The 72,089-nt window shown below is 38.2% G+C and overlaps 1 pseudogene; it reads right to left on the bottom strand.

Moving 5' to 3' along the window:
• Positions 1-29,677: 29,677 nt before the first annotated feature.
• Positions 29,678-32,014, bottom strand: LOC116896093 (annotated as a pseudogene).
• Positions 32,015-72,089: the final 40,075 nt, after the last annotated feature.

Raw genomic sequence — 72,089 nt, 5'->3', positions numbered from 1 at the left:
GTGCACAGTTCCACTACAGACATGAAAAAAGAGAAAGGTTGTGGACGCCCGAACCTCACTGATCCTGGCCCACAGCTCCCTGCTCTCAAACCCCGTGGGAGAGAGACCTCATGGTCCAGACATGTGGCACTCCTGAGACTGCAGGGTAGGAAAGACTGTCACTCCTGCCCACCTTTGCCCACATCCCTGGCCCAAGAGGAAACTGTACAGGGCTTCTGGGAACAGGAAGGTAGGGGCGCTCAAGCTGCAGGAGCCCTGTGGTCCAGAATGTGCCCAATTCTGAAGGGACCCATTCAAACCGCTCCCTGCATCTGAATCCCATGGGAGGGACAGCTAGAAGTACAGAGGGGCAGACATGCCTGGGAAACCAGAGGAGACTACTCTCTGCCCACATCTGACTCTAGAGGAAAATGCCTAGTGCCATCTGGGCCCCCTGTGACAGGGACTCTGGAGGAAGAGCAGGCCCTTCTGGTTGCTGCCTTCATGGAGAGCTCAAACAAAACCCAGAGGAGCAACTTCAGGTACGAGACCAGAGGTAAGACAAACTTTTCTGCTCTAAGGGACCTGCCTGGTGGACTTAGGACACACACTCACAGTAACAGCTGAAAACCAGTAGACAGGAACGAGTACACGCCTGAAAGCAGAACACTCTGTTCCCATATCTGGTTGAAAGAAAACAGGAAAACAGGTCTACAGCATTCCTGAAACACAGCAGATGGTCAAGCCACTCTAGAAATAGCTAAACAAGGTAACACCAGAGACAACCTGACGGCAAGAAGGAAGCTCAAGAACCCAAGCAACAGAAAGCAAGACTATGTCATATCATAGGAGTCCAATTCTCCCACCAAAGCAAAGACTGAGAATCAAACACACCAGAAAAGCAAGATATAGATTTAAAAATACATCTTATCATGATGATGGAGGACTTCAAGAAAGACATAAAGAACTCATTTAGAGAAATGCAGCAAAACACAAGTAAACAAGAAGAAGCACTTAGAGAGGAAAAACAAAAATCCCTGAAAGAATTACAAGAAAACACAATCAAACAGGTACAGGAATTGAAATAGAAATAGAAACAATAAAGAAAATAAAAATGGAAATAGAAACAATAAAGGAAACACAAGGGAGGACAACCATCTTCAAAGGAAGAGACAAGGAGCCATAGATACAAGCATCACCAACAGAATACAAGAGATAGAAGAGAGAATCTCAGCAGCAGATGATTCCATAGAAATCATCAAAAAAACTGTGAAAAATAATGGAAAATGGAAAAAGCTACTGGCCCAAAACATACAGGAAATCCAGGACACAATGAGAAGATCAAACCTAAGGATAATATGTATAGAAGAGAGTGAAGACTCCCAGCTCAAAGGACCAGTAAATATCTTCAACAAAACCATAGAAGAAAACTTCCCTGTCCTAAAGAAAGAGATGCCCATAAACACACAAGAAGACTACAGAACTCCAAATAGATTGAACCAGAAAGGAAACTCTTCCCATCACATAATAGTCAAAGAATCAAATGCACAAAACAAAGAAAGAATATTAAAGCAATAAGGGAAAAAGGTCAAGTAACATATAAAGGCAGATCTATCAGAATTACACCAGACTTCTCACCAGAGACTATGAAAGCCAGAAGATCCAGGACAGATGCAGACCCTAAGAGAACACAAATTCCAGTCCAGGTTATTGTATTCAGCAAAACTCTCAATTAACGTAGATGGAGAAACCAAGATAATCCATGACAAAACCAAATATACACAATATCTTTCTACAAATCCAGCCCTACAAAGGATAATAAATGGTAAAACCCAATACAAGAAGGCAAGCTACACCCTAGAAAAAGCAAGAAACTAATGGTTTTGTAACAAAACAAAGAGAAGACAAGCACACAAACATAATCTCACCTCCAAATACGAAGATAACAGGAAACAACAGTCACTATTCCTTAGTATCTCTCAACATCAATGGACTCAATTCCCCAAAAAAGAGACACAGACTGACAAACTGGATACACAATGAGGACCCAGCATTATGCTGCCTACAGGAAACACACCTCAGAGGCAAAGACGGATACTACCTCAGAGTAAAAGGCTGGAAAACAACTTTACAAGCAAATGGTCCAAAGAAGCAAGCTGGAATAGCCATTCTAATGTTGAATAAAATCAATTTTCAAATGAAAGTCATCAAAAAAGATAAGGAAGGACATTTCATATTCATCAAAGGAAAAATCCGCCAAGATGAACTCTGCATCCTAAATATCTATGCCCCAAATACAAGGGCACCTACATACATAAAAGAAACATTACTAAAGCTCAAAGCACACATTGTACCTCACACAATAATAGTAGGAGATTTCAACCCCCCACTCTCATCAATGGACTGATCATGGAATCAGAAATTAAACAGAGACGTAGACGGACTAAGAGAAGTCATGAACCAAATGGACTTATCAGGTATTTATAGAACATTCTATCCTAAAGCAAAAGGATATACATTCCTCTCACCACCTCATGGTACTTTCTCCAAAATTGACCATATAATTGGTCATAAAACAGGCCTCAACAGATACAGAAAAATTGAAATAATCCCATGCGTCCTATCAGACCACCATGGGCTAAAGCTGGTCTTCAATAACAGTAAGGGAAGAACGCCCACATATACATGGAAGTTGAGCAATGCTGTACTCAATGATAACCTGGTCAAGGAAGAAATAAAGAAAGAAATTAAAGACATCTTAGAATTTAATGAAAATGAATGTACAACATACCCAAACTTATGGAGCACAATGAAAGCTGTGCTAAGAGGAAAAGTCATAGCTCTGAGTGCCTGCAGAAAGAAACAGGAGAGAACATATATCAGCAACTTTACAGCACACCTATAAGCTCTAGAACAAAAAGAAGCAAATATACCCAGGAGAAGTAGACATCAAGAAATAATCAAACTCAGAGCTGAAATCAACCAAGTAGAAACAAAAAGGACTATACAACAGAACCAAAAGCTGGTTCTTTGAGAAAATCAAGAAGATAGATGGGGTTGGGGATTTAGCTCAGAGGGGTTGGGGATTTAGCTCAGAGGGGTTGGGGATTTAGCTCAGTGGTAGGGGCGCTTGCCCAGCAAGCACAAGGCCCCTGGGTTCCGTCCCCAGCCCAGAAAAAAAAAAAAGAAGATAGATAACCCTTAGCCAGATTAACCAGAGAACACAGAACACAGAGAGTGTGTCCAAATTAACAAAATCAGAAATGAAAAGGGAGACATAACTACAGAATCAGAGGAAATTCAAAAAATCATCAGATCCTACTACAAAAGCCTATATTCAACAAAACTTGAAAATCTGCAGGAAATGGACAATTTCCTAGACAGATACCAGGTGCTGAACTTAAATCAGGAAGAGGTAAAACATTTAAGCAACCCCATAAATCCTAAACAAATAGATGCCGTCATTAAAAGTCTCCCAACCAAAAAGAGCCCAGGTCCAGATGAGTTCAGTGCAGAATTCTATCAGACCTTCATAGAAGACCTCATACCAATACTATCCAAACTATTCCACAAAATTGAAACAGACGAAGAACTATGTAATTTCTTCTAGGAAGCCACAATTACTCTTGTATCAAAATCACACAAAGACCCAACAAAGATAGAGAACTTCAGACCAATTTCCTTTATGAATATCGACGCAAAAATACTCAATAAAATTCGTACAAACCAAACCTAAGAACATATCAAAACAATCATCCATCATGATCGAGTAGACTTCATCCCAGGTATGCAGGGATGGTTTAATATGTGGAAAGTCATCAACCTAAACCAGTACATAAAACTGAAAGATAAAAACCATATGATCATTTCATTAGAAGCTGAGAAAGCATTTGATAAAATTCAACACCCCTTCAAGATAAAAGTCCTGGAAAGAACAGGAATTCAAGACCCATACCTAAACATAATTAAAGCCATACACAGCAAACCAGTAGCTAACATTAAACTAAATGGGAAGAAACTTGAAGCAATCCCACTAAAATCAGGAACAAGCCAAGGCTGCCCTCTCTCTCCATACTTATTCAATACAGTTCTCGAAGTCCTAGCCAGAGCAATCAGACAACAAAAAGATCAAAGGGGTAGAGATTAGAAAGGAAGAAGTCAAAATATCACTATTTGCAGATGATATGATAGTATATTTAAGTGATCCAAAAAGTTCCACTAGAGAACTTCTAAACCTCATAAACACCTTGAGCAAAGTGACTGGGTATAAAATTAACTCAAATAAATCAGTAGCCTTCCTCTACACAAAAGAGAAACAAACTGAGAAAGAAATTAGGGAAACAACACCCTTCTTTATAGTCCCAGATAATATAAAATACCTCGGTGTGACTTTAACCAAGCAAGTGAAAAATCTGTATGATATGAACTGCAAGCCTCTGAAGAAAGAAATTGAAGAAGATCTCAGAAGATGGAAAGATCTCCCATGCTCAGGGATTTGCAGGATTAATATTGTAAAAATGGCCATTTTACCAAAAGGGACCTACAGATTCAATGCAATCCCCATTAAAATTCCAACCCAATTCTTCAGAGAGTTAGAACAATTTGCAAATTCATCTGGAATGACAAAAACTCAGGATAGCTACAACTATCCTCAACAATAAAAGGACTTCCGGGGGAATCACTATCCCTGAACTCAAGCAGTATTACAAAGCAATAGTGATAAAAAATTGTATGGTATTGGTACATAGACAGGCAAATACACCAGTGGAATAGAATTGAAAACCCAGAAATGAACCCACAAATCTATGGTCACTTGATTTTTAACAAAGGAGCCAAAACCATTCAATGGAAAAAAGATAGCATTTTCAGCAAATGGTGCTGGTTCAACTGGAGGTCAACATGTAGAAGAATGCAGATCGATCCATGCTTATCACCCTGTACAAAGCTTAAGTCCAAGTGGATCAAGGACTTCCACATCAAACTGTGTACCCTCAATCTAATAGAAGAAAAAGTGGGGAAAAATCTCGAACACATGGGCCCTGGAGAAAATTTCCAACAAAACACCAATGGCTTATGCTCTAAGATCAAGTATCTACAAATGGGATCTCATAAAACTACAAAGCTTCTGTAAGGCAAAGAACACGGTTGTTAGGACAAAACCGCAACCAACAAATTGGGAAGAGATCTTTACCAATTGTACAACTGATACAGGGCTTATATCCAAAATATAAAAAGAACTCACTAAGTTAGACTGTAGGGAGACAAAAAAACCTATTAAAAATGTGGTTCAGAGCTAAACAAAGAATTCACAGCTGAGGAATGCCGAATGGCTCAAAAACACTTAAAGAAATGTTCAACATCTTTAGTCATAAGGGCAATGCAAATCAAAACAACCCTGAGATTTCACCTCATACTAGTCAGAATGGCTAAGATCAAAAACTCCCAGTTACAGCAGATGCTGGTAAAGATGTGGAGAAAGAGGAACACTCCATTGTTGGTGGGATTGCAGGCTGGTACAATCATTCTGGAAATCAGTCTGGAGGTTCCTCAGAAAATTGGACATTGAACTACCTGAGAACCCAACTATACCTCTCTTGGCCATATACCCAAAAGATGCCCCAACCTATAACAAAGACACATGCTCCACTATGTTCATAGCAGCCTTATTTATAATAGCCAGAAGCTGGAAAGAACCCAGATGCCCTTCAACAGAGTAATGGATACAGAAAATGTGATACATCTACACAATGGAATACTACTCAGCTATCAAAACCAGTGACTTTATGCAATTCAAAGGCAAATGGATGGAACTGGAAAATATTATCCTGAGTGAGGTAACCCAATCCCAGAAAAACACACATGGTATGCACTCATTGATAAGTGGATATTAGCCCAAATGCTTGAATTACCCTAGATGCACAGAACACATGAATCTCAAGAAGGATGACCAAAATGTGAATGCTTCACTCCTTTTTTAAAAGGGGAACAAGAATACCCTTTGGAGTGGATAGGGAAGCAAAGTTTAGAACAGAGGCTGAAGGAACACCCATTCAGAGCCTGCCCCACATGTGGCCCATACATATACAGCCACCAAACTCGATAAGATGGATGAAGCAAAGAAGTGCAGGCTGACAGGAACTAGACGTAGATCTCTCCTGAGAAACACAGACAGAATATGGCAATTACATAGTCGAATGCCCACAGGAAACCACTGAACTGAGAACGGGACCCCTATTGAAGGAATCAGAGAAAGGACTGAAAGAGCTGAAGGGGTTTGAGACCCCATATGAACAACAATGCCAACCAACCAGAGCTTCCAGGGACTAAGCCACTACCCAAAGACTATACATGAACTGACCCTGGGCTCCAACCTCCTAGGTAGCAATGAATATCCTAGTAAGAACATCAGTGGAAGGGGAAGCCCTTGGTCCTGCCAAGGCTGGACCCCTAGTGAATGGGAGTCTTGTGGGGAGGGCCATAATGGGGGAAGGTTTGGGAGGAAAACACCCATATAGAATGGGAGGGGGAGGGGTTAGGGCGTATTGGCATGGAAATTGGGAAAGCAAATAACATTTGAAATGTAAATAAGAAATACCCAATTTAATAAAGATGGGAAAAAAAAGAAAACAAAGAAAAAAGAGAGAGAGAAAGGTTGCAAACATAAGGGGTCTTCCAGACTGCTGAAAACAAACTAGGGTGCATGGCCTTGCAGAGCATTGGTATTAACACAGTTATCAGCCAGGCTATGAACGGGGCTGTCTAGAGGGAGCAATATAAGAACTCTTGGCACTTGAACAGCCCATCTAGCCACTTCCAGCTGGAACAAAATAACAGATTCCAATGGTCATGATGACTATTTCTTCATTTCCTATAAAAACGTGTCAAATAATTATAATATAGCATTATTATTCTCTTGCTTTTCATTGCCAGTCAGCATAAGAAATAGCCAAATTAATAAATATTCTGCATCTTCTCTGAAGACCATTATTAAAGATACTTTATTATAGTAATCCACAGTTAGATTTTTGTTTGATTTTATTTCCGGGAACATTTTCTTCTTACCAATGGTCATACATTCTTTTATTAGGAAATGAATACTACATGACTCATAGAATTTCTTTTCTGGCCTTTGTGACCTGCACAGGAACTAAATTTAATGTTCAATTTTAGAAAATATCCTTGGTTTTGATTTCGCATCTAATGTTCTCTTCCTTGCATTTACACGGCTTGATATTTTAGCCTTATGCTAATGCCTTCATGCGTATGTGAAACTCATATGAATTCTTCCTAAATCAGGTAGCTTATTTAAAGTATCATATACATTTATGTACACAGTGAGTAGGGTTGTGAGCCTTTTGAAACATAGAACTTTCCTGAAGCATATCCGGAGATAGATATACTCTATCTCCCTCATGTGCGGTCTCATAGAAGCCTGACATTTCTCAATACTAACCACAGATCCCTCCATTTTCTGGACTAAATGTACAACAATCCTTGTTGAAAGTAAATTATCCATCACATATGATCAGGAAAATACTTTTCATTATTTGGAGATATCAGATAATTTTCTAAAGTAGGGATTTGAACTTGAGTGCAATGCAAAGAAAATTCTGTCTGCCAGTATAAAATACAAATTTGCGGCAGAGTTCCAAGTACATCTGCATTTCCAGGAGCTGTTCATTCTCAGGTTCTAGGATTGTGGTCCCCCTATGGAACTATAGCAAATTAAGAGGTGTGATTATTAGAGCTTTGTCCCTTTTACATTAATAAAAACTAATATTTTAACATGTTAGCACAGCACACCCAGGGACATTGAAAAGGATGCCAGCTCTAAAGTGAAATTAGCAGTGTAAATGAGGCTGTGTGAGAGATCATGAAGAGACATTGAAAAAGAGCATGAGGTATCTTTCTGGGAAGATGACCTGGGAGCCTGAAAGTGTGGAGTGAAAGGGGGAGCTTAAATATAATCAGAGTAAGCTGTCTTCTAAGAGATTAGAGTAACTCATTGACCACTCACTACAAAACACCTGCATTAAGAGAAAGAAAAATCATACCCACCATATTAATTTTGCACAGATGATTGTTGTCTTGGAGAAATCCCACACTGAGGGACCTCAGAGGTACAAGAAAACAAAAGGATAAAGTTTATATAAGTAAGCATGTTCTCTGAAACCAATAAACCTTCCAACTTCTCTCTCTGTCTCTGTCTCTGTCTCTGTCTCTGTCTCTGTCTCTGTCTCTGTCTCTCTCTCTCTCTCTCTCTTTCACACACACACACACACACACACACACACACACACACACACACACACACACCACACTCAGAGTTACTCCCCACTTTCTAAACTTGAATTCTTATATGTGTGTGTGTAAATCTCATCCTTTTTTAAAAAAGCTTCCCCTCGTGTTATAATTTATATATATTTCTTTCCACTAAGGCTTCTTTTGACCATTGTCCATGACGATATAACTACACACACATATATATCTCCCTTAAGAGAGAAGTGAAGGACCTCATTGAGGTGCCAGATAATCTGTAGTCACAGTGAGAACAGCAAATGCTCCTTGCTATACTGTGAGTGGAACTGACACATTTACCTTGAAGCTTCTTTCTGAGAAAGACAGAGAAGGACCTTCCTAAGATACATATAGAAAGTCAATCTGTAATGATCTGTACACCGTGTTTTATGTATAGCAACAAGTCTACAAGGTTCCCAGTAAACTCGTAGGGTATATCAATCTTCCAAGTCAACAGTTAGAAACTCTGAGGTCTATATTTGCCTTGCCATAATTTCATAATGTCAGGTAATATATCTTTACTTAATTACTTGTCTTCTCAAAATGCATTCTACTACAAATAAATACCTGGAGACATTTTGCACCAGTATACATTCCTGTCCTTTCACACATATTTCAGGTAGTAATTTAAATAAAATATAAGAATGAAGAGGAAGAGAATTAAGATTACAAACAACTGGGCACTCGTGGTAAATGAATCTTTCTGTGAGTTTTTTAGTGGGTACTTCATGCACTGTCATTAGGATCGTATTTGCCATAAACCTTGAATATGTGTTGCTACATGAACAACCAATGCAGGACTCTAGCTGATGTGGCTGTTCTTAGCAATACAAGTGCTAAGTTCCTTTCACATGGTTAACTCTGAAGCACTTTACTACAGATAATCAGTGGAGATATTCATTAGCACTTGCAAGGATGGAGCTAGATATGCAATGTATAAATGTATTGTGGAAACCTTATGCATCATGCTTAATAGCACCCTAATTCTGGAGGATAGTTTCACTCTGAAGGTCTATTTTGAAGTTATACATGGAGGGTTTACTCTCAGCATGCTCAGCAATGGATTGGTGACAGAGGGAAGTTCTGTACACAGAGAAAAGGGAGAAATCGTCTAATTCCTTTCTTCTCTTTTCCTACTCACAGAATAGTAGACAAGCTGAGTAGTTTGTGGCTGAGTTGACCATTAGGAGAGAGAGGAGGAGGCTGAGGCAGATAGTTCTCTCAAATTAGTCTTCTGCCAGTCATGGTTCACTGGTACTTTGACCCAGTGTTGGACTCAAGCTTGACTGCAGTGGCACTTTGGCAGGAGATCATCTCAGAGGATAGCAGGCCTGTTATTACCAGATCCTTTAAATTTGCAGGCCTTGAAAATGGAGAGCTGTGATTGTCAAGGAGTCCACATTTAAAGAAATACTGGATGTTGACTTTTTGTGTGGGTGAAACTCACTTAACCCTCTGAAACCTCCCATTTCAACTAAGAAAGGATGGTGGCTAGCTGGATTCAGAAGAGAAATGATTGGGATTATAAATTATCTTTGAAAATTCAAACTTACTGAAGAATGTATGTTGGTAATGAACATTTATAAATGCCAAGAATAAAGCATTTAGTGAGAAGGCAGATGTTAGACTACACCTATTTGTCATAGTAATTCACTATGAGTCTTTTAAGTAAATTCCTAAGTTCCAAAGTATGATTTGTAGGTTGACACAGGCTGTGATGTATTGCAGATGCTGCATGTCCTTTGATGCTGATGGTGAGCATGACCAGCACATCACCCCTCCCACAGCCAGACAATCATGTTCCATTCTATCTGAACTGTCTAGTAAGCAAAGACATATCGTTTGCTGATTCAGAGTCTTAGCTTTGGAAGTAAGGAAATGATGACGATGATGATAATGAAGAGTAGGAGGATGGTGACAATGACGATGATGGTGATGATGATGATGGTGGTAGTGGGGGTACCAATGATGATGAGAATATGCTTGATGTTGCTGGGTTGCTTTTTAAAAAATAATCTTACACATGTGCATAATGCATTCTGATTACATCCTTTCCATACTTTCTCATAAAAACTTTCCTTTCTCCCAGTTCATCCCTTTCCAGGATTCATGACTTTAGGTTCACTTTTGTGACCAATAATTATAACTTCGCCAAAGCCATCTGTGTGACCACTGGTTCAGAATTACCCATTGGATCCTAATGTGGTCACCAGTAGGAAAACAACTGAAGGCACCGATTCCAACTCTACCTGAACTAGTCAGTAGCAACTAATTCAATAGTAAGCTGCAAGGTCCTCCTCCATCAGTGCCTCATGATTGACTTGTTCATTTTTGTGCGAGTGCAGGCATCTGCCATTTCTGGGAGCCTGTGATATCTAATTGTGAAGTGACACTGTGGTTAGATGCTCTCCATAAGGCAACATTTCACAACCTTTCTCTCAGGTCTCTTGACTCTTACAGTCTTTCTGCTCCCTCTTCCAAAATGCTCCTTTAGCCTCAAAGCAGATGGTATAAGTTTCTTACTTAGGGCTGATCAAATAATTCATTTTTGAAGAAATATAATTAAAGTATTTTCAAAACACATTATAATGGTAAATTTTACTGAATGACAATTTTCTAAAATTAAAAAGAAATCCACAGTACGATTAAAATATGTGCAATGTCTAGATTTCTATCAACAAGACACAGGCTAAAGTCGTCCTGAGGGACAGAATGTCAATATTGAGGAAATGCCTCCATAAGCTCCATCAGTGGAGCATTTTCCTATTAATGATAGATGACGAAGGCCCTGCCAACTGGAATGGTGCTATCTCTGAGCTCTATAAGAAGCCAGACTGAGTAAACCATAATGAGCAAGTCAGTAGGCAGCACCCCTCCATGACCTCTGCATCAACTCCTCCCTCTTGGGGCCTGTCCTGTTTGAGCTCCTGTCCTGACTTTTCTCAATGATGAACTTTGATGTGGAGCTATAATTCAGGTAAATCTTTCTGCCTGCCCCCTGCAACTTGCTTTTGGTCACGGTGTTTCATAACAGTAATAAAAACACTAATTTGGAAAGTTTGTACTGCCATACCTGCGTTCCCAGCTAATATTTTCAGTCTTTGAAATAAAAATAAATACAACCATGAATTTTCTAAGCTTTACATAGTATTTCCAAAATGGTCATGATGAATTTGCCATAGGATATTTTTAAATTTTAGAAATGGAGATACATTTTATTTATGTTAAATGCTATGCAAACTCCAAGCATGAAATTGTTCATAGTTTCAACAGTAGACTGTGTAAAATTGCTTTTAATTATAGTACATTCTTCTGAAACTGGGTTTTCAGCATTTTCGAAGAACACTTGCTTCATGGAGATTAAGGTAGAGTACAGAGGGGGAGGAGCTAGTAGTGTCTAATCTGAATCCAAAGTTTCAATGATTTGCAATGCCTAATAGGCTGACATATCTCATTTGCATACAATTTGGACAAGAATAAAATAGAAATTCAATGTATATGTATGCCTTAATGTTCATCAGTTACTAATAGTTATTAAATTATATAGACCAGCACATTGAATTGAACTGTTATGTATTTATTTTAGCTTGAAAACTCTGTGAGAAAATTTGCTAGGACACTAAAAACATCATAACCAGTATTAGCTGGTATCTTTTTTCTTTCTGTCTCAGACTTTGTACCTCTCCTGACCCTACCACAGCCCCCAAACATGCAAACACATATGCATAAACCAATGAATAAGATAAAAGTTATTTGTGTTACTTTCCATTCAGTGAGATTTCATTGAGCATCAAAGATGTTATAGACACTGAGTTAGATTCTTAAAGTACTGTGGATGGAACAAACACCACCTGCTTTATGAACCTAAGCCCTAGAGAGGCAGGCATTTAATGAACAAGCAAACAAGCAAACACAAAATACAAAGTCATCTAAAAAATATTTTCTTTCTACCTCTATTTGCCACATAAAAAATTATATCCTCTTTCTTTCTCCCTATGCTCAATAAAACCATGAATGAATATCAAACTATGTATGTTACCTTGCCTACTCTACTGCATCAAGCAGGGCTACTTTGGGAACTCGGGCATTTTAAGCCAGAGGTTACAAAGCCTGTCACTTCCCACCTAGATAGCCAGAAGACAAAGAAAAAAAGATTTAAAAACAAAACACACACACACACACACACACACACACACATGAAGATAATATTGAAAACAAAACAAAAGCAGCAGCAACAACAACAAAATTATAGAATCTTGTCATTCAGCTTAAGTCAAGTTATTTCGGTTCTGGTATTTAAAACATCCCTTATTTACAGGCTTTGCTTTCCCTCTGTATTCCTAAAAATGTCCCACAGTGTATCTATATACTACAAGCCAACCTTTGCCTGTAGAGCTATACACAGCACCACTACATGTCCTTACAAAAATAACTTTGCCTAAAAGTCACTTAATAGAACATGCCTCATGAATCCACATAACAAGGTCATCTACAGCAGTAATCAAATTCCATTTCTCTTCATTTATATACTCCTATTCAGAAGTGTGGATTAAATGATAGAAGGTATTAGCTTTGCAAAATATTAGTTTAGAAGATAAATAGAGGCCTCCCTGCCTCTCCTTTAAGATGGCCTCAAGCACAGAAGGTTGGCTTCCATTCTACTCTTGTCTCATGTTCCTGCTGTCACACAGTGACACAGCTCAGTGGTTGGCTGTGAGCATCCACCTCTATATTTGTCAGGTTCTGGCAGAACCTATTAGGAGATAGCTATATCAGTCTTCTTCCTGTCAGCATGCACTTCTTGATTTTCACAATATTATTTAGATTTGAGGGCTCTATATGGGATGGATCCCCAGTGGAGGAGATATAGAAAGGACTGAAGGAGCTGAAGGAGTTTGAAGAACAACAATATCAACCAACCAGACCCACCAGAGCTCCCAGGGACAAAACGATCATCACTAGAATACACAGGGGTGGACAGACAGCTCCAGCCACATATATAGCAGAGGATGGCCTTGTCAGGCATCAATAAGAAGAGAAGCCCTTGGTCCTGTCAAGCCTCAGTACCCCAGTGTAGGGGCTTCTCAGGGCAAGGAGGTGGTAGGGAGTGGGTGGGTGGGTGGAGGAACAACCTCATAGAAGTGGGGGAAGGGGGATAGAATGGGGGGTTTCTGGAAGAGAAACTTGGAAAGGGAATAACATTTGAAATTTAATTTAAAATAATATCCAATGAAATAAAAGAAAGACTGCAAAAAGAAAAAGAAAACCTAGTCACTGTAGTACTTACTATCAAAGAAAAGGTAGTACCATCTATTATATAATGGAGAATCTATCAAGACTCTGTGTGAAAGCCCTAAGGAAGAACTCAGATGAAATAAGATGATTTCCTGCCCATGTTTAGCACATTAGGGCTCCAGAGTATCCTATGTACTTTGAGAAGTGACATAGTGCTCTGTTACCTGGAGGGATAGCGACAGCTCTGTTAGATGGAATTACAAAGTGGCTCGCAGCCTCCTTGCTCTCCTAAACTTTCTGGACAGGGACTGCATCTTACTTACTCACTGACACATGCAACGCCATAATCCTGGCAGTGACTCTGAAATGGATATGCTCAAACACTGGGGAATCTTCTCCTCTGAAATGCTCTCATTTTTCCTATGCATCAGACTAGTCCAGGAGGAGAAACATGTTTGCTTGTTGTTTGTTTGTTTGTTTGTTTGTTTGAAAGGAAAAAGAAGAAACATTGCTTAAAGTATTCTTGTTGAAAGAAAGAAGAGCTGGTTGTAAAAGGTGTAGTCATGTTCAGTGCACAATTGAGCACTTCATGGTAGGCTGCCTTTCTAGTTCTCTACTAGAACTGTTCAAGCATAAAACTGAAAAGTACCTCAGATCCCAAGTAGTCCAGCCCCCTAATTTTAGACTACCATGGCAGGTGACCTAGAAGACAGTAAATTTGAGACTGGAAATATAACCTTATTTTTATATATAATTATTAAATTCTTACTCTCAATAAATCTTCCAATATTTTGGTTAGTTATATTTATCTTGTAAAAATGTAATAAAAAAAGAAATCTAGATGGGATTTCAAAAAACTGTAGGCATTCTTCAATTATAGCTAACATCTTTTTAATGCTTACTATAAACCAAATAGTAGAGACAAATAGATACTCACATTTCCTTATGATCATGCCTGCTGGAAGAGTCATTTGTTATAACAGAAAATAGAAACTAACAACTAAAATAACAATACATGAATCATACCACTCAACCACTAAAGCCTCAAGATTATTACTTTTATCAATAATATCCTTTTTACTTTTTGATTCCATTACTACATTTAATTTTGCTGAGCACTTTTATATAGAAGCAGGTTTTTATTTGCTTATTTACTTGTTATTTATTTATTCATTCATTTATTTTTATATTCCAATCGCTGTTACCTACTCCAGGTACCCCACCTTAAAGAATCATCCTTAATTTCAAATAAGAATATATTGTCTTAGGCTTGCAAGAGGAAAGATGACTCAAAGGGAACAGAGTTTTCAGAAAAAAAGTGTACCATTTGAGTACTATCCTCAGAACCTACTTGGCCAGAATAAAATTTAAAGAAGAGAGTTGAAACTCAAGTCAATGCTGAATTACAGTTCGTTTAGGACACTATACTGTATAGTAAGACTCCATGTCAGAAAGAAGAAAAGAAGGAACACCTCTTTCACCTTAGCCTCATAATGCAGGTTTTTACTTGAAAAACTGAGATTAAAAAGATAAGCATAGAAGTGTGGACAAAGCACAGGGGAGACCACCACTTCTGATCACATTCCTGGTCCAAGAGGAAATCGCCCGGAGCCCTCTGGACACAGAAAGCTAAGAACAGTATGGGACAGGACCCCTCCAGTTTCTGCCTGCACCAGGAACTGAAAGCCAATCTCCAAGAGTTCTGGCACACCTGAAACCAGAGGTAAGACCACACTTCTGCTCAGAGGGACCCTCCTAGAGCCCTAAGAACACAGAAAACAAAGAGCAGTTTGGGACAGGAAACTTCCAGTTTCCACTTGTGCCCAGAGATGACCCTGTGACAAAGCTCTCTATACCCAGAACCACTGGGAGAAAGCCAGTCTCTCAGGAGTGCTGACACATAGGCTTACAGGAGGGTCAAGCCACTGTCAGAGACAGCAAGACCAGCTAACACCAAAGACAACCTGATGGCAAGAGACCAACACAGGTACCTAAGGAACAGAAACCAAGACTACTTGGCATCATCGAAGCCCAGTTCTCCCACCAAACCAAATGCTGGATATCCTAACAGTACAGAAAAGCAAGATTTGGATTTAAAAATCACATCTCATGATGATAATAGAGGACTTTTAGAAGGACATAAATAACTCCATTAAAAAACACAGGAGAAAACAGGTAAACATTAAAGAGAAAATACAAAAATCCCTTAAAGAATTACAGGAAAACACAACCAAACAGGTGAAGGAATTGAATGATACCACTCAGGATCTAAAAATGGAAATAGAAACAATAAAGAAAGCACAAAGGGAGACAACCCCAGAGATAGAAGACCTAGGAAAGAGATCAGGAGTCATAGATGCAAGCATCGCCAACAGAACACAAAGAGATTAAAGAGAGAATCTCAGGGACAGAAGATGCCACAGAAAACATTGACACAGCCATCAAAGAAAATGGAAAATGCAAAAAGCTCCTAGCCCAAAACATCCAGGAAATCCAGGACACAATGAGAAGATTAAACCTAGGATAATAAGTATAGAAGAGAGCAAAGATTCCCAGATTAAAGGGCTAGTAAATATCTTCAACAAATTTATAGAAGAAAATGTCCATAACCTAAAGAAACAGATGCTCATAAACATACAAGAAGCCTACAAAACTCCAAATAGTTGGACCTGAAAAGGAATTCCTCCTGTAACATAATAGTCAAAACACTAAATGAACAAAACAAAGAAGAATATTGAAAGCAGTAAAAGAAAAAGGCCAAGTAACATATATAGACAGGCGTATCAGAATTACACCAGACTTCTCATCAGAGACTATGAAAGTCAGAAGACCCTGGGCAGATGTCGTTCAGACCCTAAGAGAACACAAATGCCAACCCAGGCTACTATATCCAGCAAAACTCTAAATTAACATAGATGGAGAAACCGAAGTATTTCATGACAAAACCATATTTACATGATCCCTTTCCACAAATCCAGCCCTACCAGGATAATAGAAAACTCCAAAACAAGGAGGTAAAAGCAGGAAAGTAATCTAATTTCAACTAACCCTAAAGAAGATAGCCACACAAACAAAAAAGATAGCATTTTCAACACATGGTGTTGGTTCAACTGGAGGTCAGCATGTAGAAGAATGAAAATTGATCCATCTAACCACTCTGTACAAAGATCCAATCTAAGTGGACCTGGACATAAAACTAGACTCACACTCACACTAATAGAAGAAAAAGTGGGGGAAGAGCCTTGAACACATGGGCACTGGGGAAAATTCCCTGAAAAAAACACCAATGGCTTATGCTCTAAGATCATGAATTAACAAATAGGATCTCATAAAATTGAAAAGCTTCTGTAAGGCAAAGGACAGTGTCAATAGGACAAAATGGCAACCAACAAATTGGGAAAAGATCTTTAACAAGCCTAAATCCAATAGAGGGCTAATATCTAAAAGAACTCAAGAAGTTACACTCCAGAGAATCAAATACCCTATTTTAAAAAAAAAAAAATGGGCTACGGAGCTAAACAAAGAACTCTCATCTGAGAAATATCGAATGGCTAAGAAGTACCTAGAGAAATATTCAACATTGTTAGTCATCAAGGAAATACAAATCAAAACAACCCTGAGATTCCACTTCACGCCTGTCAGAATGGCTTAGATTAAAAACTCAGGTGACAACAGATACAGTGAGGATATAGAGAAAGAGAAACACTCCTTCATTGATGGTGGGATAGCAAGCTGGTATAACCACTCTGGAAATCAGTCTGTATGTTCCTCAGAAAATTGGACATATTATTACCTGAGGACCCAGCTATAACACTCCTGGGCATATACCCAAAAGATGCTCCAACACATTAGAAGGACACATGCTCCACTACGTTCATAGCAACCTTATTTATAATAGCCAGAAGCTGGAAAGAATCCAGATGTCTTTGAAGAGAGGAACAGATACAGAAAATGTGGTACAATTACACAATGGAGTAATACTCAGCTTTAAAAGCAATAACCTCATGAAATTCTTAGGGAAATGGATGAAAGTAGAAAATATCATCCTGAATAAGGTAACCCAATCACAAAAAACACACATGGTATGCATTCACTGATAAGTGGATATTAGGCCAAAAGCTCACATTAATACAATCCATAGACTACACTAAGCTCAATAAGTAGGACCACCAAAGTGTGGATGCTTCAGTCCTTCTTAGAAGGGGGAACAAAAATTATTCATAGGAGGAGATATGGAGACAAAGTTTGGAGCAGAGACTGAAGGAATGGCCATTCTGAGCCTGCCCCACCTGGGAATCCAGACCCTATACAGGCAACCTCCAAACCCAGACAATGTTGCTGATGCCAAAAAGTGCATGCTGACAGGAACCTGATACAGCTGTCTCCTGTAAGGCTATGCTAGAGCCCTACAAATAAAGAGGCAAATGCTCACAGCCAACCTTTGAACTGAGAATGGGGTCCCATTGGAGGACTTCGAGAAAGGATTGAAGGAACTGAATTGGTTTCCAACCCCATACCAGCCACAGCCCCCAGGGACTAAACCACCATCCATAGAGTTACACATGGCTCTAGCTGCATATGTAGCAGAGCATGGCCTTGTTGGGCACCAATGGGAAGAAAAGCCCTTGGTCCTATCAGTGCTGTACACCCCCGCCCCATATAAGGGAATATTAGGGTAGGGAGACAGGAAGGATTGTGTGGATGGGTGGAGTAACACCCTCATAGAAGAAGTAGGAGACCTACTATGATATATAAGCAGACCTATCAGAATTACACCAGACTTCTCCCCAGAGACCATGAAAGCCAGAAGATCCTGGAGAGATGTCAGATAGACACTAAGAGAACACAAATGCCAACCCAGGCTACTATATCCAGCAAAACTCTAAATTAACATAGAAGGGGAAACCGAAGTATTCCATGACAAAACCATATTTACATGCTATCTTTTCACAAATCCAACCCAGGGTGTTGGGATAGTAGGTTTATGTACAGGAAACTTGGAAAAGGGATAACATGTGAAATATAAATAAAAAAACATCCAATTAAAACGGTAAGCCTTTATCTGTCCATACAGTAAAGCTCAAACCACTGCCTCTGTTCTAAATATCCATACAGTGCCTGCTTTTAAGAAATGTCAAGAATTTTATTTCTGTTTTATATATGAGAAAGGAAAATTACTTAGTTAAGGTTGGTAAAGTCTCATGTAGAATTTAAACCCAGGGAATGTGAAGCTACAATTAATCAATACAATATACTTCAAAACAGAAATGTACAACTCTAGTAAACATGCAAATCACATTTTCTTCTGCCCTTCAGAAAACTGGATTTGTAGCTTAAAACTACAATCTCTAGTATAGATAGTGTGAGATCTAGGACCACAAGACAACTCAATGGTTCAAGATAATTCCTGCTCTTGCAGAGGACTGCAGTTCAGTCACCAGCACCCATATCAAGGGCCCACAATTACCTGCTACCCCTGCGCCAAGAGGACCTCACACATGGTTCCTTTGTGTCCCTGAACTCTTGTGCATATTCCCACACACAAGTACACACAGAAACAACATAATTCAAGTGTACACTCCATTATCATAGTGTACACAAACACTTTAGTATATATATATATATATATATATATATATATACATTAGTATAGCCACTTGAAAAGATAATTTGGAGACTTCTTACAAAACTAAGCATATTCTTACCATATGATATAGCGATATGGCATTTACCAAAGGAGTTAAAAACATATGTCTTGAGGAAAACCTTCTCACATATGTTTACAGCAGATTTATTCATAATTTCCAAAACTTGAAAACAAGAAAGATGCCCTTCAGTAGGTGAAGTGATGAGCTGTAAGCCTTGCAGCACCTGAATGCTTTAAACAAATGCCATGAGGACCATAATTCTTTTGCTCAAGCAAATTTAAAATAAAGAGATATCCTGTCCTTGAGAGCAGGAGCCCAGAAGCTCCACCTTGTGCTTGGAGACATTGTCTGTGACTGCCACCATTGTAGACCAATCAGCCCAGATTGAGGAAGTTACTGCCAGAGTCACAGTGCTGGTTGGAATTACCCACGCTTTCCACCGAATCAGATGTCCACATCTCCTTGCTTCCTGTTGTGATTGTTTGCAGCACAGAGAGTCAATCCCTGGCCTTGCACAATCACAGCCACTGAGTTACGTTCCCAGGTCCAGCATATTTTTTTAAACTAAGGTTTGGTGCATTTCTTAAAGATTTTAGTTTTCAGGGGAATGCTTGCTAATTAACTTTAAATTTCTTTGAGAACTATTTATTTCAGTAGTGGTAATTTTTTTTTCAAAATTGTGCATCAGAAGAGAATGATTTGATTTTCAATAATCCTGTGTTCAGAAAAGGCTATGAAGGATCAAAGATTAGGAGATAGAGACGTCCCCACTTTTCCCCAGCCTGCACCTCACACAGAACTTCAAGAATTCAAGAAGTCCTGAAACAAGGAAAACAAAAGGGCATCCTGAGAGAGATTTCAGGCGACAGTTTTGTTGAAGTCAGTACTTTCTCACTTCAGCAAAACATTATTTGACATAAAGCAAATAAAATGTGGTTAGAGATGTAAACAACCTCAGGGTAAGGCAAAGATGTCAAATTCAGAGCTCAGATCACAAAGGTGACAAATATCGAGTTCTTTGATATGGGGTATTTTCCTTTTCTTGTCCTAGGATTTTGAGTGTTTTCTTTTCTTTTTCTTTTTTTAAAGGAGGGGACTGATTTACAAATCTAATCTCTGCGATCTGAACACACTGTAATTCTTACTAAACTTTGTAGGTCTTCGTACAGATATTTAAGCTTCGGGAACTATGTGTTCTTTAAAGCCATGGAAGATTGATTTCATGTTTTCTTTCAGAGCATTTTGATGTAGTCTTGGCAAGGAATGTGGTTCCTGTGCTAATTTCCTCTTGATCTGTGTAATTAGTCAGAATTTTAAATGAGGTAACAGGATATAATTGTCTACTGCCCATTGCAGCCGGTTTGTTTATGACACACTACCAGACTCCTAGATGTACAATATCGCTACCCACCTCCTTGCTTATGGAGCTGTCTCTTTCCTCTGTTTTAATTTCTCCAATTCTTCTCTCAGTCTCCACTTCCATTGTGGCAAGACAAGAAGAGACTTTTCCTTCCAGCTGGCAAGGCATTAAGGAGGTCGGAAGGGGGTTACAAGAGTGACTTGTACACTCCCCAGAGGCCAATTATACATGGAATCCTCCTGATCTGCCCTGATCAGGGAGTGGGCTTCCCCTCTCTGCCTATTGTGCTAGCTCAGAGCCACCTGATCAGCCTGGTTCTCCCCAGTATTTAAATTAGGGTGTCACCATTGCTGGACCCAAGTCAGGGCCTCTAGGTAGCACTGGGGAATAAATTAGCATTCTACTGTTGTTCCAAGGCCACATGCACACCATTATTAGAAACCCATCAGAATAAAGGGGGTCATTATGCAGGTCTCCAGAAGAGAGGGGATGAAACAGCATCATGCAATTGTGTGCTATTGCATCCACACAAAAATTAGCATGTTGTTGTTTGTTAGTTTAGTGTCAGAGCAATGGCAGTTTAATACAGCATCACAATGTGTAACTATTAGAAAAACTCCACTGTGAGTCTCTTTGATTAGCATCTAATACAGGAAAATGAAGAAAAAAAGAAAGAAAGATGTGCAGGTAGTCAAATGGATAGGGTAGACCTGTAATCTTGACATCACTGAAAACTAGTGAGAGTAGTCAGGCAGTACAGAGCTCTTGCTTACCAGGACAGCAACAGAAAGGGAGGACACTGAGAAATGACAAATGGGTAAGAACACACACATCAAACAAGCCATCTTTGAGGAAGAATTATTTGAGAAAATATATGTTTCAAAATCAATAGCAAAGCACTTTGTAGAATTTTGGAAAGTAAAGAGAAGGACATAGAATTTATTGAGGACAAATCTTGGCAGGACATCATGATGAAATATTTTCATTTCATAGCAAAAAAGAGGAAAAAAGCCTTTGTAGAGATTCCCTGCATTTGTTTTGTTTTTCAGACCCCCAAGGTAATCTGTGATGTTGCTCCTGAAAACCTGTGCTGTGAACATCCGTGGTGAGCCTCACAGCCCTTTACCCAGGGCGCACATCTATTATGCAATCACATTGAACTATCAGCCATTTACTTTTCTCTACTGTTATAACCCATGTTACAACATCCTGACACCAAGTGGCAGTGGGGGGGATGGATTGACCTTTTATAGAACCAGCAACTTAAAATATTTATCAAAAATAAAAATATTTTAGGTAAAATATATTGTCATTCTCTCTTATAAGAAACTATGACTATAACTATAATGTGAAACAAGTCAAATTGTGAGTATTTTGAGAAAGTAGAGTTCAAAAATATTTCCCCTGCAATAAGTGAAAACTATACAGTAACTATAACTTCTAGATTTAGAAAATATTTTAAATTTTGTTGACTTTTTCCAAAAGACAAAGTAATAAGGTAACACTGAAACCAGATACTTGAATCACTTTATTGTTTTGGAAAGAGAATTTTAAAATACTATAGTCACTCTAATTTCTATGATGGTTCTATGTAACACAACTTAAGCAAGGATAATGTGTGAAACCATTCCAATAACAAAATTTTACAAAATTGTCCAAAAACTTTATTACCAGTCTTGTGGCAATCCATGACATGTTGAGAAATTGATACCTAGATGAGTCATATCATCTTAAGTTTCTGCTCAAAGAAATTAATTTATACTATAGGACTGAGGTGCTGAAGGGGTTTGCATCTTTAAAAGGGGTAGTTACTTAATATAGAGAGTTCAGATGACATGGTTTTTAAAACTGGTATCTCAATAAAGAATAAATATTTGAAAGGAAATTAATAAGAATGAAAGTGAAAATATCGCATACTTTACTAGTAATTTCATAAATAGGATATTTAGAAGTTACTTAAGCTGAGCAAAGACTTAGTAATGTCTAATGTAGATAGAGAGGTGTAAGTGGGTCAGTCATTCTGTGGATGCTCATGACAGGAAGGAGCACTGGGTCCCGAGCAACTGAACTGTCACAGGTTTTACAACTGTTTCTGCTATCAGCTGATTTCCTTTCTTGGACTCCAGACCGTGGAACTAATACAAATCCAGAATAATATATACTAACTAGAATTTTATTTTATATGTAAATGCAACCAAATATGCTGAATTGTGTGACAATGGACAAATGGCAAAGTAATCATGTTGTACACACATAATAGATTTCAGGAATAAAAATGAATGTTCAGGAAATTGTTTTAGAATAGATAAATAAAGTGTGATTTTTGTCTTTTGCAAGATTGAAAATAATTGAATTCCAGTGATGGTTTATGTTTACATGCTTGTAGGTGTGTGTATTTCATATATATCATAATCATTAAAATAATCTTTTCTTTTTAGTGTATATTATAATAACAATGCATTACAGATTATCACAACTCTAATAATATGATCAAGGTAATAGGTACTTCCATTTCCTCAAGAGTCAGTCACTTCTGTGTCCGATAAATTACATATTCAAGGATTTCCTGTTGTTTGAAATATATCATAGGTTGTCAACACAATAATCACACTATTTTGCTATAGAAAACCAGAACTAAATCCTCCATCTTCTTATTTTTTTCTGACTTTAAGCCTCTGATGACTACTACTCTACCTGTTTGTTCTATGAAATCAGGTTTTTTTGTATTCTACAAATGAGCAGGTAATTTTGCCTGTGTAGCTTATTTACTTAACACAATAGCCTCTATCTACATCCATGTTGCTTATAAACTATGTTTTTCTTCGGTTTATTCAATAAAAGGGCCTTTGTTATTCCACATCTTGGTTTTGTGAATGGTGCCATAGTAACAATGAGATACAGATATTTTAGGGAAAATATATTTTTTCTTCTTTTCTTTTATTGAGTATGTTTTATTTGCATTTCAAATGTTATCCCCTTTTACAGTTTCCCCTTCCAAACCCCATATCCCATTGCCCCTCCCTCTGATTCTATGAGGGTGCTCCCTGACCCACCAACCCACTCCCTCCTGCCTCCCTACCCTGACATTCCCTTACACTTGGGGCATGGAGCATTCACAAGACCAAGGGCCTCCCCTCCCATTGATGCCCAATAAGGCCAAGCTCTACCACATATGTGGCTGGAGCCATGGGTCCATCCATGTGTACTTTTTGATTGGTGGTTTAGACCCATGGAGCTATGGGTTGGAGGGAGGTCTGGTTGGTTGATACTGTTGTTCTTCCAATGGGGTTGCAAACCTCTTCAGCACCTCAGTCCTTTCTCTACTCCTCCACTGGGGACCCTGTGCTCAGTCCAATAGTTGGCTGTGAGCATCCTCATCTGTATTTGTCAGATTCTGGCAGTGCCTCTTAAGAGACAGCTATAACAGGCTCCTGTCGGCATGCACTTCTTGGTATCCGCAATATTGTTTGGGTTTGTTGACTGTATATGGGATGGATCCCCGGGTGGGGCGGGCTCAGAATGGCCTTTCCTACAGACTCTACTCCAAATTTTTTCTCCATATTTCATCCTGTGAAGATTTTTGTTCCCCCCTTCTAAGAAGGACTGAAGCATCCACACTTGTCTTTCTTCTTCTTGAGCTTCATGTGGTCTGTGGATTGTATCTTGGATATTCTGAGCATTTGGGCTAATATCCACTTATTAGTGAGTGCATACTATGTGTGTTCTTTTGTGACTGGTTTACCTCACTCAGGACTATATTTTCTAATTCCATCCATTTGCCTATGAATTTCATGAAGTCATTGTTTTTAATAACTGAGTAGTACTCTGTTGTATAAATGTACAACATTTTCTGTATTCATTCCTCAATTGGGTTACTTCCAGCTTCTGGCTATTACAAATAAGGCTGTTATGAACATAGCGGAGCATGTGTCCTTATTGTCTGTTTGGAGCATCATTTGGGTATATGCATAGGAGTAGTATAGCTCGGTCCTCAGGTAGTACTATATCCAATTTTCTGAGTAATCTCTAGACTGATTTCCAGAGTGGTTGTACCAGCTTGCAATCCTGCCAACAATGGAGGAGTGTTCTTCTCTCTTCACATCCTCACCATTGTCAGTTTATCACCTGAGTTTTTTTATCTTAGCTATTCGGACAGTTGTGAGGTAGAATCTCAAGGTTGTTTTGATTTGCATTTCCCTGATGACTAAAGATGTTGAACATTTTGATAACTTCAGTAGAGAATTCTTTGTTTAGCTCTATGCCCCATTTTTAATAGGGTTATTTGAGTCTCTGGAGTCTAACTTCTTGAGTTCTTTATATATATTGGATATTATTCCTCTATCTGATGGTCGCAATCTGTTGGTTGCCACATATCCAGATAAAGATGGCAGAAGTAAATTTGGATTAAGTTTTTTGCATTGAGATTTAAACAATGTAAATAACTAAGTTACTAAAGTTTAGAACACAAACATGCTTCTCTTTTTTCCTTTGTTCATTATCTTTTATAAATTTCAATTTTCTTGAATATATTATGTATTTATATTTCAAATGTTATCCCCTTTCCCACCTCTCCCACACCCCTGTTTCTATAGAATGCACCCATTCCTACCTACCAACTCAAACCTCAGCACCTTGGTATTACCCTACATTGGGGAAACAAGCCTTCACAGGACCAAGGGCTTTTCCTCCTATTGATGCTGGACAACACCATCCTCTGCTACATATATGGCTGGAGTCATATGTCTCTTCATATGTATTCATTGTTTGGTAGTTTAGTCCCTTGGAAACCAGGAGCAGTTTGGTCTTCCAAAGCTCTCAGGCCAAACCAATAGGAAGTACCTGCTGTCGGTCACTGACCCATTCAAAAAACTGTATTTAAGTTTCGTGTTCGGAATTAAAGGTGTGCAGGACCGATTCCATCATCTGAGAGCTTCTGTCTAACACTGCTGCTTGGGGAAGAGATCCGCATTCCCAAAATCGCTGCAAGTAGCTTGCCTGCTCCCCTTGCCAGCTACTCAGTCTTCTGCTGGTTCTGCCCACCCAAACAACCCAAGCGGCAGCAGCAGAAAGGAGAAGGACGGGCAACAGGGGTGGCCGAAGCAGTTCCCCCTCCCTAAGTTCTCTCCCCATTGCTGGAACCCACATACCTAGCCTGGCGAGAGATCTCGGTGGGAGAGCCCCAGGCTCCAGAACCCTACATTCTAACATCATCACGAGATATAATTTTAAATCCAAATCTTGCTTTTCTTGTGTGTTGGGATATCCAGTATTTGCTGTAGTGAGAGAAGTGGGTTCTGATGATGCCGAGTAGTCTTGGTTTCTGTTGCTTAGGTTCTTGTGCTTGCCTCTCGCCATCAGGTTGTCTCTGGTGTTATTTGGTCTTGCTGTCTCTGACTGGAGCTTGTCCTTCCTGTGGGCCTGTAAGCCTGTGAGCCTGTGATCTTTGGAGTGAGAGCGCTCCTGGCAAACCAGCTCTGGGTCTGAGAGCTGTGGGATAGCCCATGATCTGCACTCAGATGGAGACCAGAAAGGTCCTGTTTTAGGCTGCCCTGCAGTTCCAGCACCAGTGTGCTCCCAGTGTGTCTCTCCTTGGATAGTTAATGGGGAGAAAATGGGGTCTCACCTGCGGGCTTAGGAGGGAGTGTGCTCCTGGCAGACGAGCTCTCTGCTGGCAGGTTTTGTGTCGGAGGGCTGTGGGAAAGCCCCAGCTCTGGGCACAGATGGAGACCAGAAGGTAAAATTGCTTCTCTTAAACTCTTGCTTGTTAGGCTTTCAATGAGGCTAACCAAATTTAGACAGTATCGAGTGACAACTTCATACACATGAACACATACACAGGTCATGTAGGGCTGTGAGATCTTTGGAGATAACATCCTCCCATAACCTGAAATGGATTAGGGCCAATAAATCAGACCCTTAATCCACTGGTCTATGGGCATTTATATGTTTGTTCATCAGCCTCCTGCTAAATTCCCAGGATGTGAATTAATTGCAGGTGTCTGCTTCCAACAGGAGCGCTGTCTGTAAATTATACATGACACTGCCGTACTCCTGTTATGTCACTTCCCGTTACGTTCCTTCTTCCTGTAAACCGGCTTAACACAAAGAGACACAAAGAACACAGGGAGATACTACAGATGTCATGAAATAAACACTACATTTTGCCAGTTAAATATAGACCACATATTTGAGTTTTGGAATTCTTTAAGCAAGTTAGTCCATCTTATTAAAGCTGATAGCACAATTGTTTACAGTTGGTCCCAAGAGACTTAAGTTAAAATTTAGAGGAAAAAAAAAAAAGAGGTAAAGGAGAACATGATACCAGAAAATACTTAAATGTATTTAGATGACATTAAAAACATCTTCTATTGTCAATGACTTAAACTATCTCAGAAAATCATGTAGCACTCTGAAAAACAATGGAGTAAAATCAGGATTCCGAAGGAGAGGAATGTTAAAAGATGAAGGTTCTTGCTTCACTTGCTAATAGAGCTAAGAGTTATGATTTGTAAACCAAAATGCTAACAATGGACACACCAATCAGTACATGCCTTGGCATTTATCTCCATCCAGCCTTTATTGCTTTGCTTCTTTTGCTATACATTTTACATCAGAATAAACATGTTTGTCAAGTCTAAAGTCCCCCAAGATCTAAGCTCATAAATAATAGCTAAAAACTAAGTCATATATATATATATATATATATATATATATATATATATATATATATTTTGAGAATCTACACTAGGGGAGAAAAATTGCAATCTCTAATACAAAGCTAGCAAAGATAAGTGCCCCGTAGTTTGTTTCATCCAAAAAGATTACTTGCTAAACTAAATCTTTATTCCCTTTTTGAAGTGACAGGGTACAGAGTGGGCTATGCTCACCTTTCCTGGGTTCTCCGAGGCAGGACCTGTGACGAAGAGTTCACCATAAAAGAATACCTCCAGAGTAGACCTTAGATATAAGAGGGATAAAAGGCAGAGAAAAAGAAGATACAAGGATGCAACAGTGTGTCCCAGTTGGGTTGGTAAGAGAAACTTCTTGGATCTTATAAAACTTTCTCAGAAACCAAGTGCCAGGGCACATGCCTTTAATCAAGAAAAGGCAGATAGATAACTGTGAGTATGAGGTCAGCCTGGTGTATATAGCAAGTTCAAAACCAGCTGCAATGTCACAGTGATACCCTCTCTCAAAATAGTGATGATGACGATGATGTTGTTTGAACAGCTACCTCCTTTGAATTAAAATTCCACCTGATAAATATGAAAAAGTTTTCCTAGTTTCATATTTATAAACCCAAAGAACAAAGACGGTTAACCAGTGTTCCATGTATGTCAGTTAACACCTATGAATGGCAAGATAATCACCTAGGGGCAAGTGGGACTGAGAGACTGTACCTACATAAAGCTCAACAGAACCCACTCCATGGCAGTATTGCAGCAGAGACTAGGACTAACCGGAGAAATCAGTGGGTGGTAAAATTTCATCTGTCAGGAATCTGTTTCTAAGCCTAACTTCTGAAACAGACAAAACTCAATATATGGTCAGAATGATGCCTAATAGTCAAAACAATCTTCATTAATTGTCTTTCATAATTGGGGTTTGCACTAAAAAAAAAAGTCTTTGAGACAAAACCTATGAACCCAGATAAAATTATTAAAGTTTACAAATTATCTACTCCTTCGATAGATAAGAGGAAATCAGAACATTACACAGCCACACCCTCTCACGGTTCACAACTTGTTCCAATGTGTGTGGGAGAACTGTCATCTACTGAAGTCCCAGCTTCTCCATCTTTGCCCTAAGATATTGGCCAACTGTCTTCTCTTTACTTTTCATAATAAATCCCACTTTTATAGAGGAGCAGTGTAAGATATAAATGCATGCTAGAATATTCTAATCTTTATTAACCCTAACCCCTGACAACAGCCCAGGAAGCTAATAGCCCATTTCTCTGCTCCCTTTAGCAGAAATTGTCCTTCATGTCTTCTCCTATGTTCATGAACTTGTTCCCATTGAGTCATCACTCCTGCTCTTCACTGACCCTTCCCTCGTCAATGCCATTAGTGACACTGAACCAATGCACAATCTTCATCTACCCCCACAGCCAGAGCTTGAACACAGATGGTCTTCCTTTCTTTGTTTCTTTTGTATTCAGTGAGCTCACCCTTCTACTTCATTGTCTGCTCCTCACTCAGCTTCTTTATTTGTCTCAATCTTCTCAAGTTACAAATGTTGGTGAACCTCGGCATGGCATCTTCTGACTTCTTTTCTTTACATACACTCAAATTTGGTATGACCTCATCAATTTCTATGACTGCAAAGGCATCCACATGGTGAAGACTCCCATAGGCATGTCTCCGTTCTTGTGATTTCACCTCATAATCAAATATTTGGATGTCTGCATGACACCTTTTAGTGACTAAAAGCATAATAAATCTAATGTACCAAAATAAAATTTTAAGTCAATAGCATAGCTCAGTAGAACCAAGATAAAGGTAGAAGGGGGGGAGAACCAATTCACAAATATTGTATACTAGCCTCCAATTATACACGGTCGCGTGTCCTTCTTTCTGCCTATCTGTCTGTCTCTATCTCTGTATGTATGTATTTATGTGTCCACATACAATGAATAAATAAAATTGAATTTTTATTCTTTCTTGAATTAGTTACTTTGTCATTGCTATTACCAAATACCTTAATTTTGGCTTGCACTTTTAGAGGACACTCAGCTGTGACAGAGAAGACATGGTGGAGAGAGCGCCAGCGTCTGGAGAGTGAGTAGAGACCACAACAGACAGACTGCTACCATGCTGGAGATGAGGGTGAGGGAATTGGATATGAAGAGAAGGAAGGACAGTAAAGATCTAAAGATGGCTTACTGGTTTCTCTAAGTTTGGAAGGATTCTAATTCTAGGAGTTGATAACTGGTCTTGTTTTTTCTTAGGTGGGTGTCTTCTTCCTTGGTTTCCGTTGCCTTCTACGGTTCTTAGGAGAGTGCAGCAGCTGTGTGCTACCAGACAGGAGACTCTTCTTAGATCCTGATGTGTGTTACCTCTGACCACTCTGGGTAAAATGTATCTAGGTATTGGGGTCTGACACTTTGGAATGTGTCCACAGTCCAGAAGCAGAGAAGGTGAAGGGATCCTGGTGCTCAGCCTGCTTTCCTTTTACTTTACGTAGCTGCTCATTTAGGTTGTTCGCCATTTAGAACACCGGTTTGTGAGGATATGTCCCAGTTGTCAGGAAGAACTGAGATTGCAGGTAGCTCTGGAAGCTGAGGAACAGTTTTAATCTTTGACAAAATCTGTTAGTCCACAATTCTCCCATCAGCCTTTCGCTGCTCTGTTATCTCCTATTTCTCCTTCTCCATGTAGAAGATCTTGCCTTCTTGGTGCCTGGGCTTGTGCAGCTGCTGTAAGATTCAAATTTAAAGATAAAGGCTGCCTTAAGCAAACACCAAGTGGAATTTAGGAAAACACCGGATTTCTGGAAATGAGCTAACCGCCCTTAGCAGGGGTCCTTCACCACCCTCTCTGCATATCAAAGATATTTCTCCACCAAGGGCCTCCAATGAATTCAAAGGACAATAGGCAGCCACCAATAAATTCAAAAAGTAATAATCCCCACCAATGAGAAATAACCAACTGATGCTGTAACCTAAAGCCTATACCCTGAAACAGTCCCGATTACAGGGTCACCCCAGTGTACTGGATTATTAAACCTCTTGCTTATTGCATCGATCTCCATCTCCGAGTTTTCATGAGTGGGACCTCCTGTACGTAGGGCTGATTGGGTCCTACACTGCTTCTTGAAAGAAGCATCAGTCAGGTGTTTGGGGATTTTAACCTTGCAGATATCAACTTTTGTAAAGGTGGTGATGACAACACTCGGGTGCATTCTGCACAGAGGAACTCTGTTGAGGGCAAGAGGTCCAGTCACAAGTAGCAAGCCACTGCCCAGCTACTTCAGGAAAACCACTCTCTTGCCCCTGTGGCGCCCAGTGAGGATGATCAAGACAGTCTGGGGAGTGATGCTGAAGGGTTTTTTGCCATAGCTCAGCAGCTTCAGAGGCACATCTTCCATAGGAAAACACCTAGGCATTTTTCGAAGCTTCACCACCTGGGAACCACCATTTTTGTCTCTACCAACTTTTTTTTTCTGACAGTAGCGAGGACCTTCTCCTTTTTCTTTTCAACCTTGGTCTCAGCAGCTTTTGTACAAGGCCTTTCTGGATTACATAACAGATCAGGAGTACCCGCTAATTCCTCTAGCCAGGACAGGGTTTCAGCTGCAATTGGGCTCCCCTCACTGGGCTTTTTAACCTTAGGGTTACCCTTTATGGCTGCACCCACATGGCCCGGGCACCAGGGGCTGGGGTACCGGAGGCAGCAGCATCGCTGCCAGCCTATGTGGCCGCTGGTTTCTTCTCCTTGGAATCAGGCTCCTCTGTTTTGTTTCACCCACCATCTTGCAAAGACTGGAAAGAGAAATAAGTTAGCTGCTTCCAGTCTATAAGCCTCCTTTCACTGTTTTATTTCATTTCTAGAACCCAGCCCAAGGGAAGATGTTACCCATTCAAGATGAGTCTTCCATCCCATTTAAATTTATCCGGCCATCAGGCACTCCCTGAGAATATGCTGGCCACTGCACCCAGGAAAGCAGGTAGCCTAATTGTTGTGTTAATTAAAGGATTGGGGGTAGAGGTGGGGTGTTCTATGAAGTCTGGGTACAAGGGTGCCTCAGTGGGCCCATGATGAGACATCCCTTCCCCCTGAGAGACCAGCCACAAGATTGTGTAGTGTAAAATAGAGTTTATTGAGGGGAGGGGAGTTAAGAGGGTAGTAAGGCAGAGAAAGAGAGAGTAGAGTAAAGAAGGAGATATATAGAGATTGGTCATAAGCACATGGAGAGAAGGGGGAAAGGGGAATGGGGAGAGAAGTGACAAAGAGACAAGAGAAAGCAAGAGGAAGCAAGAGCAAGAGGAGAGGACAAGTATCCCCTTTATAGTGTCAGGTATACCTGGCTATTGCCAGGTAACTGTAGGGGTGGAGCTAACACTTAACTATGAATCTTCCCCTTCCCCTCCATTCTTCTAAATCTGGTATACAGGTCTGTAGTGTGCCACCTGCTGCTGCCTCTCTCCATCACCCTTTCTCTGTACTGGATAACACAGATCTTCATCTCCAAACTTTCCTTCTACAACTCACTGCTTTATCACAGCCCCAATACCAGTAGGCATTCTCTCAAGTCTACCAGAGAAAGCAGATTGGCTGGTTTTAGATCTTTACTGTCCTTTCTTCTCTTCATATCTAATTCCCTCATTCTCATCACCAACTTTGGCCCCACTTACAAGTGATGAAGTAGACCCTAGTCGAACACCAAGCTTTCCTCCCTCCTATGAACCAGCTCTATCCCACCCAAAGCCCATTGCCATTCCAACGTGTCAACTCCCAATTCCTAGAAATACCTTTTACCCAGTACCCGCCATGGTAACACACACCAGGATCCCAGAAGAATATCCTGAAGATATTCTTTAATTAACTTGCTTTAATTAATTGCTTGTTTTAATTAATATTGCCATGATGATGTTGGTCAGTGGCCTTTCTTCTTGTACATTTAGGATTCACAAAAGCACAATCAGAGGCATTTGGAAGGCTTCAGATTGAACATGGCCCCCAGAGTGAACTAGGCCCTGAGAAGAGAAAAAGGAGTAACAACAAGAGAGGAAGAGAGAAAGGGAAGAGGAGAGAGGGCAAATGGAAAATGAGAAGAACTGAGAATCAAGAGGAGGATCAAGAAAACTCTTAGCTAGAATGGCTCCGATTTTATAGATAAAAGAAAAAAGGAAAAAACAAGCTGAGGGAAGGGAAGCAAAGTTCAGAGGCCAGAAAGTTTTACTGTGGGCAGAGGTGAGAAGTGCTGAGGAGACAGGACTCTTTCAGCAGCTCCCTCAGTGCCCAGCAGTCAGTGTCTACTTTGATATGTTAAATAGGCACCTTAGTCATTTGTCCCTACTTGCTTTGAGACCTAACAGAAAGTAACTAATTCCTTTTAAAAAAAAACCTATGAAAACACAAAGAAACCTTGGAAGGAAATTAATAAAACAGTCAAAGACAAGAAGGTCAAAATAGAATCAATAAAGAAAACTAAACTGATGGAATACTGGAAATAAAAAATGTAGAAACTCAAAATTTAGGAAGAAAACACAGAGGCAAACCTCATCATTAAAATAAAAAAGATGGAAGAGAGAATCTCAGGAATTGAAGACTAAATAAAAGAAATCGCTCAGTCAAAGAAAATGTTGTACCTAAAGAATCCTGGTACAAAGCATCCAGGAAAATCTGAGATGCCAAATGGATCTAAAAATGAAAGGAATGAAGGAGCAGAAACCCAAATCAAGGGCACAGAAAATATTTTCAACAAAATTATAGAAGAAAATTTCCATAATCTAAATAAAGAGATTCCTATTGAGACAAAAGAAGCAAACCAAACACCAATAGGTTAGACCAGAAAAAAATTCTCTTGTACATAATAATCAAACATGAAATATACAGAAAGAAAGGACACAAAGGGGAAAAATATGTTACAAATAAAGGCAGACCCATTAAAATAAGATCTGTCTTCTTAATGGAAATTATAAAATTCAGAGGTACCTGGACAGATGTTCTACAAATTAGAAAAGACCACAGATGCTAGCCCAAACTACCATACACAGTAAAACTTTCAATCACAGTATATAGAAAAAAATAAGGCATCCCATAGTAAAACCAAATTGAAACAATATCTATTTACAAATCTAGTCCTAAAGAATGCACTAGGAGGAAAACTCTAACCTAAAGAAGTTAATAAAACACAATAATCCCAGACCAGCAAATATTAAAATGTGAAGCACACACACACACACACACACACACACACACACACACACACACACACACACACACACAACCTATCACTACCACAAGAAAATGACAAGAATTGAAAAATACTGGTCATTGATATCTCTCTGTATCTATGATCTCAATTTACCAATAAAGAGACATAGTTTAACAAAATAGATAGGAAAACAGGTTCCAGCCTTCCAAGGGTCACACTTTGACATAAATGACAGGTATCACTTCGAGGTAAAAAAATAGAAAAAAAATTTCAAGTAAATGAACCTAAGAAGAAAGATGGTGTAGACATATAAATATCTAGCAAAGTAGACTTCAAAATCAGAAGAGACAGAGGATACTTTATACTCATCTAAAGAAAATCTAGAAAGAGGACATTGTAAATCTTAATGTCTATTCAACAAACACAAAGGCACCCAAGTTTATAAAAGAAACAACTTAAATCACATATTGACCCTCACACACTGATATTGGGAGACTTTAATACCTCAGTCTCACCAATAGACAAGTCATCCAGACAAAAACAAATGCTGCAGCTAACTGATATTATAAAACAAATGAATCTAACAAATATTTAAAAATATATATGCCCTCTTATCAACACCTTCTATTACTTTCTCAAAAGTTGACTACATATTTAGACACCAAACAAGTCTCAACAAATATAAGAAAATTGAAATAACATTCTATATCCTATCTGACCACCACAGATTAAATCTGGATGTCAACACCAGAAAATACAAACCTTACAAACTCATGGAAAATGAGCAAGCCATTATTTAGTGAAAAAATTAGTCAAGATAGGAATTAAGAAAGAAAATCACAAATTTCTATAATTAACTAGAAATGAATAGATAGCATGTCCAAACTTATGGGGCATAATGAAGGCAGTTCTAATAGGCAAGTTTATGAACTAAGTGTCTGGAGAGATCTCATAATAGCAATTTAACAACACTTGGAAAGCTCTAGAACAACAACAAAAAAAGAAATAGCACAAAAGAGAAGTAGTTAGTAAAAAAAATAATATAACGGAACTCAGGACTGAAATCTGTAAAATAGAAACAAGCAAGCAAACAAACAAAAATAATACAAAGAATCAATGAAAAAAGGGGTTGATTCTTTGAGAAAACCAATAAGGGTGACCAACTGTTATTTAAATTAACTGAAAGGTAGAGAGAAAATATCCTAATTAACAAATTCAGAAATGAATTGAGGGTGTCTTAGGTGTCTTTTACTGCTGTAAAGAGACACCATGACCAAGGCAAGTCTTAGAAAGGACAATATCTAATTTGGGTTGGCTTACAGGTTCACAGATTCAGTCCATTATCATCAAGGCATGATGCATGGTAGCATCCAGGCAGGCAAGGTGCAGAGGAAAGTAAGAGTTCTACATCTTCATTTGAAGGCTGCTAGCAGAATACTGGCTTCCAGGCAGCTAGAATGAAGTTCTTAAAGCCCATACCCCTCAGTGCCATGACTACTCCAAAAGGCCACACCTACTTGAACAGGACCACAACTTCTAATACTGCCACTCCCTGGGCTAAGCATATACAAACTATCACATTAAGTTTCTCATTGTTGTGAAGAGATACCAGGACCACAGCAACTCTTATAAAGAAAAAAAAAAAAACATTTAATTGGGTGCCTGGCTTATATTCCCAAGATTCAGTCCATTATTGTCAAGGTAGGAAGCATGGACACAGAGGCTGATGTGGTGCTGGAGAAGGAGTTAGGAGTTCTGCATCTGATTCAACATACAACAAGTAGAAAAAATGAGACACTTGGCCTGGCTTAAGCTTGTAAAACCTCAAAGCCCATCCTCAGTGACACGTTTTCTCCAGCAAGACCACACTTACTCTAACTAGGCACAGATCCTAATCTTTTCAAATAATGCCACTCCCTTTGAGCCTACTGGGGATCATTTGCATTAAACCACCATTGGGGCCATAAAAAAAGATACCAAGAATGTCCAGAGAATCATAAAGACATACTATAAAAACACCTGTATTCTACAAATATGCAATAAATAAATAAATAAATAAATAAATAAATAAAATCTAAAAGAAATAGTTTTCTCAAAGTTTACCACTTACCAAAGTTAAAACAAGATCAGAAACACAATTTAAGCAGACAAGTAAATCCTAGTGAAATAAAAGCAGTCTTCCCAGCAAGAAGACCAGACAGTTTTAATGCAGAATTCTACTAGACGTTCAAAGAAGAGTTAATGCTAATACTCCTCAAATAATTCCACAAAATAGAAATAGAAGTAATATTGTCTAGTTTGTTTTATGAGGCCACAGTTACCATGATACTCAAAGTAGAAAAACAACCAATAAAGAAAGAGATTTACAGACCAATTTCTCTTAATGAACATTGATGTTAAAAATATTCAATAAAAACTTCTAAGCTGAATCCAAGAATATAAGACAGAGATGACTCATCATAATCAAATAGGCTTCATCTAAGAGATACAGGGATGGTTCAACATGTGCAAATGAATAAATGTAATCCACCATAATCAAACTGAAAGACAAAAACCACATGATCATCTCATTAGATGCAGAAAAGGCATTTGACAAAATTCAACACCTCTTCATAATAAAAGTCCTGAAAAGATTTTGAATTCCAGAGTTTATTTATACATTAGTGTTTCCTTTATACAAGGTATATATACCTCAACACAATAAAGGTAGTTTAAAGAAAGCTCATAGCCAACATCAACTTAAGTGGAGAAAAACTCAAAGCAATTCCACTTAAATCGGGAACAAGATAAGATTGTTCACTCTTTTCATTTTTATTTAATATAATATTTAAAATTTTAGGTAGAATTATAAGACAACTAGAAGAGGTCAAGGGCATTCTAACTGAAAAGAGAAAAGGCAAAGTAACTTTATGTGCAGATGGAACAATACTATATATAAGTGACCCTAAAAATCCCACCTGAAAATTTCTACAGCTAATAGACACTTTCAGCAAAGTAGGTGGATACAAAATTAAGGCACTAAAGTCCGTAGACCTGCTATACACAATGGACTGAGGAAGAAATGATGTAAATAACATAGTTCACTATGGCCTCGGTCTTTATTTTTTATTTTTAAACGCCTTTTTTATTGGATTATTTTATTACATTTCAAATGTTATCCCCTTTCCCGGTTTCCCATCCATAAACCCCCTATCTCATCTCTCCTCCCCCTTCTTCTATAAGGGTGCTCCCCTACCCAACTACCCATCCCTTCCCGCCTCCCCACCTTGACATTTCCCTACACTGGGGGGGGGGTGTTCAGCCTTGGCAGGACCAAAGGCTTCTCCTCCCATTGGTGCCCAACAAGGCCATTACTGCTACATATGCAGTTGGAGCCATCAATCTGTCTACATGTACTTTTTGAGTAGTAGTTTAGTCCCTAGGAGCTCTGGTTGGTTAGTATTGTTGTTCTTATGGGGTTGGAAACACATTTAGCTCCTTCAATCCTTTCTCCTACTCCTCCACTGGGGACCCTGCTCTCGTTCTTAGTTCAGTGGTGGACTGCAAACTCCCACCTCTGTATCTGTACACTCTGGCAGAGCTTCTCAGGAAACAGCTATATCAGTCTCCTCTCAGAATGCACTTCTTGGCATCAGCAATACTGTCTGGATTTTGGTAGCTGTATGTATATGGGCTGGAAAGATGGTTCAGTCATTAAACTCTGGGCTCACAACCAAAAGTATAGCCTCAGTCTTAATTGGGATGTCTCCTCGAAAACCTTCTCATCACAACTGAAAGTATTCCATGGAAGAGGAGGTGTAAAATGTACAAAAGTGACAGAGGGCATCACAAACACAAAACAAAGCCCTCTAAATCAAAATAATCTGTTCAAATACAAACTCACAGAGACTGAGGAAGAATGCACATCTGGTCTTCACCAGATGGGATTTTAGACCTGAATGTAGAGGTGGACACATGCTCCAATCCTAACCAGAAGCTATCTTCAATTTATAATCACTTGCAAATGAAATTTATTTTTCTTCAAGAGTTTAACCAGGGAAACCACCTACTCTTAAGGGTTGACTACATAAACAGTAGTAGATGGCCAACAGACAATTAACTCAGAGGTGATTTGTTGTCTAATAATGTCTGACAGGGCTTTTTCCTTTTTTCTTTTTATTATTTTTACATTTTATGTTATCATTCTGTGGCTTCCATTATAGTGTTTCTGTGAGACTCTTGAGTATGAGAACAAGTGGGACTCTGTTCCTCTGCCTTTTCTTGGTCTCTCTTTTTTCTGTTGTGTTTTTTGTTTTTTGTCCAATTTCTGATGTGTTAGTTATTGTTTTACTTTATTATTTATTGTATTTTATCTTGTATAGAAGTTTGTTGCTTTTCTAATGAAAGAGACAAATGAGCTGTATCCCTATGGGAGGGAAGGGGATGAGGAACTGAGAGGAGTAGAGAGAGGGTGAACTATTATCAGGATATGTGAAAAAACATAATAGGAAAAAAAACAAAACTCATCTGACAGTGTCCTCAGGGACACACCCTAAGGTGCACTTCATATTTCATATGTGCTTGTTAACCCAACCGTCACATCCCATCAGTTGCCCATCGTATTACAAAGATCTTCCACAATGTGCACCATCCTTGAGAATGGCTTACGCAAAGACCTTGTGACCATCTCTGCCTCCCATTTTCACTTCTCACAGTTGGTCTATTAACAAACCTCTATCTGCTGAATTTGGAAAGTAAACCCAGAAATTAATCTATCAGTTCCTCAGCTCTCATTCTGATGAAAGTGCTCATTGTCTGACTGAAAAGTTGTATAGCTTCAAGTCTCACATCCCTGTTTTTGACCTAACAGCCGTGCTCTAGTCAATTCTGTGGTCTTCTAAAAGTATAAATCAGATCGTAGACAGAATCTACACAACCAGTGGCTGCCTACCTCACTCTATAAAGCTAAGCTACAGGACCAACCACCTTCTTGATGTTACTCTTTATGATGTCTTCCCCATGATCTCAACTCTAATCACACTGCCATGCCTTCCCCTGAGTATTCCGAGAACATCCATTCTGTAGAGCTTTACTGTGCTGCTACCTCAGCCTCATTGCCTCATGAGACATCTCCTAGTTACATGACACAATCCTGTTCCCAGTCTTCTCTCAAATGTCATCAACTCCACCTCTCTACCAACGACAAGTCTTCTTTTATGCATTTTCCATCTAAAGAAAACACAATGTAAATCTTGATTCTTTTTTCTTTTCTTTTTTGGTCTTCCTTTCTTTGTAACAAAACCTCTAAAAGAAACCGTATTGCAGCTGTATTCTGTCCTGTGCTGTGGTTTTTCTCCATAGAATATGATGACAATATGTATAATATGTTACATATATTGTATATAATGCATATACATGTGTTTTATTCCATATATACAATATATATACATATATATATATATATATATATATCTCATTGGAACACTGGTTTACGCTTAATAGATGTGTGGTTTATCTCTTGACCAGTGAAAAAGCACAGAATGAGAAAAAAGAGGGAGTGAAACTGTATTTAATAAGTTGATAATGATGTTGAGAAAGGAAACTAACACAATGGTTCAATTCTCCATCAAAATATAACCTAATAACCCAAAGATTCACTTTTGACGTATAGCACAGAGAAATTAAGAGCAAGCCTGTAGAATGGATAAGCAACATGAAAATTAATATTACCTGTCACAATTGTTTGAAAATAGGAAGTTTTATTTAGTAGTACAGGTTTATGAAACAAATATATGTGCTTTTGTTTCTAAATATATAAGCTTTTAAAAATGGTAAAAGGAAAATGAGCTTCAGAGGACAGCTCCATCACATGGTGAGAAACTTGAAGCTAAGAAATGGAGCTCTTCCCTGATGTCCTGTCTACGTGGATAGGCTTCCAGGAGAGCACTCCTCTGGAGCCGTTACAATGAGATGTCAAGAGACATCCCTTCTGTATAGCAATGCACTGGTAGATAAAGCCAGCCTAAGTCTTCTTCAGAGTCCAGGGTATTCTACAGGAACATAGGCAGCCTTGTTCCCAGTACAGAGCTGGCAAGGATCATATCTACCCAAAGACAGGCAGCATCAGGATTTAAGGCCGGCCATCCCCCACCTTTCTTTTAGCATTTTCTCTGTAAACAAAATAGACGCAACATATTATTTCATTCTCTTCTTCTCATGTTTTTCTTTCATCCTTCCTTCTCTTCATTATTTTCATTATTATTCATAGTAAAGTAATGTGAGTATATGGAGACGTTCAAAAATTGCATATTCTTACTAAAGATCATTTTAAACAAATATGCACTTGCTTTGAGGATTTATTATAATAATTTTTCTGTTACTTCTTTTTATTTATTTTTGGAATGATGTGTGTTCCCTCTCCAATTTTCATTATTACTTCTAAAATGGTTTTCCTACTATATTGTCCCTACAAAACCTCACAGAGAAAACTCAAGTTACCTGCAGTGGCTTCCTCGCATGCCCATCAGTGAACTCACTGCTCTGCCTGCACCTGGCCCTGGAGCAGTCGCTTTCATGGTGAAGCAGCCTCCTCCGTTCCCCTCCTTACTCCACCTCCATCTCGAGGACTTTGCCTGCTTCCTAAGCCCCGCCTCTTTTTCTATGTTTCTGTATGATTTTGTCTGCAGGTCCATAACAGGCAGCCCATTTTGAACATTCACAAGCCTCGGGGTTTTCACCTGATCTGATTCTATTTCTATCTGCCCACAGGAAATCGCATTTGCCAGTTTGTTTCATCATAAAGGAAGTTTGTGCATCTTTCATCCCACCTGTCTCTGAGGTAACCTCAGGTTTAATACCAGAATTTACTTGGTAGAAATAGGAGGGATGAACTTAATTTCTTCAATTAAAGCTGCTGAATCACGTGATTCATCTTAGCTTACTTGTCTGCTCACTGCCCAAGTCATTTGAGGTCCTATTTGCAATACTAATGATAACTGACATCAAACTGGATGATGCTTTGACTTCATTTCATTACCTCTGTCTCCACTAACCTCGCCTTCATTAGAGGATTTTATAAGTAAATTATGACGACAGTTTAGTTCTCTTCCCATTTAAATAACTCCCAATGCTTTCGAACTTATTGCCCTAGTTTCTGAATGCTCATTGGAAGTTGTAAAAACCATCGATGGCCAAGCATGCACACGTTCTTCAGACTTCTACAGTTAGCTTTGCTCATGGTTTGTTCTTCCTATGGACTACAAGTATTGACAGAATAGCAAACATTTACAACTTGAAAGTCTTTCAGTGCCTCCATACTGGTCAGAAGTCTTGCTTACACTATAGTCACAAACTATTGCAAAATATTGTTACTGCTGTAAATTTAATACCTTTCCAACACTTGAAAATTCTTGTGAGGCAAGCATTGGTACTTGATGAACTGTGGTCATATTTAGAGCACTGGAAATTATAGTAAACAAATCATTCCAAAAGACCAAAGGGTGGTGATGTTACAAAATCATGCATGAGTATAAAATTAATTCAGATCATAAGACATGCTACTGGAGGGAAGACTATGAATGTTATAAAAGATTCTTCATGGAAACTGTACTTCAGCAAATTACCACTTTTAACAGAAGAATATTTGGGGCTAGGGATATAGCTCGGTGGTCTGACATAGCACTTACATGTCAGACCCTGGCTTCAGTTCCAGTAACTAAAATAACATTAAATAAGGAAATGTAAAAAGATATTGAAATACCCTTCTATTTCATAACTACACATCCATGCGAAGATGGATTTTTCTTCATATACTTCAAATATATCATACCAAAATGAATAAAGAGATAAGTATTCAACCATCTTCTGCCAAATTGTCATTAAGAAAATTTGAAATTGTGTATATAAACATACACATAAATGAAAATAAATAAATGATGTCCCTATATAATAGGGAAACAATGCTTCAACTAAACATCTTATGCCTCCAAGTAAAATTCCTAAGGCATGAAATGGCTACATCTTGTCAAGTCTGTGGCAAAAAGGAACCACAGACAGCTCCCAACATCACACAGGCTATTGTCAAGGATATAGGTTAACCTCCACAACATGGTCAGGCTTACTCACTGAAGACACAACTAACTGATGTCATCAAACATGGAGAAATCAAGCTGGGGTCCAACTAGAAGCTTCACCCTTACTGACTATCACTCATGTTGCTGGAAAATACTATCTATATGCTTCTAGCAGATAAAGTAATAATCACTATCACCCAGCTACAAACTCTGCAGTCTACATTAGTGACCTATCTTCAAGATTCTGGTGCCATAGTAGCACAAATATTATAGGAGTAACCAACTTTTTCGTTTGTTGGTTGTTTGTTCATTTGTTTGTTTAAGCCCTAGTTCATAAGATGGAATCCATACCCCATATTGTGAAAGTGGCCAAAAATCTGAGAATAGATAAAATATCGGCCTAAAGGAAAGACTATCACTATTATTCTGCTAAAGGCATATATACCAATAAAATGACTTCTAATGACATATTGTTACACCTACACATCAGAGCATTGCTCATCTCTCATTAGAGTAGCTTCCTCTTGCCGCACATGGTAATAACAGAAAGACCCATGGCTGGACAACATGCAGAGGGTGGGAGAGTTTGGAGCATTCATCTCTAAATGAAACGTCTTTATCAAGTCCCTTCTTCAAGGTTCAGGGATTTGGGAAGAAGAGGTAGAAATTTATAAAAAGAGCCAGAGGTGGTAAGTGACTCCAAGGAAACAATATTTCTAAACACAGCAGGACTGATACATGAATGAATGCACAGAGACTGTCACAGCACACACAAGATCTGCACAGGTTCAAATCACAAAATCCCAGCACTGCAAAGGGGAAGTAGAGACAAAGTCCCACCCTTAAAAGAAGTTCTTTCTGATTAACACCTGTTGGAAAAGGGAAAATCCATTTTCTCTAAGAAAGTGTAACTGGGTACATCCACCACACTCCAGAGCAGGTCCTGCACCAAGGTGTATTGGACAAGTCAAAGCTGACTCTACGTTTTTCTCTGTGCTTGTCGTTGTGCTTTTTTTGCTACTTTCATCTGGACTTCGATGTTGTTGTTGTTGTTGATGTTGTTGCTTATTTATTTGTATCTTTTGATTATTTGTTTAATTTTGTTTGTTTTTTGAGAGAAAAAAAAGAAAATAAAGCTGGATGGGTAGAGAGAATCAGGAAGGAGTTGGCAAAAGGGGAAAGAATATAATCAAATACCTCGAATGAAAAAATTTGGCCCAGATCACTAGCAAAGACCAAGTTGAATGAGATTCCATGTTCCTAATAAAAGATAGTGCTTATATAGTCTACCTAGCAGCTTCCACAACTTTCACTCCAGACAGGATACAGATTTTTAACAGAAATACGAGGATGAGGAGAAGAGCAATCATTATCAGATATCTATGATAAAGACATTTAAGATTTTTAAAATTCGAATTTGTAATTCATAGCAAATAAAGGAGTTATTATTTGAAATATGTATGTCTTATTCAAATAGAGATCTTCAGAAAGTATCTTATATAAAAAAATATCTTATATACAGAATTAGGAACAAACACTGATCTCAGAAATTGTAAGGATTATTGTCATAATTGTTTTAAGCAGAAATGTAAAGTTAATGGAAGGAGAACATTGACAAGCAGTGAATTATTGCTGAAAAGGAAAGATATTTCTAAAAAAATCATAAAAAGGACTACATAGCAATAACATCATACAAAAATATCTACATTCCATAGAGAACAAAAATATTAATTTGATATTCTCTGAATTTATAAAGAAGACAAATGTAAGATAGAAAATAATTATGAAAATGAGTAAAAAAGATTTTTGTAGTTTAAAATAAAATACATTTTATTGTAGTTAAAATAAAATCGTTGAATCTACCTAGTGCTAAAGAGAATGAAATAAAACAATACCCTTCCAGACAAATTGCTACATACTGCACCTAACTGACATAGTCTATAATATATAAGACTAAATAACTTAGTCTATAATATATAAGGATAATAGTTTTAAACAAGTGTAAAGACATTTATTGAACTTAGACTTGTCGACTCAGACATATTTTATTCAATTGCAAAGGGAAAAGTATGGCACAGTCAACAAAGTTAACTTTTGTTCCACTGGACTCTATCTAGTCTGACATAGAAATGCCCCCCACAGTCTCATGTGTTTGAATGGTAGTTCTCCAGCTGAAGGGGATATCTGGAAAGGATGTGGAAATGTTAAGCAGTGCGGCACCTTGATGGAGGAAGTGGGTCATGGCATGGAGGGCTGGCCTTGAAGTTTTTATACCTGATGTAATTTTTAAGCACTTGACTTCCCGACTTTAGCAATGTGATCAGCTGAATTCCTGATTCTGCCCCATGCCTTCCTCATCATGGTGAATCTCATTGCGTTCCTTTGAACCATATATAAATAATTTTCCTTCTTTCTTAAATTGTTTTTGTCCATAATCATTGGATAAGTACATTCCAGAATATTCCAGGTACCATTAGTGAGGTGATAATATAATCCCATTATAATCATAACAAAGGTGCCTGAAAGCCTTGGGTATAAATGTGCAGCAGTATGAAAAGATTTGAGTTTCTGTCTAGAAATGTCCCCATGATATTCTGAAGCAGAGTATACTAGGTCATTTTGTGGGGTGCTTAAAAGATCATAATGTTAGGAGAAATACAGAAAGTGGAAGCCGGGCTCATTTATTTTCAGAGAAAAACAAAGACTCTTTTGAGAATTGGGTTAAAGACCATTCAGGCTGTGTATTGTTAGACAGAATCTGGCTGTACTGTAAATATCTTGAGAACTTACAAAGGCCTAAGTTAAAAAATAATGAGCTAATTTCTTTTGTTAAATAAACTCCAAGGTATCTGTGGCCTGACTACTATTCCCTGCTCGTATACATAGATAAAATGAGAGAAAGAGCAGAGCTATGAACAAAATGTAGAATTGGAAAGGGGCTGTATGTAGGTAAGCATGTTGAAGGTTGCAGACAAGAGCATGGCTACCCTGAGGACAAGTCTCACCCATTGAAGGTCCTAATTATAAGAAGAAAACTCCATTTGAAAGGAGAGACGCTACTGTTAGAATGAAGACGAAGAAGTTCCATGTTGAAAGCAAATGCCCAGGGAATTATTTTCTAATGAGCTGCGCATAAAAGCAGATTCAAGTATGGCTCAAAAGGAGCAGACTGTACCTTGAGTTGTGAGCAGAAATTGGCAGCATCATACAGGTGGTACTAGTTTTGCAGACATAAGAGATGCAAGATTAAGATGATTATGGAATCCTGCTCCAAATTTTAAGAAAGCTCCTGAAAGCAGAAAATGTGTAGCAAGGAGTACCTCAGAGGTCTCTGCATGAACCTGTGAGAGTGAAGCAGCAGTTGCCACGGAGACCTCAGGATGTTGGAGACGCTGGAGCCATGCAACATCTGCCCAAGAAAGTTTTTGGTATGAAATGGAGATGGTTCAAGAAGGCACTGTGGACAGCAGGAAGCAGAGTTAGGTGATCGGGCTACCCAACCCCTTTGGAAGACATAATATCTACACAGTCCTTGAAGTCAGACATGGAGTTTCAGTCTTGTTTTAGCCAAATCATTCCTTGCAATACCTCCATCTTCCTGCTTTGCAATGGGAATGTTCACTCTGTGTCATTGTATGCTGGGCATACATATATTGATGATGGTTGTTGTTGTTGTTGTTGCTGCTGTTCTTGCTGCTGCTCTTGTTGTTATTCTTGTTCTTGTTGCAAAATCGCTTTAAGCTGTAGTAGAAATTTTTAACTAAATGAGTTTTATGAAAGGAATCCTAAGAGTTTATATCTAAAATGACACCGGACCCATTTGATTTTGAAGAAAATATCATCAGATATTGGCCCAAACAGACAATCCCTAAGACCATAAGAAATGTAGGTCTCTGTCTAACATTTTTCAGGTACCATAATTCTGATAGTAAATATTACTGAAAACAACACAATAACATTGCAAACTCACAATACTTTGTAAATTTAACAATTAATAAATGAGTTTAGCCACAAACTGAGACATTATTATCAAATAGGATTTCATTTATTTGAAAGTCCAATATAATATTTGGTAGTTTATTAAAATTTTTACTAGATGTAAGTTAAATGAAGAAAATTATGTAATAACTTCAATTGATTACAGAAACATTTAGTCATGTTTAACTTTCATTACTGATTTTAATGATCATTATAAATGATCAACTTTATTTTATGTAGGCCACAACAAAAAATAGTGAAAAGTAAAAAAAGTTCTAGTCAATGGTCAAGGCAACCTGTTAGAACCATTTCCTGCTGTGCAGTACATTGATAAGCCCCATGTATTTGAGGTTACCTGAGAGCACCTCATGACTTCAAAAATATACCGTCTTACTCATAAGCATATACAGCTTCTATAACCCTTAAAACAGTATGTTTTTAATACCAGAATTTAGAACTACTTTTAGAATTATTTCATAATAACAGGTAAAAGCTTTTAATACTAGGATTAAGCCCTTGAAATAATTTTAAGAAATATAAAATGAATATAGTTTAATAAAGTATATATATTTATCTTCATTTTAGCCTAGTAAATGGGGAGACATTGCTTATTGCTAAATGAAGAAAGCCACGTTTTCTGTACATGTGACTTCCCAAGTGCATTTTATAAACTGCTTCCTCCAATACAATAAGGTTTTTTTGGTACAGATGCTAGATGACACATATGACCACATACTCAGGTTGGAATGCTGTGTAGAGTCCTGGACATTTGCAGATGCTGACACTAATTTCTTAGATCTACAAAACTGTGAGCTAGAAGGCTGACATTACACCAGAGTATGGCTTTTGTTACCAGAAAAAGAACCAGACTTCTCCAGGGCCCACTTGAGCATTTAATGCATTTGTGGTTGGTGGTAGCCATTGATGGTATTTGTGGTCCTCTGGTGCCTTAAATCCTCAATAAGCTTCTATCAACATCTTAGGTCATATCAAAAAGAAATGCAGACATGGTGGGAAGACAAGAAGCCCATCAGTGCTTATCTTTCTATTTAAAATTCTTATAGATTATTTAGTTACTCACATTTGAACCGTTGATTTCTGTATTTCTAAAAATTTTAAGAACAACATATTTTCTAACACTTGGTTGAAAGAGTGTAAGAGTAATAGGTATTAGAAAAGTATCCTGGTGCCCAGTAGTATAAGTTCCGAATGACAAATGAGTCTCCATTTCAGTAGAGCCAAGTTATTTGCTAATGGCTGCCCACCTAGCTCTGTGCTATCAAATACTAATAGAAAATTATAATGAGCACTTGAATGGGCTAGTGCTTGGCAGATAAGAAATCATTGAGTATTTAGAGTCATTTTATAAACTGCTTCTATCTTCAGAAAATTAGGCTTGTACACTTTCCTATCATTCTTTTTTTCCCCCTTAACTTACTTGTGAAGTCACAGGGCAAAATCTGATTTATACTGTTAATGTCTCTTTGTTCTTGGTCCCACTGCCTTCACAAAAATGCTTTAGGCAGTCCACTAGAATGACTAATTTACTGGAGAAGTTATCAAGAGTCTATCCAGTCTCAACTATAAAATAATTCAAGTAAGACAATGGTGCCTGCTAGCATTCCACAGTGAAGGTTTGTCCCTGAAACTATTGATCCACCATGAGGTCAAAGGTTGTGTGTAAACTCACTACTTCATAGGCAATTCATCTCTCTTGTTTTGAATTAGGAAGTGAAAGCAGAAAAACAATTTAAAAATGAAAATGTCTTTTAAAAAATTTGTATGACTCAACTGAATTTTCCATTACAAAATTTAAATACATTAAATATTTTATAGTATATGTAGAAGCAAAAGTACCTTTCACGAGTTACTTTCAAAAGAGTTTCTTTGATTGTTGTAGAAGATAAGAAATGGTCACAAAGCCATGTGTATAAAGTGGGTTTGACATTTTTATCCTTCTCAAATATATGTAACTCATAAAACACATGCTAATAATTACCAATATTCTTGGTCTTAGAGTATAATTACAATAAAATTATTGTCATGTTTCCTAATGCAATGCTGAGTTTTTCAGAATTGTACTTTCAATGAGGTCCATTAAATAACCTATATTTTTATAATCATCCACCACCAATAAAGATTTTCTTCTCATATTGGACTTATAGGCATCTTATCCATAGTAAATATACAACAGTTAATGAATAGTCAGAATTATTCTTTCCCTACTGTACTTAAGTTAAAGAACTAGAGGTAGTTTATTACAAATAGTTTTTAATTCATTTGTCATTCGTGTGTGTGTATGTGTGTGTGTGTCTGTGTCTGTCTGTCTGTCTGTCTGTATGACATAAGTATGAGTACAAGTCCCCAGGTACATGTATGGTTATCAGAGGACATTTTTAGAGTCAAATTTCTCCTTTCACCGTGGGATCCAGGGATTGAACTAAGACCACCATACTTGCATAGGAACTGCTTTTACTCAATGAACCAACTTCAACAACACCTCCAAATTTTATCATCAATCTTTCCAAAAAATTACTTTCCCAAATCAAATGCAGTAAGCAAGTAATAAAAGATAAAAATAGATAGAAAGCTGCAATATGATACAGTAACTAGAAATGAGGTAGGATGTACACCTCCAATACTTACAACCTAATGTTGCTGATGCTTACCTTGACCTCAGTACATTGGGTCTCTTGCTTATAAGAGTGTGATGGATTAAGTAGAGACAGCAGGATAAATCACAAATGCAACTCAGACCATCAAAGATGACAATTCCACTAAAGACCCCCCAAGTACAGCCTCAGCTTTTGCTCTAAATTCAGGCCTCTCTTACTGTTTGTAAAAGTACTGAGCTGTTTTGAATTCTCTTACCATGATACCCATCTCCTTGTCTTTAGGGGGTATTTCCATTTTCTTCCTTCTGATAAATTCCTATTTGTCCAAGATTTAGCTAAAATATAACTTCCTCTAGGAGTTTCCTTGATATTCCAGAAAGTGAAACTTCTCTCTCCTTCTGTTTCCAGCACATAGTTAGAAATGTCATTTTATCGTGGCTGTGATTAGTTCTGAGAAATATTTATAGTCTACATACTTTCATGTTTATGGTACCTATTATAACTCCTGGCATCTATTATAGCTAAGAATTAAGGGACTTTTAATTAAAATATGTGAATTAAAATAAAGTAGTCGTGAATTCAGCCTAATGTTTTAGGAGGAGTGCTTAACATGAGAAGTAGAGAAGCATATAGATGATAAATTTTAGGTTGGGGACTTCAAAAGGCAACTCTAAAAGAACAAGACCCAATTCAACATAGGAAGACAATATGAAGACAAAAGAGAACTACGAACTGACTCATGAGTTAGTGGTGAGGGAAGGGCAAGAGTGAGTCATGTACAAAGAATGTAAGAGTGTGTTGGAAGCCAAGTCAAGAGACCTTCAGGAGGGAGGGATGAGCCAACTGCAGGGAATTGTGCCACCACGGGGAGAAAAATGGCACATCGAAGTGTTTTCAGACTGGATGTTCTACAGGTTCTCGGTGGGGTAGACACCTGGTTTTAGCAGCAAGAGAAATCCCTTAGAATGGGTCAGAAGCTAACAAGAAGTTAGCTAAGATAACACATTAGCATAGTTGAGATCAGAGGCAAGTAGGAAGAAACATGGAAGCAGGAATGTGTTGCTTTCAGTTCTTGAAATGGATGATCCAATAGAAAGAGATAAGCTGATGTTATGGAAGAGAAGTGGAAAAAAGACGTTATCATTTGACAGGATCCAGGGCACAAGCAGAAGTCTTAACCACTGCTTGCAGGTGGGTGAATTTATTGAAGAGAAAAAGAGACAGATACAGGTACTAATGAGTTAAATAAACATGATACATATGCATAGATACACACTCACTATATTTTCACTCTGTTTCATGAGAATTAAGGGGATTTTTAAAAATTTCTTTACAAGTACTATATTTTTAAAGATCATAACTTTAAAGACCCAGTGGGTTGGTGTTGAAATCATAACATCTTTATTCAAAGCCACATGTCCAGTACAAAATGTAGTCACTTTAATTGCATGACTGTAAGATAGGTACATCCGGGAAACACTTTTAAAATAAACTTCTGCTAACGTTGAAAATGCCCACAATAATTCCAAGTTGTATAATTTCCAATGAGAAATAAAAGAAGGGAAGCAGGATTAAACACGCTCATCAATAAAGGAGGAAATATCAGGTTTCCGTACAACTTCCAGAAATTAAAGCATCCTAATTAGTGGATGACCAGCATAGCAATAATCACATTTTCCCCCTAGCAAATAGTTTACCCTTTAAATAAAGTTCTTTCTAGTATTTTCTTATATGTAAAATGATTCTCGTCCAAGGCATATCGCTACTTTGTATTCCACTTGATATTTTCATTTAAAGGAGAGCGGCTGTGCAAAATAATGTCCTTGTCTGTCCCTTCCTCATACAAACCTCCAATCAAATTTAATAAAGCCAGTTTGATACAATGCCAGCCTACACTTGGTTTATCCTTGGTCGACTTTAATAGGGTCAAAAATATTTTCGCATTGGCAGTGTATGCATTAATCATTTTTCCAGAGGATTCAGAAAATTGGAAGAGACAAGGCCAAGCAAAATTTTAAATTAATTGGGCCTACCCCAGCCTTACAGGGTCACCTTGTGTCAGTTGTCCCACATTTTCCAGGTCACAGAGTTCCTGTGTTTCCTACAGCTGCCGCGAGGAAAGATCCATGCTGTGGGCACACAAAGGTGAAAGAATTTCTCTCAGAAAGTGAGAATTTTCCTTACGCATCCACAACAATTGTAGTCTCCAGATTGTCACCAGACACCAGCCACTTAAATAATGCATGCTCGACTGCCACTTGCACTTGAGCATTTTCTAATCGAGTAGTCAGGAAAATTTGTAAATTCTCTGTCATTTACTATAAATCCACTGCCTACTTACAACCACAGAGTAATTAATTTTAGTGTGGCTCAAAATTATTAATTTCAATCAGAAAGGTCCATTTCTAAATGGATGCATATCCTTCTTCTGACTCCTTTTCTTCCTCTGCTATTTATCCAAAAGGTTGAAGCAGTTTTCCGATAAAGATATTAACAGTAATATCAGTGAGCACTCAGTTGGCTAGAAGTCACAGTCTGCAACGTTGCTTCTAATCAATTCTCCAGGTGTAGGCCACTCACCAGATGACATCATCGACACAAAATACAACCCTTTGTGAAAGTAGTATGGGAAGTCCTTAACAACTCAGCCAGCATCAACCACTTCACCATTTGCCTCTTCTAAAAGAAGCTAGGAAAGGACCAGCCTTGCAGCCTTTGCGGAAAGTTAACAAATAATACCTTATGCTCACTAAAATAAACTAAGGGTTTGACATGAAATAGATAAAAAATATTTATAAAAGATAGAAATGATTTGTAATGGAATTCTCTATTATGAAAAGATGGATTAGAAAAATTACAACCACAACATAGACCCACCATACAAAGAACACATAGTGAAAATCCCAGACAGCACCGTTCTATCTTGGTGCAGCTCATGTTTGCTGTGATCTTGGTTAATATTAGTGTCCTTCTGAAGCAGCTACATGCTATGGCACAAAAATGTTCACATTAGAAACATACGATGCGCATGAGAAGATTGTACAGCACTGTGACTGTCAGATCTCCACCTATCAGCTGTAAGAACACATAGCAAGCTGTAATTTCTGTGGAAGAACCTGCTTCTTCTTCTTTCCACTGAATCAAGAATTTAAAAAAAGAAAAAGGAAAAGGAAATTAACATCTAGAGATGTAAACACGACTCGATGGGGAATTGGGCATGATTAAACAGATTCCAGGATATTTGTGGTGATCTGGGTCTATGCACTGCTGATATTTCTGGATTCTTTTGTATTCAACTGCCCTCCCCCCCCACACCCTGGTACTTCATAATGCATTTTTAAATTATTGTTTAACTTGTAGTTTTATTTTGTGTGTGTGTATTGGTGTTCTGTCCGCATTTATTCCTGTGGACCACATGCATACCCAATGCCCTCAGAGGCCAGAAGAGGGTGTTGGATCTCCTAAGACTGGAACTACAAATAGTCATGAGCTACCATGTTGTGCTAGAAATCAAACCCTAGTCTTCTGAAAGAGCAGTCAGTGCTCTTAACTGCTGCACCATCTCTGCAGCCCCGATCAAGGAATATATTTATATTAAAACTTAAAACATTTGGTTATAAAAATATGGATGTTGCATAACATGGAAGAGATACATCTATATTAATGAAAGAACCTAGTAGAGTATTATGCAATTATATATAAATATATATTATTAGTATATATTACATTATATATAATAATGTTACCATCAAGTAACATGAAAGTCTAGAGAGAAATCAACAACTTAAAGGCAGAAATCACTCAACAGAAAATGGTTTCTTTTGTATGCATACCTTCATAATGCAGGCAGTTCATAATAATATAATAATATAATATAATAATGTGAGAGTTACTCAAAAGAGATCAAGTCACCAGTATATAGATAAAGATCAAAAAAGTTTTTTAAGTAAAATACTAATCTTTCAGAACTTTCAAAATTACATGAGACGCTTGACATAGAAAACTCTGTCATGGAAATCTGATAAGCAATATTTGACTAAAACTTTAACCATCATTGTGTGGCACCAAAGCCAAGGGAGGATGTCTACGAAAACTACAGATGGACAGGCCCCATGCCAGACCTGCTGAATCTGACCCTGTATATTGGGAATGACTAAGTGCCCTATGTGTGCACTAAAGTCAGAGAAACAATGTATAGGATGATATCATCACGCAAGTGAAGGCAGACACAAGATAGAACGAGGCCTGTCATTGGATAAGAAGGAAGGATGGGTGGGAGAAAAGTTTTAGAGAGGAGAGGAGACTGGAGGAGGGAGAGGAGAAGCAGCAGAGAGAACACAGAGGCTGATGTCAAGATTCCTCTCTGCACATTTACAGGTTGTTATAAATATTCTTAAAGGATGGATGTGTACAGGGCTTTGTATGTCTAGATGAGCAAATTATAAATTATCAGCTGGATTAGAGGTTATTGTGTTGTGTTTCTTTCATGTGGTGATTTTAATTTAAGAGAGCGTGTGGTAGCTAGGCACGCTGACTGCTGACTGAGATGCTGAGATGAAGATATCTACCAGGTATCTTGGGGCACTATGGCGACAGACCTAGTGCAGGATAAAAGAGAGCATTTTTTATAATTTTACAGCAACAACGCTGTAAAACACAGCTCTAGATGGTAAAATCTGTCACAAGTTTATACAAATTTCTGCTGAGAATCAACTTTCCATCTCTATTTCGACTCAACAAAATGCACTCCAAGTCTCCACTTCTTATCCGCCCCCCTAAGATTTTATACACACACTTATGTGCACACCTTGTTCCAAACATGGACACAAGAACCACATCTTAAGAAATTTACTTTTATTTGAAGTCAAGGTGGGGCGTCCTTAGATAAAGAAAAGCATTACATATTTGAAAGTCAAGCAGAGACTCTCAGGATGCCTATGCTTATAAAAGCACTTGCTATGAAGCCTGATAACATGAATTCTACTCCCAAGATGAAATTTGTGGAAAGAGAAGTCCAAATCCCACAAGTTGTCCTCCAATCTGCACAAGGATGCCATGATGCATGTGCATACTCAAACAACATACCACATACATATGCACACCCACATGTACAGAGAGAGAGAGACTTGTGTAGTTGTGTGTGCATGTCTGAACAAAATAAATAAATGATGTGTAAAAACTGTCCTTAAGTCAAGCAAATCTGGAACTATCTGGACATACACTCACTTGTACAGTACTTGTCCACATACACAAAGCCTTAAATTCAGTCTCAGCACAAAATAAAACTAACAAAAAGGCAAGGAAAGACCTGTGTCTCCATGGTACTATTCAAAGCCTCTACATTTGTGTCACCGAGTTTGCTAATCTCCCCTGCTGTGTCTGTACTCTTGCTTAGATGGTAAATTTGGCAAAAGTGATTTTGAAAGTGTAGACTTACCTTTTTTCCCTATATGCCATAATAAAGCATTATTCGCAAAACTATTAAACTAAATCTGTATTTTTTCTGTTAGTTCTTAATTACCTTAATTATGATACAGTAAAAAGTGAAGAAAAATATTTAGTCATTTTAATCACTGTGATAAGTAACTTAAACATTGTATAACTAATCCAGAGAGAGAATAGTTTCATCCCATTTATTAGTCATTAAAAACTACTAAAAACTGTACTAAATATCTGCACTGTTTCTGGCATGAAGTATCAGACAGTTATATCCAATTGGAATTAGAATCCAGTACTTCTCAAAGTACATGGGATTTTGATGGAAATATTTGTTATGAAACTGAACCACTATTAAACATCATAGTGTTTAATATTACTCTGCTCAAGTAATCACAAGCATTAAACCTTTAACGGAAGATATTGGTTAAAGCTGCACTGTGGTGAAGCTCACAGTATTTTGACAGCAAACTGTATTCCTATTCACAAGTATGAGATTGGTTTAGCTCCAGGCATCTGTGTTTGGATTACAAGCATGCTGATTGGTTCAAGGCCAGGGTCACCTAAAGGTCAAGCTCTCCCTTGTAAAAAGCCTTTCTCCCTCCCTCTCCCTTTCCCCCTCCCTCTTTTCCACCCTCCTCCTTATCTCCCTCTCTTTTTCAACCTCCTTTATCTCTTTAATCAGAGTTTAAAAAGAGAGAAGGCAATAACATTAAACCGTTTACATTTTTTTTTTCAAAGATTTGGAAAGAGCAGAACTCCAGTCTTGGTGTGAGGTTCTGTCCATGTGAAGCACAGTTCACACTAGCATGCTTCTGACAGGTGACCTGAAACCTTTCAAAGTGACATCTGTCACAGAGACAAACACAAGTTTTTTTTAGCCCAAGAGCTTGTTTTCCTGACATTTCATTTTTCATCAGATTTTGTGAGAAAGGAAAAAAGATGAACTTGAAAAAGTCTTGCCAGGGGCAGGAAATGAGCTTGGGCTTTCTGCAGCTGCTGGACTCACCTTTAAAGACAGAGGTCTGGCAAAAGTGCACAAAGAAGACCTCGGTTTGATGTTAATGGATAAATGCACTTTAAGTGCATTTCCAAGACTTGCATAACAATTAGGCAGCATTTTAGGGGACGTGGAATCAGAGTGAGACTTCATATCCATTTGAAATCCCAATTTTAAAGTTTAGTCATGGAGCAAATCAAATCCAACCTCACCTATTAATCCTGCACAAAAGATGGAATCCACAAGTGTGTGAATTTTCCCCTGAACTGAACAATTTCTTGCTTCTGTAGTGTTGAAATGGCCAGTAAAAATCAGACAAAGTATTGAATTCTTCAGTTTGAACTAAAGAGATTCTTTACATTAAAATAATTACTTGATTTCTACTGGGAAAAACATATAAGGGAAAAAATAATATCCTTTTGAGCAACAAAAAGAAAAAAAAAGGCCTAGGAGCCAAGGCCCACTGAGGTTATGGTCTTAGCAAAGTAAGGGGGGTGGGGGTGGGATGGGGATTTTGCAGAGGGGAAACCAGAAAAGGGGATAACATTTGAAATGTAATTAAATAAAATGTCCAGTTTTAAAAAATGAAAATGTGGGCAAGTGCATTCTTGATTCTGTTCTATCATCTGTAAAATGGAGGAAACACTATTTGCCTCGCAGAGTCTCAGTAAAAGTGAAACAGAATAATGTAAGCACATGCTACCAAGATAAAAGTGTGTAGCCGCTACTGGAAACCACATAGTCTCAACTTTCCTTTACTCCAAGTGCTTAATAAAGCACCAGAGGCAAGGCATTGGATACATGGCTTCACCCCCAGAATAGCATGCTTAAAGACAACAAAATATTTCCTTTGAAAGTATTTTTACGCATGAATCTAAGATTTATAATTTGCATATTCATAAGAAAATAAGCAGAGATCTGACCATATAATTCCTAAGCCTTGGGAAACAGAAATATCAATGTATTTGCTCACATTTCTAAAATAATGGCTAACATTGTCAGCTGGACACTTTTCTTTTGGGTGTCAAATCAGGTATTTTCATCCATAATGTCTATCTATCCCATTTTTAGGCTATTTAAGAGTTATGTGTAGAAGTTTTTCATATATTGAGATATATGTTAATATTTGACATTTTAAAAAGCTTTCTTTTGCTCATAGTTTTTGGAAAATTATTACCCAAACAGGTAAAGTTGCTCTAAACTTTTACTGAGTTACATCTTTTTCTGAGCTTGGATGGAGATGGTGCTGACTTGAAGTATGAATGACTAAGGGCAGTTCATGTCCATTGTTCCTAAGGCTTAGTTTTCATAAGAATCACTGAGGATGCTTTTCATCAGACATGAATTAGGTGGGACAGTGTCGGACCAAAGAATACCTTTTTTAACAAGCACTAGAAATGATTATGCTAAAACAGTCTATGGACTACTGGAATTATAAGCTCCATTTTTTAAAATTAGATGGACAATTTTAACACATAGTGCTAGAACACTTGGGTATCCATATGCAAAAATAAAATAAATTTCAATACATATCTTGAATAATACATAAAAATTGACTCATATAAAAATTAAAGATAAATGAGTCAAAGAACTATATATGAAACCTAAAACTGTAAAATTGCTAGAAGAAAATAATTGTTGCTTTGGGTTATTGAAAAGTTATTTTTAAGTATATGTGAAGTACAGCCTATAAGACTATTTAAAGATAAATTGAATTCAATTGAAATAAAAAACTCTGCTCTTTGAAATTTATTGGTATGGGAAGTGACAGATGAAAACAGGACACAAATTAGGTGAAAATGTTTTTAAAGCACATATATGGTAAAGTACTTGCCCATAAAATATATTATTTTAAAACTACTCTTAAAATAATAAAATAAGCAAGTGACCAAATTAAATAATAAGTAAAATAATCAACAAATATTTTACCAAAGAAAACATGTGAATAGGAGACCATCTCTAAAGGTGTTCAGAGGCATTAGTCATTAGGGAAAGGCAAATTAAAACCATTAAGATGATACTGCTGACTTGGGGAACAGTTAATATCTAAGAGACAGTCCCAGCCTAGGATTAGAAAAGATCTTATGGAAGTTAGACTGAAAGGATGACTCAATTAGTAAAGTGTTTCTCTCTGAGTATGACAACCTGTGTTTGGGACCCATAGATCCATGTAAAAAGCTCAGTATGAGGGCATGCATCTGTAGTTCTTGCAATGATGGGGTGGGAGGTAGAGACAGATGGATCCTTGGAACCTCCCTGGCCAGATAGAGTTCTAGCCTACTTGGCAAAGTTCCTTGCTAATGAAAGACCCTGTCTCAAAACAAGAGATGGGAATGAGTACAGAATTCACCAAAGGTTGACCTCTGTGCTCTAGGTGCATGTTTATCAATGCGCACACTGCACATACACACACACACGGACATCTGTATGTGCACACACAAATAGACGTGTATGAAGAAACTACTATTGGTAGGAATAGAAGATCATGGAACCATTTAAAAACAGTTTACAACTTCATAAAATGTTGGAAATAGATTTCTGGAAAATAATCATTCTACTCTCAGGTATGTAGCCAAGAAAAGTAAGCAAGTCTATAGACTTATTCCAAAATTCTCATAGTAGTTTTATAATAGTGGAAAACTAGACACAACACAAGCAGCCATCAATGAATGAGTATACATGCTGTATATGCATACAATGGAAAAATACAAATCGCAGAATATGCTGAGTAAAATAAGAAAACTTGATTCCATTTACAAAAGATTACTACAAATGCAAAAAAAGTGTGGGAAAAATTAAATTGATCTATGGCTCCACAGGAATGGGGAAAGAGCCAAAGGGAAAGTCTACAACAGAGTCCTAATGAAATACCATGATAGTTTCCTGGGTATACAGATAAGTTGAAATTTTAAATAAAGAATAATGTTGATAAACAAATCTAAATGCTAATACTTTGTCCTGATCTCCACTTTTGGCCTTTAATGGGATAATTCAAATACAAGTTAACTGTTGAATAGTGGAGTAAAAGCAACAAGTAAACTTTCAGATGTTTTTAACTGTAATACACAGCAATGATGCTTTATTTATTTGTGTTAGTGTTTTTAGTTAAAGTATAATTATACCACCCTTCTTCCATCTATTTTCTCTACTGTGTCTTCTGCTACTCCTCTCAAAGTCATGTACTGTACACACACACACACACACACACACACACACACACACACACACACACACACACACCCACATGCAGTCAGAGCCATTTGGTATTGGATAAAAAATTACATGTCTCATCTCTGAAGACGACTAATTTTCCCTCTTTTAGTGGTCATTAGTACCCTGTTCTTCTTCATCTACGGTTGATGCCCCATGAGATTTTATTTTCATATGTATTAGTATGTCATCTAGTGTTGCTATTGTTTGGGACTTATAGAAAGAGCCATAATATTGGGATTTCAGGACTGTGGCTTTCCTGTCATAGCTAGAAGATACACTATTGAAACAGACTTTTAGTCCTCAGGCTCTCTCAGTCTTTCCACCCTCTCTTCAGTAATGTTCACTCACCATTAATCAAGAGGAGGAATTGTGCTGTAGATGCTGGTCCCAAGGAAATCCAGTCAAGCTGAAAGGAGATATTTTTGCATGTTTGGAGTGTGCCACAAAGTTGATTCTAAGATGGAATATCCTGGAAATGGATTTATTTAGAATGTCAGTAAGATCAACAAAGGTGGAAGAAAGGAAATGGTACTAGGTACAGAGCAATATTCATCTGGGATGAAGGCCCATAAGTTTTAATTACTTCCCTGGGAGTCTAGCACTAAAAAGGCAGTGGCATTCCGAGTTAAGTCAAAATAGATGATAATCAAAAAAATAGTTATATTGTTATACAGTTTCATCACATTTATATACTATGTTCACATAAAACCAGGTGAAGTCTGATCTATATTGCAAGTATGTCACCAAATGCCTAGTTTTCTCATGTTTTTCAGTTTTAAAAATGATATACATTATTTTATTTATATGTGTACATGTTGGTCTGTGTATAAGTACATTCACATGTCTATTCTTCCAGAGGTTAGAAAATCGCATCAGACCCCCTGGAATTGGTGTCCCAGGCAGTTGTAGGCTATGGATGAGGGGCTCAGAACACATCTCTAGTCCTCTGAATCAGTAAGTAGCAGGCACTTTTAACTGCCAGCCCAACTCTCCAGCCTCAAAGTGTTATCTCTCTATCCTCCTCCTCCCACATTCACATCTTCTCAGGAGCCATTCACTTCCCTTGAGTCTATATTTGGAGGATCTGTCATGTCATACTTCCCATTCACCTACTCCAGCTCCAGTGGAAAAGGAGAGCAAATGGTGTTCTGTAGCTTTCTGGGAATAAACAAATGTTTTTCTAAAGTACACATTCTTTTACATTCTTCAAAGGTATTACTTTATACAGCTCAGACACTAGACGGCACTTACCAGTACTGTCCTGTGACTCTGGGGGATTAAGGCCTACAAAACACAGGGGAATAATTTTCATAGGGAACTTGTGCCTTAAGAAACAGATGCCATAGATGCAGCCAAGGCTAGTGCATTCTGGCTGCAGTGAGCTAAAGTAAGGGCACAAGAAAGAGATGCAGTATCAAGGGCACCTCTCAGAACACGCAAGCCCTTTGATGGCCAATAGCTTTGAACACAGCTGAGAGCTGACCCTGCTTACTCACAAAGTCCATTTCTATTTCACCAATGAGTAAACATATCTTTATCTTTTCAAATTAAAAACTGCAAGAAATGTCAAAAACTGAAAAAAAAATAACATTTTAAAATTAAACTCTATTAAAGAAATGCTAGTTCAGAAAAGACATAATTGGGCTCTCTAAAACCTGGCAGCTCCCAAACGCCAACAAGTTTTTCTCTTCGCAAGTCTGTTCTCAGCCATTCCAAGAAAGGAACAGAGAAGAACAGAGCTGTATCATTTTGATGACAACCCACTTCTAATCCACAGGATCATATGCCTTTGCACCCTGTTCAAAGGAAACTTGGCCTAGAAAAGAATTAGTTTCATAACAAACCAGCCATTCTGAGAATAGAGGTGAGAAGGGATCGGGCGGAAGAATTTGAGACAGTGGAGAGGAGCTGGGGAGCTCTAATTGCCAGTTCATCTGCGCCTTCACTGGCTTGCCTGGTGACCAAAGAGGCTGGGCAACTAGCTCCTCAAACTCGCCACTCCTCAGTGAAGTGACAAATCAGTAAGATGTTCATGTTCCTAAATGCACTTCACACACACACACACACACACACACACACACACACACACAGGGGGGGGGAGGGAAGGAGGGAGAGAGAAATGCTTGAGTCACAGAGACAGTGTAAATGCAATCATTGCAAGAAAAATTGATCACTAGGAAAGGTCAGCATGTGCAAGATCATCTTCATTATCCACATCCAAAATTAAGTGTGTGGCTCATGGGACATGCCAACATCTCTGTCAAGTACCCAGTTATATTTGCTAATGATATCTAAGGAGCTATAATCCAAGGAAGGCTGTAAACTAGGAAGTCGTTATAAAGCAAAACAATGCAAAATAAATTTTCATCTGAAATTTTCATAATAAATTTGTATTTCTTATTAGAGGATAATCAAATAGCTTGGATAGGACAACTATGAGAGAATTTAAAGATTACTATTTAAGAAACAATAGAATTAAAAACAAATATGCACACATACCCCAAATAAACAAAAAACCAAACACACTTAAGAATAAGCAACATTTTAAAGGTCTACAAAGACCATTCTTGCCGCTGAATCAAATCTCTCTCCCATGAGTGTCTTTGAATTGTACTATTCCGTAAGCCTCCTTTAATTTCTGCTCCTCTCTCCACATCTCCTGGTACTTACCATTTCAAGCGAGCTTTATATCCAAGAAGTTAGTGCTGCTAATGAAGGAAATGGAAGTCATGAAACTCAAGCTGGAAAAAAGGGGGGAAAGAAAACCTGCTTTAACTGTCTGGGTTCTAATAGAGCTTCTGTGGATTAAAGCCATGTACATAAAAGGTGTAGAGTGCTCCCTTTCTCAGTGCTTTGGTGATGTAAGCAAGAAGGCATGACAAATTAATTCTTCCCTATCCTTTCCCCTCATCATCCTGTCACCCAACAGGCCACTAAATACCCCAGAGAGTGGTTCCGGGAAGCAGAAGACGTGCTCCTTTGCTTCTTTTGATTTTCTCTCATTTCTGTGAATTTAATTTTCAGTGTGAGCATGTGTCTGAGCTGGGGCATACAGATTGGTGCAGGGTTTCTTAAAAACAATTTTTTGCTCCATCAGACACAATATATTCTACTGAAAGGGAAGAAAGCACGGCACCCTAGGGGGAAAAAGTTTCCCCAAAAGTTTGTTCCCTCAGAACTTTACAATGGTAAGCTGTGTCCCCCTTGGGTGATTTAATTTAAGTGTTATGTTTGTTAGCTTTGTTCTAGGAGAAATTAAGCAACCATCAGAGACACTTCATATACAAACACCACTTTTTGGTAGATAGAACACAAAACTAGGAATTGGAAAACCCAAAAAAGAATCCTGGCAGTGTGCTTGGTGATTTCATCTCCACATGCCTGAATTTCCTGTTTGCAAAGTGAGCCTAGCTCCCACTCGCTGCTTCTCTTTCGGAGATGCTGTCAGGACTCATAGACTCTGGGTTTTTTGCTCTCAATTTTTTTTTCTTCCAAAAGCAGTAGAAATTTTTAATGGTGCAAAAGGCATATCTTGATAAGTTTGAAGAAGGCAGCCCAAACATGACACTGTGCTCCATTTGATGGTTTCAAAGGTAAGACTTACTCTGAGCTCTTAAGAGACTGATAACTCAAAGCATCCAACACCAAAACTAACCACTGAATATGTTAAATGTCAAGGTGTGCATGAGAACGAAGTTTAGTCTTGAAGGTAGAAGGCCCCAGAGGATAAAAGCACAAACTTCAGATCTCCAGCCTGGAACCAGACTTCTAGCTGAGTGACTTTAAACAAATTGCTCAACTTCTCAGTGCCCCAGTTTCCTTATCTGTGACGAGAAAAAAAAAATAGTACCTTCTTCCTAAGGAAAACCTATATCCATTTAAAGTGCTCAGAGCAGCTAGCGCCTGGCACACGGAAAGGAGGGTTGTTGTTATTATTAGAATGTGTAAGATTGTTCAGGCAAGGGAAAGAGGGAGCAGTGCTCCAGACAGAGTGAACGATGAAGTACAGAGGACAGAATTAACACAACGGGGGGCCAGGGACTGTGAGAATGCTCTACTCCCACCACATAAAGGACCAGGAAGAGGAGGCCAGCAAAGGAACTTCACAGAGATCTTTTCTGTGAGCATGGGCTTGATTTCACACACAATGAGGAGTTGATAAGTGATCTTAGATTCAGAAGCAATACACTTAGATTTGTGACGGGAAAAATTAAAAGAAAGTGCTGACAGAGAGTGGTAACTGTGAGCTGAATGGATACAATGACTACCTTCCAAGTACCTATGCCTCTTAATGTCTTTAGAACTTTCCCCACCAAAGCTAGTTATTTAACCTTATTTAAAAATGGACCAACTCTAGACTTGTTTCATGTTCTAAAATGCAGTGAAACTTCACCGTGACAGTTCTAGTCTTACACTTTAAGAAAGAGGTCATTCCTTTCTGCTTTTCAGAATCCTGCTCCCCCTTCTTCTCACCATGTGAGCAAGTGCAAGTTAATCTACAGGAGGCTGAGAGAACACAAGAAGCTGAGCTGAGCTCTCCATCTGAAACATCCTAAACCAGCTGCTCCCGCTGACGGACAGCTGACTACAGAGCCCAGCAGAGCCCATGGGCGCTAAATTCAGCCCTCTAAATTTCTAATCTGGCAAATCATGAGCTAAATAAATGTCTACTGTTGTGTTTTAAGCTCTAAAGTTTTGCACACATTTAAACAAGCCGTATACTTATCATCTAATAAGAATTTTAGTGGCAAAGTTCAAATAATAGTGCCAAGTTACTTTACATACATGCTAATGCAAGGGCATGACCATTGTGATAATACTTTTTATTTTCAGGGAATTCTGCCTTTTAGAGGGTGGGAATAATGTTCCTTACGTTTAAGCAACTCTCGATGTACTTTAAGATGGTATTCCACTCTGTAGAGTGAATAATGACAACCATATCACATAATTGAGAATAGGATAGGGGTGTAGAATTGCCGGCGTCCAGTTTCATTATTTAACTGTTTCACTGTTTTCTGGGAAAATCAACAATGCCGTTTGAGAGTTTTCTATATCCTAGCAACAGTGCCAAATACTAAGAAGAGTGGTAAGCTAGCCTGACATGACCCATGTTTTTGTGGAGTGCCACTTCAGGAAGTAGGGAGGGAGTGGAGGGCAATGTGCTGAGCACAATCAGCGCAGAATACACAATGCTGTCAAACTTTGGTCAAGCACAGAAAAAAATTTCAGCAGAAGCAACATCTACACTGAAATCCAAAGAGTGACTGAGAACGATAAATTTTATCAGGTTCATAGAAGTAAAGTAACCCAGGAAGGCCCAGAAGACATCGTGAATGTACACTCCAGGAACATTCTTGAAACTGGAAGCAATTGCTCAAGTTTATAAGCTTTTCACATATAACAGGAAGGGGGAGAGGAAAGCTGTAGGCATTAGCAGAAATTGGACCTTATACGATTGCCTTAATCCATTTTCTGTCACTGCTAACACAATTCCACACACTGGGTATATTATAAAGAAAAGAAGTTTATTTTGGTTCATGGTTCTGGTGTGAGGTCAAGAGGCCACATCTGGTGATAGCCATCTTGCTGGCAAAATGCCAGGGTAGTTCAGGCCTAATCAAACTAATGTTTGACTGTTTTGTTTTGTTTTGTTTTGTTTTTAATAGAAAGTCCACTACCAAGCTAGCACCTTACTCTATTAATTATATGTGTATACTAACCCATTCTTTAGGACAGAGCCCTAATCACTTCTTAACATTTCCTGGTCCCTTCTCTTAATATCTCATAGCAAAGATCAAACTTCAATGCTAGTTTCAGAATGGACAGACCACATAAACCATATTTAAGCCCTCCGAAGGAATTTGGCCAGTATTTTGAAGATGAAATCATGAGATAGTGAGATTTGCATTTCAGAAAAATACCCTTGGCCACTGCCTGCAAGGAATATATAGATGTTAATAATTTCTTCTCTGTGCTTTCTTGAAAGATCCTGAATACACTGAACCATGATTAGATCTATGTTGAAAATGTCATTTAGCAGCAATGCTAGGAAGTAGCCTATGTCTTCTCTTTCTGTCTCTTGGACTCTTGGGAAAGCAATGAGGAGAGTGGTCCTCAGAGAACTTAAATTCACCTGATGATCAAAGATGAGTCTCTTCAGGCAGCAAGAGCAAGACCTATGTCCTAGACCAATCTGCAAAGGTATGAGAGTAAACAGTACGAAGAGAATAGCGGTTTCATGTGCTGATGCTAAAGTGATGGCAACAGATTTATTAAATTAAACCTCTTCCACTTCTACATACTGGAGGTCAAAAAAAATTTACATTAACATCTTTCCTGATGAAAACTTCTGAAAGGTCAGCAAACAGATATGATTATACTTCACCTTAAAAACTGAAACTTAAAGCAAACAGTATGTTACATCCTGTATTAGCACTGGAGCTATAGAATTAGATATCCAGGCCTATTTTCCTGAAAATATTCCTTCTTCCATCCAAAGGGAAAAACAATGGACTTGACAGATGTTGTAGTTTGAATGAAAATGGAGCCCTAGGCTCATAGGGAGTGGCACTATTTGAAGCTGTAGCTTTGTTGGAGTAGGTGTGGCCTTGTAGAAAGTGAGTCAGTGGGGTGGGCTTTTAGGTTGCAGATGCTGTAGTCAGGACTGTTGTCTCTCATTCTGGCTGCCCGTTGGTCTGGATATAGAACCCTCAGCTCCTTCTCCAGCACCGTGTCTGTCTGGATGCTACTATGCTCACCACCGCGATAATAATGAATTAAACTTCTGAACCTGTAATCCAGCCCAATTAAATATCTTTCTTTTGAAGTGTTGCTGTAGTCATGGTGACTCTTCACAGCAATAGAAACCATAACTAAGACAGCAGTTATATTAAGCCCATAGCACATTTACTATAATAAATTAGAACAAAGGTATAAGACAATTTTATGATTTCTGGTCTGGAAAATTCAAGTTTTGGCATTGTCACCAGGCTAAACTTCCAGAAAAGAATTAAGAGAGAATAACATGAATTTTAGACTGAAGTTGTTCAGCAAGAAGTGAGAGCACAAGTTTTGTAGGAATGCTCTTGTGCTCCGAGAAATATAAACCAAGGCCCAACTGTGGATTTAGTAGACAGGAACTAGAAATGTTCAGAAACTGCCTCTTCAGTCACTTTTACATATGACTTCTCAGTGCTGGGGGCAGTTAAAAATCTGGAGTAGTTGACAGCTGGGATGATGATGGTGGTGCTGGTGCTGGTGCTGGTGCTGGTGCTGGTGCTGGTGCTGGTGCTGGTGCTGGTGCTGGTGCTGGTGCTGGTGCTGGTGCTGGTGCTGGTGCTGGTGCTGGTGCTGGTGGTAGTTGTGGTGGTGATAATGATGATTATAATAATAACAAGAAAATGAAGTAAGACCTGACTTTGACTATGAGTTTCACTTCTGTGACTTAGAACCTTTCTGATGGTAATTTTATATTAATTCAGGGCAAGGGATGGGAGGCAGTTATTCTCCTCCCTTACCTACAGTGTCCTAACTGATAAATGTGTTTGGATGAGAGGAAGCAAAAACTCGTTACTTATTATAATATACCATTAGTAGAGGGTCTTAGGCTATGTTTTTCCTTACTACCTTTGTGACATCTTCTTTCAAAGTCATGGAGATGGCCAAGTGCAAAGAGACTTGCAGAACTTAATGTTATTCATGCAACTTCCTATGGACATGCGATTTACGCTTGACCATTCTATTCACTCGGAAATGAACTCAGGCCAAGTGGTAGGGATTAATCTGCCAAGAGACAATCTTCAATAAATTATTTGGTTAGTTCCCCCCCCTTTCTTGCTTTAAAACATTTTTTTCCAATAAATAATCGAGTTGTACACTGGAAAACAAAAATGACTGAGCTCCTCAGTCAGTAGGGGAACATGAAAATGGAAACTGGAGAATTTTTCCTTGTGGTGTCCATACAGTGAGAAATGCACTTATTTACTTGAAATACCAGCAAATAGGCTCCCATGGAATGAAATATTTATTAAAATTGCTTCTTTGGCTCTCTACAGTTGCTGATAGGGTTTAACGAGAGTCAGGTATAGAAGCTGGAGAGAAGGTATGTCTAGTTATTTATTTATGGTTCAAGCAGCTTCGACCACAGGCTTACTTTGGGAAATCGTAGAAGTGAGGCCAGACAAGGCTGACAATATAGTTATTCACTATCTTTATTGAATCATTTGCCACAGCCCAACAAAATAAATCTTGGAAAAGATTTCTCTATTTACTTGACTCCATTTTAAAGGTTTTGACTCTGTTGTTCAAATATATTTGTGTGAATTTTAATTAAAGTTTACAATACTGTATACATATTCAGTTATTTTTAAATTCCATCAATACCTCTATTTCTTTTGCTGATATTGTTTGATTTTAAATTGTTGAATTGTTTGTTTTCTTTCTTGTTTCTTTACGTAGGCCTTATAATATTAAAATCAGTTCCAGTTCTCCAATAAAAAATACGAGTATCATCTTCTATTCCATTTTTCTTTTCTCAAAAGTTATCTATTCTAATTAACTTCCTCACTTCTAAAGGTGTACCAAGGATACCTTAAAAGCAATTATTTTAAATAATTCCTAAAACAAAACATAAGCATGGGCTGTGCTCTGAAAGAATGACAAGTGTCAAATACTCTAAAGTTTCATGTATACCAAAGACACTCTAGGGAGAAAAGGGACAGTTTCACTCTTCAAAGAACATGGGTGATATCAGAACTGTGTGAATTTTCATGCATCCATCATAATTTAGTGACAGAGCCACTAAAGTTTGCAAAAAGTTATGTCCAGCATCACTTAAAAAGCATTCCAATATGTTTGCTTCTGTTATTGCTGGCTTCTGGGAAGCTAATAAACTAAATAGTGATAGAACTTTAGAGCTGAAAGTAGCCATGTGGACCCTCTAATCAGAGCTCCTCAAATGGTGATAAAGAAAGGAGTCTGAAAGCATTATGAAAGTTGAACAAAGACATCTAACACACAACAGAGCAAGAATTAGAACCTGGTCTTTTAACTCCTACTTCAGTGCCAGTCAATGATATTCACGATGATATGATGTAATATGATTTAACACGATAAGAGAAAAATAAAGGAAAGAAAACACAGGCACAGAAACAGAGACAGAAATTGTAAGTAACAAAATCTTCCAGAAATCTTTCATGAACTTTGATGAGTGCTTTGATGCCTGAGAGTGCTGCGCAGATGCCCTCTTAGACTAGGACTGCATTCCAGTGCTCACCACTCTTAACAACCTATCCCTCTGGAACTTGCCAGGGCTGAAAAGAAACTGGGATCAATAACCTTGACCAATTGGTAACTACTGAGGCAATACAATGCCTATGCAGGCACACTTTGGAGCCCTCTCTGCTGCAGGACTCTTTGGAGTCCAGGTTAAGCTGGTTGGTACAAACGACTTCTCCCTTGTGCTCTGTCTGCATTCCCCTACAATGCTGATCTTGAAAGTTCTTGCCCCAAATTTGCAAACCTTCATTTGTGTGCCTTTGATCAGAGATGTAAAAACTTGATGCTTAAGAGTCTAAGAATCTACAAGCAACACCAGACTGGCTGAATGTGAATTAAGGCTCTGCTATTTACACTGTGTTCCCTGGGGAAAGTTGCTCCTTTAAATCTCATTTTGATCAATATTTAAAAACAATATCAGGAAATGCAATATAACTAGATATGTTATATTAAACTATATTGGAAACTGTACAGCAGTACTTAGCACACACTCTTTGACATAATCATCCCAAATACTAGAGGATCAGTCGGCACATTGCACCTGGAGTAATGTTTACAAAAGGCGTGTACAAAGCTACAGCAAACAATAAGAAAGGGTGAGGCATACAGGAGCAGCAGGAGAGTCAGGATCAGTCCCAGATCTGTCAAAACAAACAGTCAAAACAGCTTTACAGAGCTGTAAGTAGCTGGAGCTGAGAAGGATGTACTCTTGACCAGTACAAGAACTGCAGCCTGCCAGAGCCTGGAAAGGAAGGACTCTAAATACTATGGTCTCTTTTGTCCCTTGTCCTAGAATTTACGGAGACTACTACCCAAAGACACGTGGAAGATGCTGTAAGAATCATTATTTCCACTCCTGTGTGCACATATGCCCTCAGACACACACACACACACACACACACACACACACACACACACACACACCACACCACACACCACACACACACACACACACACACACACACACACACACACACACACACACACCAGAACAGTAAAAAGATGGGCAGAGATGAAATCTTGATGGCTACTTGATAGTAATAAGCGTGGAGGTCCTCAAAAGTTAATGATTATCCAATAATTCCAATTTCGGTCATTGCTGGCACACCTGTTTCAAGTCTTGTTGCTCATGAAAATTCAACATTTGATTTGAAATCTTTCATTTCTTAACATAATAGTTTCATTCATCCTTTGAGATTTGCATTCTATGTATTTTTATAACATTCACCCCTCAGCCCTGTCCTTTACTCCTAAGTCCTTTGCTCACCTCCAACTTGCTTTAAATGACCCACTTAGTGCAACCTGTGCTGGTCATGTAATTGTTTGTGGGCTGTCCACTGGAACACAGTATACCTACCAGGAGCCATAGCCTAAAAGAAAACTGACACTTATTCACCTATAAGCCATTAACTGTCCATTGCTCCTCTGCCAGGGATCTGGATTGTAAACTCCTTCCCACCTCATGCTAGAGTATTGACTGACCTAACTTGTGCTGCTCTGGTGCAAGCAACCATAGCTGCTGAGTTCTTGAGTGAAACTATTCTTCCAAGTCCATAGACACAGGCATTTGTTGGTTGTTGTTGTTGTTGTTGTTGTTGTTGTTGTTGTTGTTGTTTTCAAATCATCTCTGATCCCTGGCTCTTATAATGTTTTGGCCCTCTTTTTTCTTCTCGGGTCCTTAAGCCTTGCCATAATAAGTGTGACAAATATTCCATTTGTAGCTGTGAACTGCACTGATGCCTATTCTTGGTACTTCAGATGGTTGTGACTTTCTGCATTAACTACCATCCACTGCACGAAGAAATTTCTCTAATGAGGTCAGAGAGCTATATTAATCTATGGCTATAGAGATAGGAATTTAGAGGGCAATTTAATACTATGCCCATTTATCCCATCCTATTATACATGTCCCTGTATGTACACATATAATTTCCTGCCTGCCATAAAAGTGTCTACCCATTATCAAAGACATTAGGATGTTACAATTCAAAAGCAGCTTGCCACACTTCCACAGGAACCATAAAACTATCGATAGCCAGGATAGGGAAATGGCTCAGTGATAGAAGGCTTGCCACACAATCATGAGAACTGAAGTTCAGATCCCCAGAACACATATGAAAGCCAGGCAGGACATCCCCAGGGCCAGCTAACTAGAGAGGCAGAATTCATGAACTCTGGAGTCAATGAGAGACCCATCCTGGACAAATAAAGTGGAGAGCAATTGGAAGCCATATTCTACAAACATCAGAACATGTGCACACTGGCAAACACATATACACACATGTACACACATGTGACTACACGCACACACACATACACAAACATAAACACAGTTCTATACATCCCAGAAAATTCTAATGCTTATCTTCTGATTCCAAATTCTTAAGCCCTTCAAGCTCTGTAACCCAGGCTTTCTGAAAGCTGTCTAATAGTAATGAACCTGGAAATCTTTGAATTCTTTATACTTTCCTGAACAAAAAAATCATAAGAGCCAGTTCTCTTGTCTGAAAGAGAAAGACCACAGATTCATGTGATCCTCAAAGCAAATAACGCAACCAAAGTGCATCCTGCCTTAGGAGTCTACCTAGCCAACTTCTGCAAAACGTCCCACTGCCAGCCGCTACCTACCTGGTCATGAATGGAACTGGAGACTCCAGATAATCCATGTTCTATGCTTGCTTCACATGAGTAAGGCAGAGTTTCTAATCTATAATAAAGTCACTCTTCTTCCTGAAGTTTTTATATCAATTTTCATAATTCAGATTTCAGCATACATAGTAAATTCTCCCAAGTTGTTTTCTTATTATTTTAGATCATGCTGAGACAAATCTTTTGATTGCCTCAAGGTTTACCAGCAAGCTTTATAAGCGGTAAAAATGCTAACACAGAGATTAATATTTATGGAAAACTTCAATTCTTTTATTCAAATGTAGTATTTTAAGGTTTTAAAACTGAAGCTGTAGGCTTGGAGAGATGGCTTAGTGGTTAAGAGTGCTTGTTTCTCTCAGAGAGGACCAGGGTTTGGCTTCCGCACTTCCATGATAGCTAACAATTCTCTGTAATTCAAGTTCCAGGGAACCGAGGGGATCTGATGTCCATTTCTGAATGCCACAAGGAACGGGCATATACACAGTGCATGCACATACATGCAGACAAAGCGCTCATATATATTTTAAAACATATTTAAATAAAAATGAAGATTTTTCATTATCAAAGTGATTTTAATATGTACCAATCTGTTTTTTAAGACTAGGTAGTTAACTAAATTAAAATTAGCTAAAAGATTTATGACTTTGAAAATATTTCACATTATAACTTAAATTATATATAAATTATATGTAAAATTTAAATTATATATGTTATGTATATTATATATTGTAATTTAAATTATATATATTATATATTATATATTAGTTTTGATTAGTTTTATCTCAACCTGACACAAGCTAAAGTCATTTTGAAAGAGAAACTCTCAATTGAGAAAATGCCACTATAAGATTTGTCTGTAGGTAAGTCTATAGAATATTTTCTTATTTAATAATTGATGTGCAAAATGCCAGCTCAGTGGGGATGTTATCATAGAATACTCCAGCAAACAGTGCTCCCCCAGTGACTTCTGCTTCTGTCAATGCCCCCAGCCTCCTGCCTTTAGCTCCTGCCCTAACTTCCCTCACTAATAGAATATGACCTGAGAACTTTAAAATGAAATAAACCCTTTCCCTCCTCTCAAGTACCTTTCTCTCCTGGTCTTTATCATATCCAATACAAGCCCTGAGGCAGAAATTGGTACCAGGAATTTAGAACTTTATAAAAGTTACTCAGTTCTCAGAGCTTGATTGGCTCTTTAGAATGTTGTAAGAAAATAATTCTGAGAACAACGTACATGATGAAGGACAAGCTGGTGAAATCTCAAGGGAAAGCAAGGACTCTACCCAGGTCTTTTGTGTGATACTTTGGATTACGAATGTATGAATCTAGTCAGCTATGATGGAACAATTGACTGTGATTAACATCTGGGGTGAAACCTCTGCTTTACAGGACCAAGTGAGACAGTCAGCTCTGTAGAATTGGCAATGATAAAGAAAAGATCTGTATTATGGGGAAAACTTCTGAGAGTTTTTATGTTCAGCATACATAAGCCATAGGGCAAACCTGTAAATTGTACTGGTAACTGAATATGGTAAGAGTTTCCAAGTTAGCACTGATTGTGAAGATATAAAGGGGTCACGGAGAGCAGCCTTGGCACTGTGAGATCCCAGGAAAGACCATTGGAGAAGGTGCACCCTCACTCAGGTGCAGTAGAAACCCCAAAACCAAAGGGATCATGGGGCAAGGTTGAGACGTAGTACCATATGATAGGGTTAGAGTTCCTGAGAGCGAGCCCAGCAGAAAATATTGGTGAAATTACAAGCCTCGGATGCAGTAGAATCCCCAACAGTTTGGAGTTCCAGTTCCATGGGGTGAGCTTGGAGGATGGCAGTAGATGTGGTGTAGAACTAGGTGTCTGCCCCAGCAAGAAGCGCTGTGTGCTACGAATGGCAAAGCTGGGGAAGTAGAGCTGCCTTGTCCAGTTGGAATGCGAAAGAATGTGACTGCCAGATACCGAGCATTACACTGTTAGACTCTGGTTTCCTTCGATTTGACTATGGCTGTGCTCTTGTTCTTCCCTCTTGAAGATTAAAAAGTATTTAATTTGTTTTTTTGTTTGTTTGTTTTTACAGAAGCCCACAGTTAAACGACTTTAGATATGTTAGCGAGACTTTGAACTTCAAAGAGACATTGTACTTTTAAACAACATTAACATTTAAAGCATTTAAATGTTTAAGGTCTGGTACTTTTTGAAGTTAGAATGTATTTTAGATTTTTGTATTGAAATTTTTTAATTATATAAATTATAATTAGATAAATTATTTAAATATAATTACACATTATATATTTAATGCTTTATATCATTTTATATATTACATAATTTTATATTTTTATATAAGCATTATTTATAACATGTAATTTTGGAACAACCAATAAAGAAAAATTATAGTTTAATAGTAGTCTGTATGTGTGTTAAATTGACAAAGGGCATATTGTGTTGGACAGTTTTCTGTCCCTGTGACATAAGCT

This window comes from Rattus rattus, chromosome 3, assembly GCF_011064425.1.
Source record: "Rattus rattus isolate New Zealand chromosome 3, Rrattus_CSIRO_v1, whole genome shotgun sequence".
NCBI classification, from domain to species: domain Eukaryota; kingdom Metazoa; phylum Chordata; class Mammalia; order Rodentia; family Muridae; genus Rattus; species Rattus rattus.
Note: the sequence above shows the minus strand (reverse complement) of the source record. Positions and strands in the feature narration are given on the sequence as shown.